Here is a 72,089-nt window from a genome sequence, read left to right as displayed (position 1 = left end):
TTGATAAATCACAAGCCTCTAGAGTTTTGATTTTACTGGGTTATGGGGATTTGTGACTAATAACCACAGAGGGCAGATATCTGGGAATGTGAAGAGAATGATGAGATTGGAAGTTGCTACATTGGATTAGCCGTGAAATCAGTGGAACCACAGGGGCCATAGAGTAGCAGATGTTAGTGTTGGATGGTTTATTTTTTAGTATGTCCTACTAATGTTCCCTTTGTTTCTGTTTTCTTGACTTCAGATCTAACTTTCCTTATTTCCTGCTGTCTACTCTTCTTGAGTGGGTTTGCATCCTTTTGTTCCAGAGATTTCAGGTATGCTTTTAAGATGATTGTCTGAGAACTCTCCAATTTCTTTATCAAGGCACTTAGTACTCTAAATTTTCCTCTTAATACTGCTTTTATTGTGTTTCATACATTTGAGTATGTTGTACCTTCATTTTCATTGAAATTGAGAAGTTTAATTTCCTTACCTTGTCATTAATCATTGGTCATACTTGGTCATTGAATAGACGGTTGCTCAGTTCCATGAGTTTGTAGGCTTTCTGTTATTTCTGTTGTTGTGGTGGTCCAGCTTTAACTCATAGTGATCTGATAAGAAGCAAGGGGTTATTTCAATCTTCTTATATCTGTTGAGGCTTGTTATGTGACTGATTATATTGTAAATTTTTAAGAAGGTTTCATGAGGTGCTGAGGTGTTTTGGTCTTTTGTGTTTGGGTGAAATATTCTGTAGATATCCGGTAGATCTATTTGATTCATGACATTGGTTAGTTTCATTATATCTCTGTTTAGATTCATTTTCAATAACCAGTCCATTGGTGGGAGTATGGTGTAGAACTTTCCGACTATTAATGTGTGGGGTTGTGTGTTTCACCACGTGAGTTCTCTTGCATAGATGTTCTTAATTGACATGTCATCTTGGTGGGCTTTTCCTTTTATAAGTATAGTGTCCTTCCCCTTCTGCTTTAATTAATTTTGGTTGAAAGTCTATTTTATTAGATATTAGAATGTAGCTTGTTGCTTGGTTCTGTTTGCTTGGAAAAACTTTTTCCAGCACTTTACTATGAGGCAATATCCATTTTGTTTCTGAGGTGTGTTTCCTGGGTGCAGCACAATGATGGATCCTGTTTATACATCCATTCTGTTTACCTGTCTTTTTAGTGAGGAATTTAGGGCATTGATGTTGAGAGATATTAATGACTAATTATTGTTAATTAGTGAAATTAATTATTATTGTTAATTTTGATTTCATGGAGGTAGTGTGTGTGGGTGTGTGTGTGTGTGTGTGTGTGTGTGTGTGTGTGTGTGTGTGTGTGTGTGTGTGTGAGAGAGAGAGAGAGAGAGAGAGAGAGATAGTATGTTTCTCTTCTTTTGGTTTTGCTGGTGGAAATTTGTGCTTTGATAGGTATGGTTATCTTCCTTATGTTGGTGTTTTCCTCCTACTATTCTTTCTTTCTTTCTTTTTTTTTTTTTATTAACTTGAGTATTTCTTATATACATTTCGAAAGTGTTATTCCTTTCGGTTTCGGGCAAACATCCCCTTCCCTCCCCCCTTCATTATGGGTGTTCCCTCCCCACCCTCCCCCATTGCCGCCCTCCCCGACAGTCTAGTTCACTGGGGTTCAGTCTTAGCAGGACCCAGGGCTTCCCCTTCCACTGGTGCTCTTACTAGGATATTCATTGCTACCTATGAGGTCAGAGTCCAGGGTCAGTCCATGTATAGTCTTTAGGTAGTGGCTTAGTCCTGGAAGCTCTGGTTGCTTAGCATTGTTGAACATATGGGGTCTCAAGCCCCTTCAAGTCCTACTATTCTTTCTAAGGTTGCATTAATGAAAAGATATTGTTTAAATTTGATTGTCACAGGAAAACTTGATTTCCCTATCTATGGTGATGGAAAGTTGTTGGTATAAGTAGTCTTGGCTGACATCTGTGCATTTTTACAGTCTGTAAGACTGTAATTCAGGCCCCTGCACTCCAGACACTGCCTGGACAGGAAGGGACCCAGTCAACAGTTCTCTGCACCCAAATCCCGTGGGAGGGAGAGCTAAACCTTCAGAGGGGCAGACACTCCTGGGAAGCCAGAAGAGACTACACTCTGCCCACATTTCTGACTCCGGAGGAAAACACCAAACGCCATCTGGGACCCCAGTGCACAGGGGCTCAGGGAAAAGGCGGCGCAGGCCCTCCTGGTTGCCACCCTCACTGAGAGCTCAAAAAGCAGCCCCCCAGGAGCAACTTGAGCAGTGGGACCACAGGTAAGACCAACTTTTCTGCTCCAAGCAACCTGCCTTGTGGACTCAGGACACAGGCCCACAGGAACAGCTGAAGACGAGTAGACAAGAAAGACTACACGCCCAAAAGCAGAACACTCTGTTCCCATAACTGGCTGAAGGAAAACGGGAAAACAGGTCTACAGCACTCCTAACACACAGGCTTATAGGACAGTCTAGCCACTGTCAGAAATAGCAGACCAAAGTAACACTAGAGATAAACTGATGGCGAGAGGCAAGCGCAGGAACCCAAGCAACAGAAACCAAGACTACATGGCATCATCGGAGCCCAATTCTCCCACCAAAGCAAACACGGAATATCCAAACACACCAGAAAAGCAAGATCTAGATTTAAAATCACATTTGATCATGGTGCTGGAGGACTTCAAGAAAGACATGAAGAACTCCCTTAGAGAAATGCAGGAAAACATAAATAAACAAGTAGAAACCTATAGAAAGGAATCACAAATATCCCTGAAAGAATTCCAGGAAAACATAATCAAACGGGTGAAGGAGTTAAAAATGGAAATAGAAGCAATAAAGGAAGGACACAGGGAAACAACCCTGGATATAGAAAAACAAAGGGAGAGACAAGGAGCCATAGATACAAACATCACCAACAGAATACAAGAGATAGAAGAGAGAATCTCAGGAGCAGAAGATTCCATAGAAATCATCAACACAACGGTCAAAGATAATGTAAAATGGAAAAATCTACTGGTTCAAAACATACAGGAAATCCAGGACTAAATGAGAAGACCAAACCTAAGGATAATAGGTATAGAAGAGAGTGAAGACTCCCAGCTCAAAGGACCAGTAAATATCTTCAACAAAATCATAGAAGACAACTTCCCTAACATAAAGAAAGAGATGCCCATAAACATACAAGAAGCCTACAGATCTCCAATGAGATTGGACCAGAAAAGAAACACCTCCCGTCACATAATAATCAAAACACCAAATGCACAAAACAAAGAAAGAATATTAGAAGAAGTAAGGGAAAAAGGTCAAGTAACATATAAAGGCATACCTATCAGAATTAAACCAGACTTATCACCAGAGACTATGAAAGCCAGAAGATCCTGGACAGATGTCATACAGACCCTAAGAGAACACAAATGTCAGCCCAGGTTACTGTACCCAGCAAAACTCTCAATTAACATAGATGGAGAAACCAAGATATTCCATGACAAAACCAAATTTACACAATATCTTTCTACAAATCCAGCACTACAAAGGATAATAAATGGTAAAGCCCAACATAAGGAGGCAAGCTACACCCTAGAAAAGGCAAGAAACTAATCATCTTGGTAACAAAACAAAGAGAAGAAAAGCATACAAATATAATCTCACATCCAAATATGAAAATAACAGGAAGCAATAATCACTATTCCTTAATATCTCTCAACATCAATTGTCTCAACTCCCCAATAAAAAGACATAGATTAACAAACTGGATATGCAGTGAAGACCCTGCATTCTCTTGCCTACAGGAAACATACCTCAGAGACAAAGACACACACTACCTCAGAGTGAAAGGCTGGAAAACAACTTTCCAAACAAATGGTCAGAAGAAGCAAGCTGGAGTAGCCATTCTAATATCTAATAAAATCAATTTTCAACTAAAAGTCATCATAAGAGATAAGGAAGGACACTTCATATTCATCAAAGGAAAAATCTACCAAGATGAACTCTCAATCCTAAATGTCTATGCTCCAAATTCAAGGACATATACATACATAAAAGAAACCTTATTAAAGTTCAAAGCACACATTTCACCTCACACAATAATAATAGGAGATTTCAACACCCCATTCTCATCCATGGACAGATCATGGAAACAGAAATTAAAAAGAGACATAGAGAAAGAGAAGTCATGAAACAAATGGACTTAACAGATATTTATAGAACATTCTATCCTAAAACAAAAGGATATACCTTCTTCTCACCACCTCATGGTACTTTTCCAAAATTGACCATATAGTTGGTCATAAAATAGGCCTCAACAGATACAGAAAGATAGAAATAATCCCATGTGTCCTATCAGACCACCACAGGCTAAAGCTGGTCTTCAATAATAATAAGGGAAGAATGCTCACATATACATGGAAGTTGAACAATGCTCTACTCAATGATAACCTGGTCAAGGATGAAATATAGAAAGAAATTAAAGACGTCTTAGAATTTAATGAAAATGTATGTACAACACACTAAAACTTATGACACACAATGAAAGCTGTGCTAAGAGGAAAACTCATAGCTCTGAGTTCCTGTAGAAAGAAACGGGAGAGAGCATATATCAGCAGCTTGACAGCACACCTAAAAGCTCTAGAACAAAAAGAAGCAAATACACCCAGGAGGAGTAGAAGGCAGAAAATAATCAAACTCAGAGCTGAAATCAACCAAGTAGAAACAAAAAGGACCATACAAAGAATCAACAGAACCAAAAGAATACAAATTATATATATATATATATATATATATATATATATATATATGTGTGTGTGTGTGTGTGTGTGTGTGTATATATATATATATATATATATGTACAAAGAACTCAAGAAGTTAGACCACAGGGAGACAAATAACCCTATTAAAAGATGGGGTTCAGAGCTAAACAAAGAATTCACAGCTGAGGAGTGCCGAATGGCTGAGAAATACCTAAAGAAATGTTCAACATCTTTAGTCGTAAGGGAAACACAAATCAAAACAACCCTGAGATTTCACCTCACACCAGTCAGAATAGCTAAGATCAAAAACTCAAGTGACAGCAAATACTGGTGAGGATGTGGAGAAAGAGGAACAATCCTCCATTGTTGGTGGGATTGTAGACTGGTACAAACATTCCGGAAATCAGTCTGGAGGATCCTCAGAAAATTGGATCTGAGGACCCAGCTATACCTCTCTTGGGCATATACCCAAAAGATGCCTCAACCTACAACAAAGACACATGCTCCACTATGTTCATAGCAGCCGTATTTATAATAGCCAGAAGCTGGAAAGAACCCAGATGCCCTTCAACAGAGGAATGGATAGAGAAAATGTGGTACATCTACACAATGGAATATTACTCAGCTATCAAAAACAATGACATTATGAAATCATAGGCAAAAGGATGGAACTGGAAAATATCATCCTGAGTGAGGTAACCCAATCACAGAAAAACACACATGGTGTACACTCATTGATAAGTGGCTCTTAGCCCAAATGCTTGAATTACCCTAGATATACAAAACACACGAAACTCAAGAAGAACGACCAAAATGTGAATGCTTCATTCCTTCTTTAAAAAGGGGAACAGGAATACCCTTGGGAGGGAATAGGAAAGCAAAGTTTAGAACAGAGGCAGAAGGAACACCCATTCAGAGCCTGCCCCACATGTGGCCCATACATATACAGCCACCCAAATAGATAAGATAGATGAAGCAAAGAAGTGCAGGCCGACAGGAACTGGATGTAGATCTCTCCTGAGAGACACATCCAGAAGTCAGCAAATACATAGGCGAATTCCAGCAGCAAACCACGGAATTGAGAACATGACCCCCGTTTAAGGAATCTTAGAAAGGACTGAAATAGCTTGAAGGGGCTCGAGACCCCATATGAACAACAATGCCAACCAAGCAGAGCTTCTAGGACTAAGCCACTACCCAAAGACTATACATGGACTGACCCTGGGCTCCAACCACATAGGTAGCAATGAATAGCCTAGTAAGAGCACCAGTGGAAGGGGAAGCCCTTGGTCCTGCCAAGACTGAACCCCAGTCAACGGGATTGTTAGGGGGAGGGTGGTAATGGGGAGAGGATGGGGAGGGGAACACCCATAAAAAAAGTAAGGGGGAGGGGTTACGGGGATGTTGGCCAGGAAACCGGGAAGGGGAATAGCAATCGATATGTAAATAAAAAATGCTCAAGTTAATAAAGATGGGGGGAAAAAAGAGTGTAATTCAGTACCTTCTGGGGTTTAGAATCTGTATTGAGAAGTCAGGTCTAGTTTTGATAGGTCTGGCTTCACATGTTACGTGCAAGGGCCTCTTTCCATTGCATCTTTTAATATTCTTACTTTGTTTAGTCCACTTTTGATTGTTATATGGCAGAAGAACTTTTCCTGCTTCAATCTATTTTCTATATGATTCTTGCAAGATTATAGTCATCTCTTCCTTTATGTGATGGAAATTTTCCTCTATGATTTTTGTTGAAGATATTTCCAGAGCCTTTTTGATCTGAGAATGTTCTCTTTCTTCTTTGCCTATATTCATAGATTTGGTCTTTTCATAGTGTCCCAGGTTTTCTGTTAGATATTTTTAATATTTAGCATTTTAATATATATATTGACTACTTCTACTGTATTGTGTAGATTCTCTTTCTTCCATCTCTTTTATTCTGTTGGTGATGGATTTGTTTGTAGTTCGTGCTCTCTAGGATTGCCTCTTTTTTTGTTTGTTTTCTTTATTTCTTCTATTTCAATTGTCATGTTCTGAACATCTTTATTCATTCACTTCATGTATTTCATTGTATTTTCCTGTATTTCTTTAAGGAATTGTTTGTTTCCTTTTTAAAGACCTCTATTTTCTTCTTAAGATTAGATTGAAAGCCATTTCTCGTGCTTCCAGTGCGTTAGGATATCCAGGGATTCCTAGAGGAGGTTAACTGTGTTCTAGGATGTGCCATATTAACCTAGATTTTGGTGATTGTGTCCTTATGTTGGCCTTTAGCCCTCTGGTTGTCCCTGGGGTTGGCAGGCTTGGAAGTTCCTGATGGTAGCAGGCCTCTGGGAATAAAGATAGAGTTTGTTAACTTGAGTGGCACCAGGTTGCTGTGCATACAAGCAAAGGTGGTAGTTCTTGATGTCAGCTGGCCTCTGGGATTGCAGGTAAAGCTGGATGTCCCAGATGGCAGTATGGATTACATCGGTACAGGCAAAACCTAACAATCATTAATTACTTCTGGCCTCTGCTAGAGCCAATTGGTAACAGGCCTTCAGGTACGCAGGCAGAGCTGATGTTCCTTAATGACTGCAGGTCTCTATGGATTCAGGTAGGAGAATGGTCTGAAGATGGAGAACAGATTGGAAGGGCTAGATGTCATTGCTGCTGGGCTTGCTGAAAAAACCTGCAGGCAGGGTGTTGAAGTGTAGGGAATCTCAGCTGGTAGTCCCAGGTAGGATCTGGTCTCCAGGGATGCAAATAGAGCTGTAGCTAGGATAATGGAGTGCAGAAGGGACCATAGTTAGGCCTTGAGTTAGATAAATCCTAATTATCAATAAAACTGCAAAATTGATTTCCAATGTAGCTGTACAAATTTTTACTCCAGAGAGTGTAGAAGTATTCCTTCTGGCCATGTGCTGGCAAGTATGAGTGGTTATTTGTGGTTTTGGTATTATCAATTCTGCCAGGAATATGGTAGAATCTCAAACTTGGTTGGATTTTAATTTCTATGATGATTAAAGGACCTTGAACCTTTCTTTAAGTGTTTCTCTGCAAGCATGAGAAAGACTTGTGTAATAAATCATTCATATCTTTGAAGAAAATTTGAAAAAGATATCAGAATATGGAAAGATCCCCCATGGTCATGGATCTATAGCATTAACAAAGTAAAAATGGCCATTCGACCAAAAGCAATCTAAAGATTCAATATAATTTCCATCAAAACACAACACAATTCTTTATAGACCATAAAATAACAATACTCAACTTGATAAGAAAAAAAAGTGAACCAAAACAAACATAAAAACCCAGAATAGAGAAAATGATCTTATATAGGAAAACAACTGGAGGTATTCCTGAATTCAAACTGTTCTAAAGAACTTTAGCAATAAAAACACATAGTGCTTGCATGAAAATGGATTCATTGGCCATGGAATCAAATGGAAGGTTCAGATATAAATTGATACACCTATGGACACACGACTTTTGATAAGGTAGAAAAATACAATATATACTTCTTTGCTATCTTGCAGAACACTCAAGTCCAAGTGGATCAAAAACCTCAACAAAGAACAAGATACACTGACTGAACCTGATGGAAGAGAGTAGGAAATAGTCCGATGCATGGGCATAGGAGACAACTTCCTGAACAAACACCAATAATTCAGGTAGTATGATCAAAAATTAATACAAGGGATCTCATAATACAACATTAGTAGGACAAAACATCACCATGGAGTGGAAAAAGGATTTTTACCAACTCTATATTTTATCACCAAATCTTTAAAATTCAACAAATATAAATAACTAAAAAAACTAGTATCAAAAAACCAAATAATCTATTTTAAAATGGGGTAGGAGCTAAACAAAATTATCAGCAAAGAAATCTCAAATGACCAGGAAACATAAGTACAAAGTTTTGAAATTCCATTTCTTTTTGTATAATGCATAAGAGTGAAATTCTGTTTAATTTTATACCCAATTTTTGATTAGATTGTTTGGTTTCTAGGAGTTTAGCTGCTTCAGTTCTTTATGTATTTTGGATACTCGCCCTCTATCTGATGTGGGGTTGGTGAGGTTTTTCCCAATACGTAGGAAGCTGATTTGTTCTATTGATTGTCCTTGCATTACAGAAGCTTTTGAGGTTCAGGAAGTCCCCTTTATCAATTCTTAATCTTAGAACATGAGCCATTGTGATTCTGTTTAGGAAATTTCCACCTACGCCAGTGAGTGGCTTTTTTCCACATTCTTAGATTCAGTGTATCTGCTTTTATGTTGAGGTCCTTGTTCTTCTTTAACTTGAGCTTTGTGCATGTAACAATTATGGATCTATTTTCATTTTTCTACATACTGACTGCCAGTTAGACCAGCACCATTTATTGTCCATTGCACATTTTTGGCTTCTTTGTCAAAGATCAAATGTATGTAAGTGTGTGGTTTTATTTCTAGGTCTTCCATTCTATTCCATTGCTCAATCTGCCTGTCTCTGTACCCATACAGTGCAATGTTTTTATTTACATTTCAAATGTTATCTCCTTTTCCAGTTCCCCCCTCTTCCATTACTCGCCCCCTGCTTCTATGAAGACTATCTCCCTCCAACCTATCCACTCCCACCCCAACACCCTAGCATTCCCCTATACTTGGGAAAGGAGCCTTCACAGGACCAAGGGCTTCTCCTATTGATGCCCACAATGCTATCCTCTGCTACATATGCAGATGGAGCCATGGGTCCCTCCATGTGTAATCTTTGGTCAGTGTTTTCATCCCTGGGAGCTCTGGGGGTGTTTTCTTGGTTTACATTCTAGTTCTTCCTATGGGGTTGCAAACCCCTTTAGCTCCGGGTTCCCTGTGCCTAGCCTAATGGTCAGTAGCAAGCATTCTCATCTGTATCAGTAAGCCTCTAGCAGAGCCTATAGGAGACACCCATATCAGGTTCTTGTCAACAAGCACTTCTTCTTATCACTATTTCTCTATATTATAGCTTGAGGTGATGAATGGTGATTCCCCCAGAAGTTATTTTCTTGTTAAGAATTGTTTGATAAATCTGTTTTTTTCCATATGAAATTGAAAAGTGCTCTTTCCATGTCTTTGAAAAATTGTGGTAGAATTTTGATGGGGATTGCTTCTAGACTGCTTTTGGTAAGATGGCCATTTTTACTATGTTAATCCTACTAATCCATAAGCATGGGACATCTTTCCATTTTCGGAGGCCTTCTTCAATTTCTTTCTTGATAGACTTGAAGTTCTTGTCATACAGATTTTTATGTGTTTGGTTAGAGTTTCCATGAAATATTTTATTTTATTATTTGTGACTATTGTGGCTGACATGATGGCCATGGCCTCTAAAACCATCTGAATCTGTAAGTCCCAATAAAATTTTTGTAAGTTGTGTTGGTGATGGTGTGTTATCATAGCAATAAAATATAACAAAGACAGAAGTATCTATAACAGCGTATATATGTGAATAAGCAAAACGTACTATATTAGCTTCATATTTAAAATATATATGAATATTGGAATAACTATAATATTAAGCAAAATTCACTTGATGGGTGTTAGAATTATTTTAGAGGCTTATGCCACTGAGGTACTGCAACGTCTTTTCTGTGAGCCTCACATTCTTCCTGTTGCTATTACATAGCACAATTTCATAAATAATGTGCTAATACATTATGTAAACACATTTAGTTACTTATTATTTATCACAATTTTGAAAGCTAATTAATCTTCTGATAGTCATCATTGCACATATTCTATGTGAAATCAACACATAGAGAGAGTCAAAATATCTCAGTATTTATTCAGTTTGGTTCTAATTATTTTGAGATTTTATTCCTTATATCTCCCACAGTCTCTACTTTGAGGAAGTCTGCTATGAATATTTCAGAATTTACAAGGTATTCTTCTTCATTCTTTCATTTACGGACATTAATTAAGTACCTTCAACATAACGGAAGTCTTTTACAATGTGGAAGACACATCCCTGAAGGATTTTTCTAATGCCTTGGAGTGCTCAGACGAGCACTGAATTTAGTAACTAGTGAAAACAGAAAGCTTTGCTCTTCTGCCTTTTATCATTAGGACAGGTGGGGGGCTGAATTTTAGGATGACCTGGACTTTGGCAGTTTTTTCAAAAGAATTTATGCAACCACATATTTCCTTTTGATTGTGTTAGCATGGATAATTATCACTTACTTTCAGTATTTCTGGGATCATAGTGTGTCACATTTTAAAACTTATCTACTAGAATTTTGATCTTGTCACAATATATTCATTACAGATACTAGACATTTTTAATATATCCATTTTTTTCTTAGAAAGGTAGACCTGAGAGCACAAAGCCAAAACGTTTTCCTTTGTTTCTATTTTCAAATAAAGTTTTTCTTGACTATCATAATTAAATAGTAGGATTACCCACCTATTCTAAAGTCTAGATTCCCTGCATCAGAAATAGTAAAACTACTTACTTAGATATATTTAGAAATGATTACTTGGGTTATTTGTTTTGCAGTAAGTGTGTTTACCCTGAAATTCCCATGTTTAGTCTGTTTGCTCTCATGCTGCAGTTGATTTCTGATGCTGTAGAGAATGAATGTGTTATTATCTTTATCGTCTCAGTATGTGACCACTTCATCTCCAATTGATGACATTAGGAAGGTTGTAGATGTTTAAGTGGTGCACATTCCCTGGACAATATTGATCACTCTAGGATAGCATTGAACATAGAGCTCAACCTCACTTACTGGTCTCTCTCTGCCTGCTGATAATAGATGTTCTTTGACCAGTTGCCTCATGTTCCAGATACTATGGTTTCCACGCCATATTAGGTTATATCCTTTTGAATAATAAGCCTAACTAACCATTCTTCTTCTAAGTTATTTATCAAGTGCTTCTTAACAGTAATGAGAAAAATAACTAATACAGACACTGTATTCTTATATATTAATATGCATTGCTTATGTATTGAATCAGTTAATAATATTGTTATTTTAATATTTCTCTCTTTTATCCTTGGTCAGGCTAGCTAATGGTTGGTCATTCATTTATGTTTTAGAATATATTTTTTTAATATTCTATCAAGACATTTGTTGTTTCCTTTTAATTTAGTGTTTTATTAGCATCTTTTTTTTCTAGTTTTCTTTTCCATTACTTTGCCACTTTGTTCTTATAAAAGACTAGTCAAAGCAGTAATTTGTCCTCAGGATGCTTCTTTAGTCTCCTCTAAGAAGTATGCTACATTTTCATTTTATTGTAAAATAATGTTCAACTTTGATCACTTCTCAGACTTTTTGCTATAATTTAAGTTTGAAGCTTAGTTTTGTCATTAAGATGGTTATGCTTTATTAATTATATATGAATTATTCAATTTCCAAATAATAGTTTAATTCAAATAACCTGTAGATATTTTAGCCTGAATTTTACTATGTCATGCTTTATATGAATGAAAACCCTTTACATTCATCAAGGTTTGTTTTTATAGATCTAAATATTGTATGATGGCCAACATACATGTACAGTTGAGCAAAAAATGAGTGTTCTACTGGTCCTGGGTAGACAGTTAAGTAAATATCTGTCATCTAAGTTGTGTGACACAGTTGCTAAGCACAATTGTAATCTTACCCATTTTCTACCTACTCTTAATGTTACTATCAAAATACTTTGAAATTTGTTGATATATTAATTGTATCTTTGTGGTTCTCCTTATAGATCTGTAAGATATAATTAAATGAAATTTAAACTACTGTTACTAAATACAAAATAGTTTACATGTTTAAGTTCCTCCTGGTGAATTATGTCATCCTTATGAAAGTGAGATGTTTTGTTTCCTTTAAGAAGTCATTCTAGCATAAATTTACTATAATATTAATATTGCCACTTTAGCTCCTAAGGGTAATGTCATAATACTATATTTTCCTATCATTTTACTATTAGGCTCTTGATATTTTTCTAACATGTTTCTTCAGAAAATAGTAATACTATCTGGTATCTGAAAATTGTAATCTGTCTTTTTTATTTGAGCTATTTAGACCAATTTCATTAAAATTTTTTACTCAAACCATTAGGTTTGAATATAATACATATCTATCAATTTAGTATTTTCCAATCTCCTCAGCATTTCCTTTTCACAGGTTTTCTCCTTTTAACACTGTTTTGATTCAAATTCATACTCTGTGTTATCTTGCTAGTTTTCTTACTTACTAGTTTTTCTATAATAAACCAATAGTCTTTGACAAGAAACTGATTTTTAATTAATTTATTATTTCTCTAGGTCTTCTATGACAGTCTGGATAATTAAAATAGCAGAAATCTACTTTTTCAGAATTATGTTGTGAAGTCCAAGGATAAAGTGAACGACAGGTTTGACTTCATACAAAACATTTTTCTGTAACTCGCAAGTAGCATTTTGTATTGTCTTTTCCTGTTATCTCTAGGTAGTTACTGGAAAATCTTCACATCCTTGTAAGGTAATGCACCGCTTATTAAAACACCATCTTTACAATCTATTTTTAACAAATTCATCTCTTTTAGATATCCTATATCATCACTAGTTGCAATAAACTTACCCAGGTACATTTTAAAATAAGAGTTGAGACTAAACTGGAGTTTTAGTAGACTCAACTAAGCCCATAAGATCCCATAAGATATTCTAGAGTATGCTAGTTTATAATTTTATCTTCTACTCTACCTTTTAAGGTTTTATAATCTATACATTTAAATTTCTGGCAGGGACATTATGCATGTACTGCTTGTAATCATGTGTGTGAATATGGTCACACTTTGACTTCTATATTTACCATTATCTTAAAATATCTTCTTAATATCTTTATTTCCATTAGCCACATTTTAGAGATATTTACATAATAATATCACTTATGGTCATTTATGTGATACAGTTCTATTTGCTATATTTGTTAAGGACATTTATCTTGTTTTCTGTATGCTTGCTTTGGTATTTATAATTCTTTTAGAGACCTATAGTGTTATCTACTGTATTTTTCCTCTAATGGGACGCCTTTGCTGAATATCTGTAGATGAGCTATTACTGGATTTGCAATTCATTTGATTTAAATATTTTTTCTTAAATAATTCTAGGTTTACTGAACATAGGATTTACTGATTCCATTACAATGGTTGATTAGCAAGCCGTGGGATCCTTTGCTTTTCACCTCCCCTGCACTAAAATTATGGTTAATTGCTACCGTTCCAGGCTTTTATGGATCGGTATTGGGGATCAAAACACAGTAATCCAAAGTTGTGTCATAGGCACTCTTGACTTATTCATCTTCCTGGCCTTTAGGTTTACACTTTCTTAAATATATAGTTTTTGAGTTTCATAGATCTCTGATTATATCCAAAACATCTTCCATGGCTTACAAGAGGGTATGTACGTGTCTTTTTGTGTTTCTCTGAGCTAGTTCCTTGACCCTCTTCACATTCTTGTAAGGTAATGCAAAGCTTATTAGAACCTCATCCTTATCCAAATTTAGATTGCATTTTATGCATTGACTTCCTGTTTACAAGTCTTTCCTTTGCCACATTCAACTTCTCAATGAAACCCATGGTATGGTTGACACCAGACATTGTCAGTTTTATCTCTAGAACATCGATCTGAGTCTTGTTTTAAAAATTGCATTCTGAGTTTGGGAATAACATGTTTAATCTTTGGCTAAGGTTTCTGAAAACCTTAATTATTGTATAGTATAGTAACTGTTGAATATTTACCTAATAATTCAATGTTTACCATCATTTCTGCTCAAAGCCTAAGGTTTCTTTCTTATCACTACTGCAGTTGTCACCAATTTCAAGGAAACAACTCCTCGTTGAGTTCTAGACATCTTTTTGTTTATTCTTTTCTATAGTTCTTGTTTTCATGATGAAAGTTAAAGAGAATTGAAGGGGTATTGTTTTAATTCATTTGCTTCTCAAAGATTTATTTATTATATCTCTGTGTATGAATATCTATGCACACTTTTTTGTGCTTATGTTCACACATCAAGACAAAAATCTGCTGTGTGCACACTTTTCTGTAATTCTTTGTACATTTTTTTTTGAGATAGGGTTGCTCCTGAGCCTAGACTTGAGCTGAATTCAGAAAGCTCAAGAGATCTTCCTATCTCTTTATCTCTGAAACCTTGGGTCACAGTTTCTTGTGGAAAAGCCTAACTTGGAGTGCTGACATCCTAATGCAGCCACCTCTCCAGTTAGTGCTTTTACATTTCTTAGGCACATGTCAAAATAACGTTTATTTCAGTTCTTTTATTTTTGAAATACACACACACACACACACACACACACACACACACTTCCTGTTTTGACTTAAAGGAAAGGGGCTCAGAAAAAGCCTGGTCTTATCACTCTAACTAAGCATAGTATATTCAGTAAAAAAAATCATTCTAAAACAGAAATTCCGATTATGGGAATGGAAAGTTGTACAGTTTTTCTAGATAGTTTAGGAAGAGCTGTCCAGACCCCTTATGCTGCTGCTGTGTGAGTTAGGGAGCATTCACATTTTCATTTTTATCCAAAGGAATGAAAAAGTTTGGGCCAGATGAAAAGGATGCACCTTTTATCTTTTATTTTCCATGGACGTGTGTTTTGTTTGCCTATATGTAAGTGCATCACTTACTTTCAGTGACCAGAGAAAAGAAGAGGGAATCAGAACTCTAGGAACTGGAATTACATATGATTTCTCTTCCCAGGTGCATGGTGGGAAACAAATCTGGTCTTTCTGAAAGATTAACAGCTGTTTTTCACCATTGACAAATCTTTTCAGCCCCAATAATAGCAAGCTAATGACTGCTACAACATAGGAATAATCTGTTTATCAGTATATAAATAAGTTGCCTCATATCCAAACAATAGGATAATATTCAGGGCTATAAAAGAAATGAAACAAAACATGAAACCACAAGAAAGAATTTCACATAAATTATTAACTTAAATCAGAATTTTCAAAGGCTACAGACATGATTAAAACTGCACAACATTCTGAAAAAGGCAGAATTATGAGAAGAGTGAAAAAGATCAGTGGTTGCCAGAGGGTAGAAGGAGGGGGTTGTGAGTGGATAGACGTTCCATTGAGGATTCTGGGGTATGGAAACCTTACTGAATGCTACTTCAAAGATGGATACACACCATATATAGTCTCAGATCTACAAAAATGCTATGCCAAGAGTAAAGACTAATATAACTTATGTCATTTTCTTATAAAGGTTGGTGAAGAGGAAATTATGAAGCCCAGGTCTTTGAACTCCTGCTGTTTGAGTAGAATTTAAACATCTCAGATATTCCTTGGAGAGCCCTGTCTCATTAACTTCAGTATGGATTCTGTCAGCATGAAGACAGCATGGTAAGACATTAAAATTAATTTCCTGGCAAGTTTAGATGAAATTAGATTCCACAGGATGGGGGAATATTTTTCATGGGACCTATGGGGCCATTTATTGGAGTTCTATAAAATTTTAAGTAGATGCAACAAAGGTATAATATAAACTATCACCATCAAATACTGTGCATGTGCCCCTATAATGAATGACAAATACCAGTGCACATTACTAATTCCATGGAGTAAAAGTTATTGTCATTTCTTAAAAATTATCAGTTTTCCTCTATGTGCTACCATTTAATTTTTACCTTTATACTTTTATTCTGATCATAGGCATAAAAGTGTTAATCAATTTTTCTCTTCTTCAACATTTGTGTGTACCTGCACACACACACACACACACACACACACACACACACACACACACACACACACACACACACACACACGTGTGTCTTTGCATGGGTGTGTGTACTCATTCGGTGGCCTGATGTTGATGTTTAGAAAAATCTTCCATTATTCTTCCATCTCATTCACTGAAACAATGTCTCTTTATTAAAAACTAGAAGTTTGAAGATATGTTTACTCTTAGTGTCTCTGATTTCTTATGCTGCAAGTAAAGTGGGATGCCAGATCCATTAGATATTTTTATGGATTCTTGTAATCTTAACACTGATCCACGTGAATGGTAAATAATTTGCATAATGAGCCATTACCCAGGACATCAATATTTAAACTTGGATTTAGACATTGATTTTTTGATGACTCCCAATCAGGGATAGTTTCGCCAATAATAATTATTTTAATAATTTCCTTAGATTATCCTCCCAAGATTATATCATCAAATATAATACTATACATTTGGTAAGGATAACAAAAACTAGTAAGTACAAAAATTAAGCTATTTTTAATTAGTTGAATAATTAGGATGCAATGTACTTTAGACCTCTATTAATATTGTTTTGAATAAAATTTGTTCACTCTAAATTTTAAATGAATATAATCCCCCTGGTATAATACTCCTGAAAATGTTGATGTAGAGGGCACAAAGTCTTTGTGTTCAGAGATAAGCTCTTGGGAAACCAGAAAGTTGGGAATGGATGTGATTAATAGCCTAACTACTTCTGCACTATGCACATGAGAACATGAAACCCTCCTACAGGTCCTTACGATAATACAAGCAGTCAATCTATAGAACACAGTTTTTTCATTGTACTCAAATATGTGTAAAATAAACATCCTGGTATCAAAGTCTAGGAGTGGGAAGCAAAGTCAGCTTCTAAGTCAGGATGAACCCATCTTCTGTCCTGATGTTCGCAGAGACCCTCACATGTAACATTGGTCTTTCAGAAGCTACTGTAGTAGTAGCTGCAATTCACCAGCAGCACAGGAAAAAGCCACTATTGTACATAAAGACTTTGTCAGTGAGGAATTCAAAAAGGCCATAGAAGCTCAAATTTTGCACATACAATAATATCTAGGCTCTAGGCTTGAGGGATTGAAGTAGCAGAGAAAATTGATCCTTTAAAAACAAACAAACAAATAAACAAAAAACCACCTTGCATGGAAGTGTGGCCATAGCAGGCTCTGAAAGAGAATTTTAAAGCCTTTCTCTATCAGGCAAATATAAAGAAATCTAATTTTGTGTGTTGTTGTCAGAAGGACTGTACATTCTGATTATGCTCAGAAGACACATATTCATACTTTTTCTATTTTCCCTTGATTAAAGCAGTCATAGCTTTTTTGTGCTAAAAAGATCTTGTATCCTACCAATTACATTCTTTCATACATGTTGTAACAATTTCAAATTACTCCTACCTCCTTACCAATTAAAATTTAAAAATAACACAACTTCACAGAGAATACTTGAAGATAGAGTGAAACTTTAAAGCACAACCTTTAGAAAATTTCCAATTTTTTATTACAGAAATAATCACAATTTTCTCATTATACATATTTGTGATTTTACTACCTATATAACTTTATTGCTCTTTTTGCAAAATAACCAGTAAAGTTGGTTTCTTAGACTTTCTTTCTTGGCAGAAGAAAATTACTGAAGAACTTGAAGTCATGTTATAAAAATCACAAAATTGTGCATATAATTTTATATTTTTCTCTTTCCTGTAACATTACAGTTTAAGTATAAGATGTTTTTCTGTAAACATCATTTAAATATCTATTCAGCATGATCCAAGTCTTCTTGCCAAATTCTTGAATGTGGATGCAAATATCCCGTTATATTGCCTAGATGATTTAAAGAGGAAAAAGTTAGCATCTGTTTATACAGGAGATATCTTCATAATAAGGAATCATGAGAGAATAAAACAACTTCATGGACATTTAGCTAGGTAAAATTATTCTGAAGCAGCATCTGCACATGAAAATACATCTTCTGCATTCCATGAAAATTACAGGGCATATTTAATTTCATAAATGAATAGTAGATGTTATGGGTGTATTTTAGCAAGGGCAATATAATATCTCAGAACCTACTAAACTGCAGGATTTCTGCTGCATCAGCCAATCTATGTTTATATCTACAACTTTTTCCAAAGCCAATAAAGCAGAGAAGCTTATTCATCTCGCTAAGGGATTGTAAGCTCAATTTATTTAAAATATGATCTGGAGATTGGCTTTTTCCGTTTTGATATCAGTTGTGTACCATTTTCATTCAGTGGCATCAAATGTTAAGTGTCAGTAAAACTGCCTTGTAGAAGAAGAAAATATGATGTTTCTTCGGTAATTTTTACTCAATTCCTAGATGAAAGAGGATCCTGGGAAATGAATTAGTTACATAGAATTTGAAAATGGTTTTACAATTCTGGCATTATGCCTAGAAATTTCCAGTTACTTAAAACTATTCTATTTTAGAATGTTAACTAGGATAATTTAGCATATCAATTAGAGAGATCACTGAATTATGTGTAAATGGTGAATTCTATGGATGTAAAACACCAAACATGGTTACTGATTTGGACCAAAAAATTATGGTTCCATCTCAAAATGTATCACATTTCTGTAACCTTATTTAAGGATGTTACTGAGGTTTATTTTTGATTGGTTGGTTTTGTTTTAGTTAGGGTTACTATTGCTGTGATGAAACACCATTACCCAAGGTAAGAGGGGCTAAAAGGATTTATTTGGCTTACAGTTCCACATCACAGTTCATCACTAAAGTCAAGAGAGGAACTCAAACAGTGCAGGAACCTGGTAGCAGCAACTGATGCTTAGACCATGAAAGAGTGCTACTCATTCTTATAAAACTATAAGAATGATGATGGCACTGCCCAAAATGAGGTGGTGCTTATCCCATCAATCACTAATTAAAAAAATATTCTACAGGTTTACCTGCAGCCTGGTATTATGGAGCCATTTTCTTAATTGAAGTCGCTTCCTCTCAAATGCCTTTAGCTTATGTCAAGTTGACATAAAACTATCCTGACAGATAATAATTCATCTAATTCTTTGTATATAGTCATTATTCTGTTTATATTGCTTTCCCCTCTACGATATAGTTTGAAAATATTTTATTATTTCCCCCCCTTAAATAGTTGTTTATTTGCAGTGGGCTGGAAGGGATGGCAGATTTAACATTCACAGAAAACACCACACATACAATGGCAGCCTCAAGGCCCGTCTTCAAGAGCAAGTGGGTAGGCAAGGGTCTGGAATGTTGATGGAACAGCTTAGTAGGCATGGTTAGAGATGAAGAGAGGTTCACTGACTATGGCTCATTACGTGGGGGTACACTTTCCTTGATAAGTGAGGCTGTTGGCCAGGGCTTGCTTGATGCACACCTCCTGGTCTGCCTTCAGGCTCTCCTTCTTCCCACCCAGAGCAGAAGCTTACAGGCCTCAGTCATAGGCCTGAAAGCCAAGGCCCATGGCTTCATCAGGGGACATTAGTTGATAGAGTTGAGGTTGATGGATGCCTCTTCCACACTCTGCTATCCAGAGAGGAAAATGAGCCCAGGGAAACCAGAGGGCATTGTGCAATGAAGTGCTGTTATAGATGATATGGCCCATCTCTTCACTAGAAAATTTCTGGGTGAAAGCACGGCGAGTGTAACCATGCTGGGCTTCAGCAATGTGCCTTCCAGAAACATGGTGGTCACTCAGAGCCTTGTAGAGAGCTGCTAGTATCTTCTCAGTTACATACTGGCCAGGCTTCAAATCATGGTCCCCATCAGGGATAATTTCAGGCTTCACAATAGGTACAATGCCATTCTACTGGGAGATGCTGACATAATGCCCAGAACATTGGCATTTTTCATTGTAACAAGAGGTAAAGGAGTATGTTCCCCAATCTTTAGCACACATTGCCACTTGGCACATTTTTAGAAAAAGTCAAATATGCATATACCCTACTACAGCTCTTCTCCCATCTCAACTTAGTAATTTCACTCTATATTTTTTTACAGCCTGCATAGTCAAATTTGTGTTGCACATTTACACATGGGCATTAGTCCATCTACTAGGAGAGTAGAGTCAACAAGGGAGGTATTACTCCCTTAAAATTAGTGAACTTTTCTTCCTTGCAGCCAGAGATGAAAAGCTGTAGGACAGTCTAGATAGTTTAGCTGCTTGGTTTTGCATAGGTCTGTCTAGGAACTATAGCTGCTGTGAGCTCATCATTTCTGAGTTATTGGATGCCTTAACCAACCACTCAAAAGGAGGTTTCTCATTTATGATAGTGTTTGGTTATTCTATTGTTGTATGGAGGTCATTCACTTATTTTTAAAAAAATATTTATCACTTATAATTGCTAGTAATTTTAATTTTTATTTCTTTTAGTTTTTAAAATTACAATATAATATTTATTCCCTTCCTTTTTCCCTCAAAATCCTTCCATGCCCCAGTCTTTGCTTTTTAGAATCCATTACCTCTTTTAACATTAACTAGATATAGATACAGAGAGAGAGAGAGAGAGAGAGAGAGAGAGAGAGAGAGAGAGAGATTGATTTTAGACAACCTTGGTATAATTTGATATCCTTTACCAAGGAAGAATCTAGCATCTATCTAGAGAAGTGGAGACACAATGAAACTAATAGAGGTTATGAGGTTATGAACCAGATGGATTTAGCAGGTATCTATAAAACACTTCAGAAAAGAATATACTTTCTTTTCAGCACTGCATGGTACCTTGTCTAAAATCAACCATATAATTGGTGACAAAACAACCCTTTACTGATACAAGAAGATTGAAATAATCCCATGTACCCTATCAAACCACCATGGCCTAAAGCTGGTCTTCAATAACAGCAAAAGCAAAGGAAAGTCCACATACATATGGAAACTGATCAACTCTCTACTCAATGATAATTTGGTCAAGAATGAAATAAAGAAAGAAATTAAAGACTTCATAGAATTTAATAAAATGGTGAGACATCATATGCAAACCTATGGGATACAATGAAAGCAGTGCAAAGAGGAAAATTCATAGCACTAAGTGCACTGGTAAAGTAACTGGAGAGATCTTACAGTATCAACTTAACAGCACATCTGAGAGCTCTAGAACAAAAAGAAGCACACTCACCAAAGAGAAGTAGACAGCAGGAAATAGTTAAACTCAGGACTGAAATCAACCAAGTAGAAACAAAAAGAACAATATGAAGAATCAGTGAAACCAATGTTGGTTCTTTAAGAGAATCAGCAAGATAGATAAACCCCTAGTCAAACTAACTAAAGAACCCAGAGGCGGTATCCAAATTAACAAAATCAGAAATGAAAAGGGGGACATAAAACAGAAGAAATTCAAAAGAATCATTAGATCCTACTACGAAAGCCTATACTCAATAAAACTGAAAAATCTAGATGAAATGGATAGTTTTCTAGACAGATACCATATACCAAAGCTAAATCAAGAGCAGATGAACTTCCTAAACAGGCCCATATCCCATAAGGAATTAGAAGTCATTAAAAACCTCCCAACCAAAAAAAGTCCAGGGCCAGAAGGGTTTAGTGCAGTATTCTATGAGACCTTCAAAGAAAACTTGATACCAATATTATTCAAAGTATTCCATAAAATAGAAACAGAAGGAAAACTACCTAATTCATACTATGAAGCCACAATTACTCTGATACCTAAAGCACACATGGACCCTACCAAAAGAGAGAATTTCAGACCAATCTTGCTTATGAATATCGATGCAAAAATACTCAGTAAGATTCTTGCAAACTAAATCTAAGAACACATCAAAACCATCATTAACTATGATCAAGTAGGCTTTCTCCCAGGGTTGCAAAGTTGGTTTAATATACGAAATCAATTAACATAGCTACCATCTAAAAAACTCAAAGAAGAAAATCATGATTATCTCCTTAGATGCAGAAAAAAATCTGACAAAATACAACATCCTTTTATGTTAAAAGGATTGGAGAGATCAGGAATTCAAGGCCCATATTAAAACATAATAAAAAGTAATTTACTGCAAATCAACAGCCAGTATCAAATTAAATGGAGAGATACTTGAATCTATCCCACTAAAATCTGGAACAAGACAAGGATGCCCACTCTCTCCCTACTTATTCAATATAGTATTCAAAGTGCTAGCTAGAACAATAAGAAAAACAAAATGAGATCAAGGGGATACAAATTAGCAATGAAAAATTAAAGGTATCACTATTTCCAGATGATTTACTATCAAATCATTACATTACATTATCAATACATTAGTGACCCCCAAAATTCTACTAGAGAACTTCTCCAACTGACAAACAACTTCAGCAAAGTGGTCAGGTATAAAATTAACTAAAGTAAATCAGTAGCCTTCCTTTATACAAATAATAAACAGGCTAAGAAAGAAATTAGGAAACAATTCTCTTCACAAAAGCCACAGATAATATAAAATAAATTGGGATAAATCTAATCAAGTAAAAGACCTTTTTGATCAGAACTTCAAGTGTTGAAAGAAAGAAATCTGAGATTTCATAAAATGGAGAGATCTCCCATGCTCATGAATTGGCAGAATTAACATAGTAACAATGGCCATTCTACCAAAGACAATCTTCAGATTCAATGCAATTACTATCAAAATCCCAACAGAATTCTTCAAAGACATAGAGAGAACAATTCTCAAATTCATTTGGATAGGCCAAAAAACAAAAAACAAAAAACAAAAACAAACAAACAGACAAAAAACCAGAATAGCAAAAACAATTCTTAAGGACAAAAGAATGGCTGGGGAATCACCATCCCTGACCTCAAGCTCTACTACAGAGGAATAGTGCTAAAACTGCATGGTATTGGTACAGAGACAGACAGGTTGATCAAAGGAATAGAATTGACGACCCAGAAATAAAACTACACACTTACACACACTTGATCTTTGACAAAGAAGCCAAAAATATACAATGGGAAAAAAAGCATCTTCAATAAATGGCGCTGGTCTAACTGGATCTCTGTATGTGGAAAAATGAAATTAGGTTTCAAAAGCTCAAGTCCAAGTAGATCAAGAGCCGCAACATAACACCAGATACACTGAATCTTAAAAAAAAAAAGAGCAAGTGGGAAAGAGCCTTGAACTCATGGACACAGGCAGAAATTTTCTAAACAGAACTAGGATGGCTCATGCGCTAAGATCAAGAATTGATAAATGGGACCTCATGAAACTGGAAAGCTTCTGTAAAGAAAAGGACACAGTCAATAAGACAAATCAGCATCCTATAGATTGGGGAAAAAAATCTTAACTAACCCCACATCTGGTAGAGGGCTAATATCCAAAATATATAAAAAAAATCAAGAAGTTTACCACCAAAACACCAAACAACCCAATCAAAAAATGGAGTATAGAACTTAACCGAGAATTCACAATAGAGAAATCTCGAATGGCTGAGAAGCACCTAAAGAAATGTTCAAAGTCCTTAGTGATCTGAGAAATGCAAATCAAAATGACCCTGAGATTCTACCTTACACCAGTCAGAATGTCTAAGATCAAAACCTCAGGTGACAACATATGTTGGTGAGGATGTGAAGAAAGAGGATCCTCATTGCTGGTTGGATTACAAACCAGTATAACAACTCTGGAAATCAGAGCTGTTTGGAGGTTCCTTAGAAAATTGGAAATAGACCTAGCTAAAGATCCAGAAATACCACTCTTGCGAATATATTCCATAGATGCCCCACCATGTCATAGGGGTACATGTTGTACTATTTCATAGCAAACTTATTTGTGATTGCCAGAGGATGGAAACAACCCAGATGCCCCATGACAGTAGAATGAATACAGAAAACGTGGTTCATTTACAAAATGGTATACTACTCAGCTATTAAGAACCAACGACATCGTGAGTGATGCAGGAAAACGGATGGAATTAGATCATATCATTCTATGTGCTGTAACTGAGACTCAAAAGGACATACATGGTTTGTTCTCATTAATAAGTGAATATTAGCACACGCACCTAAAAAAGGTACAGAATACACAAGATACAGTCTACAGAACTCAAAAAAGTCAGCAAGCTGAAGGGTCCAAGTGAGGATGTCTCAGTCCCACTTGGGAGGGTAAAGAAAGCAACCACTAAAGGAGGGAGGGAGGGATAGGGGAGGAAAGGGAATGGGGTTTGGGTGAGAGGGGAACATGATCTGGTTTTGGTTGGTGAAAAAGGACTGAAGCCCTGAGGGCCAGCAGAAAGAATGAAAACAGATGACTTTGGGAAGAAGATGATTGGAAAGACTCTCTATAATGTATCAGATACCTGTGCTGTGAGAGACTCTCAGGACTCAAAGTGGGGGAAACCTAGATGAAAGTCCCTACAGTGGGGAGAGAGGACTTAATGAAATCACTTCCAGCAGAAAAACAGGGCATCAAGTGAGGGATTGGTTTGCTATCCCACAGCCAAAACTCTGCCCCATAATTCTTCATGTCTGAAAGAAATGCTGGGATGACACTGGAGAAGATCCTGAGGAAAAGAAGGACCAGTGACAGACCCAAAGTGGGTTCCAGCTCAAGGGGAGGCACCAAGACCTGATACCATTACTGAAGCTATGGGGCTTCTGTTCCCAACCAAGGAATAGAAGCATCTGACCCCTCTGGTTGAATTAGGAAATAGCTGTAGGAGGTTAAGTTGCGGGGGGGACCCAGTAGGAGGATCTTCAGTCTCAATTAACCTGGACCCCTGAGATGTCCTAGACACTGGACCACCAACCAGGCAACATATACCAGCTGAGATGAGGCCTCCAACACATATACAGCAGAGGACTCCCGGGTCTGAGTTCAGTCTGAGAAGATGCACCTAACCCTTAAGAGACTGGACGCCCCAGGAATTTTAGAATCTGACAGGGGGTGGGAGTGGTAATATCCGTATGGTGATGGGGGTGGTGAGTGCAGCGGAGAGGAGGTATGGGTTGTGAAACCGTGGAGGGGAGCAGGAGGATAATAAACTCTGGAGTGTTAAAATAAATAAATAATTTTTTTTTAAAAAGAAAACCACAACTGAACACAATGTAATCAACCAGGTGTCATGGGATCTCAGCTCTTGAGGTTACATACAAATAAAACTTTCTGCATCTACAGCTCAATTAATGCTGATGGAAAGGAAGCAAAAAGGTTTAAGGGCCAGAATCCCAGAAAATTTTCTGGGAAACAGTCCTTTCTAGAAATGGCCACATAGACAAAACTTGAACTATGAAATGGCAGCATCAATGGATATATTAATATAAAGGGAAGGAATTTCATGGGGCTATCCCACAGCCGAAACTCTGCCCCATAATTCTTCATGTCTGAAAGAAATCATCCAAAAACTAGGCAACTAATGACTTCTTGGAGAAAATGAATTAGCTCTGATCTTCTTATTAGTTGTTTAATGCAAAATCATCATCTCTTAAATTATATACACACTAACAACAAAAATAGGCTCACCAGATCTTATTTGAATATTATACATCTACGTATGTATGTATACATAGATTGTTAGGTAAGTAAAAATGGTAAAGAAAAAGAGGTTAGTTATTTGAGAGTGGAGCCTGGGAACGGCTGGGGTAATGAATAGAAGGAAAGTGGAGGGAGAAAATGCTGTAACTCCATTAGAATTAAAAGTATATATTTAAAATTCAAAAACTGAAAAATTGCCACAGATGAATAAAAACTAAAAAGATACCACAATTAAATGTAGAATGCAGTACAGACACATAGAGGGGAAAGAAAAAAAGTATTTTGATGAAAAAGGAGATGAAGTACTAGTAGACTTTTATTTAATAATTTTATTTTTCTTGAATATCTTATGTATTTACATTAAAAATGTTATCCTCCTTCTCCCCTTTCCCATATCCCCTTCACCTTCCCCTGCTACTATGAGGAGGCTCCTGTTCCCCTCACCAACTCCAACCTCAATGCCTTGGCATTACCCTACACTGGGGAAATGAGCCTTTACAGGACCAAGAGCTTTTCATCCCATTGATGCTGGACAATGGCATCCTCTGCCACATATGTGGCTGGAGTCATGGTTTCTGCCATGTGTACTCATTGGCTGGGAGTTTAGTCCCTGGGAGCTGTGATGGGGTTTGGTTGGTTGGAATTGTTGTTCTTCCTATGGTGTTGCAAACCCCTTCAACTCCTGCAGTCTTTTCTTTAACTCCCCATTGGGGTCCCTTTGTTCAGTTCAATGATTAGCTGCAACCATCTTTATCTGTATCAGTAGGGCTCTGCCAGAGCCTCTCAGGAGACACCCATATCTGTCTCTTGTCAGCAAGCACTTATTAGCATCAACATTAGTGACTGGGTTTGGTGACTGCATATGGGATGTATCCCCAGATGGAGTAGTCTCTAGATGACCTTTTCTTCAGTCCCTGCTTCACTCTTTGTCCCTGTATTTCCTCCCTTGATTATTTTGTTCTCCCTTCTAGGAAGGAATGAAGCATCCACATTTTGGTCTTCCTTCTTCTTGGGCTTCATATGATCTGTGATCTTTTTTCTTAGATACTCCAAGCTTTCCTGAACAGAACACCAATGGCTTATGCTCTAAGATCAAGAATTGACAAATACAACCTCATAAAATGGCAAAGCTTCTGTAAGGCAAATGCACTGTCAATAGGACCAAATAATAGCCAACAGATTGGGAAAAGTTCTTTATCAATCCTACATCCAATAGAGGACTAATATCCAATATATACAAAGAACTCAAGAAGTTAGACTCCAGAGATTCAAATAACCCTGTTAAAAAAATCAGGTATAGAGCTAAACAAAGAATTTTCAAACAAGAAATCTCAGATGGCCAAGAAACACCTAAGGAAATGTTGAACATCCTTAGTCATCAGGGAAATGCAAATCAAAATAAACCTGAGATTCCACCTCACACCAGTCAGAATGGCTAATATCAAAAACTCAGGTGACAGTAGATGCTGGCAAGGATGTGGAGAAATAGGAACACTCCTCCATTGCTGATGGGATTGCACCCACTCTGGAAATCAGTCTGTTGATTCCTCAGAAAATTAGACATAGTACAACCTGCGGATCCAGTGATACCACTCCCGGGCATACACCCAAAAGATGCTCTAACATTTAACAAGATGACAAGCTTTCCTATGTTCACAGCAGTCTTATTTATAATAATGAGAAGCTGGAAAAAAACCCGAGATGTCCTTCAACATAGGAATGGATACAAAAATGTGGTACATTTACACAATGGAGTACTACTCAGCTATTAAAAGCAATGACTACATGAAATTCCTAGGCAAATGGATAAAACTAGAAATTATCATCCTAAGTGAGGTAAACCAGTCACAAAAGAACACAAATGGTATGCACTCACTGATAAATAGATATTAGCCCAAAAGATTATGGAACTTTTAATTAACTGTAATAGTTTACCAATGTTAGTGTCCTAATTTTGACAAAATAAGAACAGGAATAGAAGGTAATAAAAACAAAGAATCTCTGTAGAAGTCATGTTAATATTTACAAAGCTTTCCCATGAATGTGAAAATAGTGCAAAATAAAATATTTACACACACACACACACACACACAAATGAACATAAAAACAAAAACAATAACAAATGTTTAATAAAATTAAATGCCACCATTCTTTTTTTTTCTTTTTTCTTTTTTTCGGAGCTGGGGACCGAACCCAGGGCCTTGCGTTTGCTAGGCAAGCACTCTACCACTGAGCTAAATCCCCAACCCCAAATGCCACCATTCTTATGCCATCTTTCTTTTTGTCATTTTGTGACTTTAATATTTTTGAATTAAATATGTTTTACTTATCTGATACTATTTAACTTTGGCAGGATCATCTGTGTCTAACTCATCATGGCTATAGCACTGACATAAAGTCTGTTGAATAGATGCTTAATATCTGCTTTAATCTCAACCTTATAGTACCTATATCAACTGTCAGTTGAGTAGGTTGAAATACGCTCACTAATTTGGTATAGTTTGTTAAGTAAACACATTGGTCATAAATGTGGAAAGTTAGTTGATGACCATGAAATGCATCCTTGTAGTATTAACTATCAGATTAAATGTTGGATTGGTACTACGGTAGCAGCAGTAGGTTACAGTTATTAAGGAATATAGCATGTTAGCTTCTAATGTAAAGTCTTATTCACAGACTATATTATTTAGTCATTATTGAAATCCTTGGGGTATATATCCATACCTTCCTTTTACATATATAAAAATTGAATATAGAAGGAATATTTAATAGAAATGGCCCATAAGCCAACAAAAGTGATGGAGTTTTGATGCTGGTTTATAATATATTATCCAGGTATTTTCATTCACGATGCTTTATAACTAATAAGGAAACTTAAAAAAAATCAATAAAAAGATAAAGTATACAAGTATAAAACTATGTAGAATCCATGTTAGGTATTTATACCCTTTCTGTAAGAAAATGGCTCACAAAAGCAACTTAAAGAAGAAAGCATTTATTTTTCTCCACGATTGGATGGTTACCATATTTTATGAAAGTCAGGGCGGTGGGGAGAGCTCTCCATTATTGTAAGAATACAGCTACTCGTCATAGTGCATATGTAATCAGCAACTGGAGGAAAAGGCCCCTTCCTTTCTCCCCTTTGATTCTTTCTCAGACCCCAGGCACTGAAACTCAGTCCTGCTTTTCTGGAAATGTCCTCACAGATATATGCAAAGCCATCTCTCTTATGTCAAGAAATACAGTCAAGTTTACAATGAAAATTAGCTATTATACATCTACCAGTTGTCAACTTGACAACAAAGCATATCACTCAAATTCATTTTTAGATTTATTTATTTATTTATTTTATGTTATGTTTATGAACATTTTGTTTGCTGCACACTCACAAACACACACACACACACACACACACAAACATATAGGTTTCATGAGTGAATGTGCATGTGCATGCACATCTACTTCTCTGTGTGTATGTGTGCATGTGCCAGTACGTGTGTGTAATTATGTGCATATCCCATGCTAGTGGAAGTAGGAAGTGGTCACATTCCCTCCAACTCTCAGTACAGAGGGTTGTGAATTACCATGTGAGTTCTAGGAACCAAAATTATTCTGCAAGAAGAGCGGGTGCTTTGAACTACTGATTTTTCTTTCAGTCCCTAAACATATTCCTTTTAATTATATATATATATTTTTACCATTGGTACTCAGAGACGTATAGCCATTTTAAAATGAAAAATAAAATCAATTCATTTGTAAGATTCTTCTCAAATCTCAAGAGTTGAAATTTCTCAAATACTGAGGTCTAAGGTATCTTTTAATACTCAAGGCAATCTTGAGTATTAAAAGATAACTTGAGAAAGAGAGAGAGAGGGAGGGAGGGTGGGAGGAAGAGAGGGAATAAGGGAGAGAGAGAGACAGAGAGAGAGAGAGACAGAGAGAGACAGAGAGACAGAGAGAGAGAGAGAGAGAAGGAATACTTCCACTTTATAATGAAACATAAATATTTTCATTTCAAAAGGTAAATTGGATCATAAAAAGATCTATCAGAAACATATAAGACAGAGACCCAACAGGGAAAGCACAATGTACAACAGGCAATTTGTCCATCATATAGGGCTCGTAGTGGCATCATCTGATGATACTACCCTTAGTTAGTTCTACTTGTCTGGAGATCTTCTTTCTGCATCATATTGTAACTTCTCTTTTTGGCCAGTTATACTCTATGTTTGCAGATTTTCTTGGTAAACATCATGTTTTAGAATCCTACAAGCTCTGTTGTGACTTAAGCTTAGCTTCTCAGCTTTGCACAATGATATTTGAGGGCCTTTTTTAAGGTGAGCTGCTCCTATCTCACATTTCTTATTTTAGCAGTTTTCTGGAACCTTGTTTCAAGCCCCTGTTACCCTCCTACCTTGTCACTTGAAAGGGAGTGCCAAAAACTGCTTTCAGCTCAAGATAGCCTCATTTACTCCTACTCTACTCTGCTCTAGGCATATTGGCAGCTAACACGGGAAACCAGTTGTATCTTTTCCTGCAGGGTTTCCCTGCTGTAGCATTACCATTTCAGATGCTCCTCTTTTAGGTGAATTTGCACTATCACAGGTTGGATTCTCTGTTATTAAGTGTTCTACAGCTGTGGCAAAAACACTTTGAGAATGAAGGGGTATATCTCATATTACAGCTTGTGTTTCATCTTCCAGTGGTGTTGTGTAAAGAAACCTAGAAGGAGGAACAGATCAGAAGCCATGAAGAAATATGGTGGTCTGGCTTGTCTCAAGGGCTTGCTCACCTTGCCTGGGGATGACTCACTGACAATTAACTGGGTCGTTCTACAGTAAACACTAAAGATGTCCTACAGACATGTCTATAGGCAAATCATATGGAGGTATATAATCAGTTGTGAGTTCTTCCCTAATGTCTCTATCTTGGACCAAATCTATATAAAATTGCCAAATAATCTGTGATGGGTAGACAGATTTTGCTCCAGCAGAACATTTTTCTATTGTTTCATTGCTGAGAACCACTTGTCTCTTTAATGGTACCAATCTATTTAATGATTTGTCAACATTCATTTCTCTACACCTTCAAATCTGTGCATAGTGTTTTCCTCACCACATTACACAAAATAATAATTTTTTCTCCTATCATTGACAACCTGAAAACAGTGAGCACTAATCATGATACTGCCTGTATGTTATACAGTCTTGCATCTTCCTCTGCCAAAAATTTTACTGTATTATTTAATATATTATTCAAAATTTCACAACACAGAATAAGTTTGACTCTTTTCCAAAATGTATTGTGAATGGCCTCTAGCCCAGATCTCAATGGACTATCTCTTATTCTTTGAAAACTCAGACTTTCTATTATGCTTTGAAACCTTCACTATTCATATTTCTATTTGCTTTCTAGTTTTCAAAGTTCTCACCAGAATGGCCTATTTCTCTTTGCTTACTTTGGATACAATTCTAACTCGTTCTGTTTTGCTAACCACTTTTAAAGGCCCACCAAGTACCTGTCATATAATAGCGATAAATCCTGCTTTCAGTTCCAATTTTTCCATGTAAGGTTTTTTTTTTTCTTTATTAACTTGGTATTTCTTATTTACATTTCGATTGTTATTCCCTTTCCCGGTTTTCAGGCCAACATCCTCCTAACCCTTTCCCCTCCCCTTCTATATGGGTGTTCCCCTCCCCATCCTCCCCCCATTGCCGCCCTCCACCCAACAATCACATTCACTGGGGGTTCAGTCTTGGCAGGATCAAGGGCTTCCCCTTCCACTGGTGCTCTTACTAGGATATTCATTGCTACCTATGAGGTTGGAGCCCAGGGTCAGTCCATGTATAGTCTTTGGGTAGTGGCTTAGTCCCTGGAAGCTCTGGTTGGTTGGCATTGTTGTTCATATGGGGTCTTGAGCCCCTTCAAGCTCTTCCAGTTCTTTCTCTGATTCCTTCAACGGGGGTCCTGTTCTCAGTTCAGTGGTTTGCTGCTGGCATTCGCCTATGTATTTGCTGTATTCTGGCTGTGTCTCTCAGGAGAGATCTACATCCGGTTCCTGTTGGCCTGCCCTTCTTTGCTTCATCCATCTCGTCTAATTGGGTGGCTGTATATGTATGGGCCACATGTGGGGTAGGCTCTGAATGGGTGTTCCTTCTGCCTCTGTTCTAAACTTTGCTTTCCTATTCCCTGCCAAGGGTATTCTTGTTCCCCTTTTAAAGAAGGAGTGAAGCATTCGCATTTTTCTCATCCATCTTGAGTTTCATGTGTTCTGTGCATCTTTACTTGTTGTGTTAAAATTAAATTAACTGAAGGGAAAGGTGTGTTATTTTGACGAGTGGCTTGAGTGTATATAGTCCATCATTGTGGGAAAGTCTTAACAGCCAAAAGAGCTAACACGCTTAGCTGTAGCAAAAATGCAAAGCAGCTACATACATTCCATCTAGTCAGGAAGAAAAGAATGCTACTGCTCATCTCATCTCCTTTTGACATATTTCTCCAGTATAAAACCCAAGTCTTGGTACACAACCATGTACTGTCAGTTTGAGTGTTTTTCTTCTCAGAAAAAAAATATTTCTTGAAGTACCTGCTTGTTATCACAAGTGATTCTAAATCTAGTTGTCACTGAACATTTACCATCGTGGATGGCTAACAGTAAAATGAGTTTTAGTTGATTCCTGCTGTTTATTTGAGTGTTTGTGTGTACCAACTAAAACTGATGGGCAGCAGATATATGACCCTTTACAATTTAATACAGGGAAAAGGAACAGAGCACCTAAGCAGGAAAGTACATAGCTACTCTTTACACTAACAGGACATGCTTTAAAGTGATGGACACATTGTTGGGTGGGTAGTTATACCTTGCTTAAATGAAGAAGGACATTTTGTGAAATGTTCTGTAACTCTCAAATACTTGAATTAAAATTTGAAGTGGCTTTTTAGGTTTCATTTTAGAAGACACTAACAGGCAGGAATTTACATCAAGCAGAATTTCTTAAGGACAAACAGTACTAATCTGCTTTTCAAAATATTTTACCTTTTTCTTATATACTTTGTACTCAATAAATAGCCAGAAAATAAGTTAGACAATGCCTGTTTTATAACTATCAGCTAAATACTTTGTGAGGTTTTATTTGCTATTTTCAGCTGTAATTAGTAATATCTGGTTTCTTTAATTTGTGACATGACTTTTCTGAGAATGGTCAGATATTTGTAGAGATGCACGCTCATGTGTTTCATTTAAAAATACCCCTCCCTCCCTCCTTTACTCCCTCCCTCCCCTCTCTCTTTCCTCATTGGAACCCAATGAATCCAATGACTGTTGGTCCTATGTGAATGGGTGTGTGCGTTTGTATACTGCAACCCCAAGGAACTATCAGTGGTAACACAGTGAAGGGAAAATGACTCTCTGTAAGTAGCTACAAATTGCCAGTCACTACGAAACTATAAATAGGATCTCAGGGGCCCTTATTAAATGCATGTTTGAAATTTTAGTTGTCTTGCTAAAAAAATGTTGAAAATCCTGTGTCATTAACCTCAGGTCCTCTGACTTCATTTGTGCAAAATCAATGTTCTGTTTGGAGGTCAGCATTTCACAGAATTCCTCTACATTCTCCTTCTAGTTTAGTCTTTCTATTTCCTCTTGCACACGGTTCCCTGAACCATGTGGATAGGGTTTTGACATAGATATTCCATCTATGGCTGAACATTCAAGGTCATTTATCAACATTTTGGACATTAATATATATGATATATATGCATTAATCACCACCCACTGAAATAAGCTTTGCACATTAGGTTTAGGACACACAATTTGTGGATTTAGCTATAAATTAGGAGGCTCTTTAACAGGCTGACTATTCCACAAAACAATAATGTTTTCTGTCCTGTGACTTCCCTGGCCATTGTTTTTTTATAGTACTATGCATGAATCTCCTTCTACCCAATCAAGGGGGCAGTTTCACCTTTCTTCCTCTTCCTTTCCAAATTTGATTTTTCTTTTACTCCTTTTACTTCTCCTCTTCTTCCTCCTCCTCTTTCTTCTCCTCTTCCTCTTTCTTCTTCTCCTCTTCTTCCCCTTCCTCTTCTTCATTCTTCTTTGTCCACTTTAAGTTCAGTTTGTTTTCCATAACTGGACTCCAGAATTAGCTTACCCTGCCAAAGATGCTGTGCCAAACAGAGTTCATATGACAGAAAGTTCACTGTCTTCCAGAAAGTTTCAAATTTCAAAGTTTCTCAGGCATTGATGAGTTTTGTGCCCTCCTTCCTTTCTTTTTTTCTTTTTTCTTTTCTTTTTTTTTTTTTTTTTTTTTTTTTTTTTTTTTTTTTTTCGACTGGGGACCAAACCCAGGGCCTTGACTTCCTAGGCAAGCGCTCTACCACTGAGCTAAATCCCCAACCCCTGTGCCCTCCTTCCTTACTTTATGACTTATTTTGTTTGACTTAATCTTGAGCTTGTACAAGTCAGGTTCATGTGTCTACAATCACTGAGTGTATATGTACGACTGCTAATGTGTTTGGAACCTTTTCCATAAAGTGACCCACTACTTCTACCTTTCACAGTCTTTTTGCTCCATTTTCCATGAAGATCCCAAAGCATAGAGAGAAGAATGTGTTACCATTTAGGACTGAGCACTACATAGTTTCTTTTGTTTGTAGGTACTGTACTTTTTTATTTTTTGAGATTATAACATAATTATATCAGTTCCTCCTTCCATTTATTCCCTCCCTCCAAATACTACATATAGTCCTACTTTTTCTCTTTAAAATCTCTGATTTTGTTTTTATTAACTGTTATATACATTTATTCATAAAAGTAATTTGCCTAGTCATATAATATTATTTATGTGAACATATCCTGGGCTGATAATTTAGTATTAGATAACTAGAATTATTTTGGCTACCCAGGGTAATTTATAGTCCCATATAAATTTTCAGAAATTTCTTTAATTTTCTATGAAGAATGGATATGGATTTTTATTTAGAGTATATTGAATCTGAAAATAATTTTGATAAAATGGTAGAATCACAATATTAATTCTACCAATACATAAGCATGCTATGTCTTTCTATTTTCTCATGTCTTTCTCTATTTTTATCTTTATATCTTTATAAAGATATAAAGAATTCATTGTAGAGGTTCTTAATGTCCTTGGTTAGCTGTATCCTAGGATAGTTTATCTCCTCTGAAGTTATTTTGAAAAAGACAGTTGTCAATTACCTCTCTATATTTTCTGTCGGTGTATAGATAAGCTATTTATTTTTGCAAGTTGATCCTGCATATTGCAGCACTGTGGAGTATGTTTATACTTCTTAAAGTTTTCTGGTAGAATTTTGTGATCTGTCATGTACATCATGATATTATCTGCAAAGAAGGACAGTTTTTCCCCTTTTCTCTGTATCCTTTAATATTCATGATTTTCATTATTGCCTCATGTTTATTTAGAGCACAGAATTGAAAAAGAGTGGAGACACTGCATACTTTGTCTCATTCCTTACTTTGCCAATGATGTATGTATATATATGTATATATACATACACATATATAAGTATATATATACATACACACACACACACACACACACACATATATATATATATATATAATACTGGCTGTGGGTTTCTCACATGTAGTTATTATTGTACTAATGTGTGTTCCCTGTGGTTCTACATTCTCTGGAAACTTTATCAGGAAGGTATGATAGATTTTTGTCAAACACATTTTTTTAAACCTATAATGTTGATGTCCTATCTACACTTAAGTACATTAATATGGTATATTATATTCAGTAATGTGTGATATTGAACCTCTCCACATTTGAGGAATAAAGCCAAATTGGTCTCTTTAGATATCCTTGTTGATATATGTTTATATCATATTTGGAAGTATTTTATTGGGTATTCTTTAGTGTGTGTTCATCATGGTTACTGTCCTGCAGTTTTAATTTTTGTTGTTGTTTTTATCTGAGTTTTAATGATTTCTGGTAAAGATTTTATTATTTTAGGATATCACTTGTGTTTATCTTTTAACTAAAGGTATTTGGGAGCTTTATATTTGCCTTGAAGTAATCCTTTCAAAGTTCCTAGAGGGTTCCAAAGGTCTCTCTCTCTCTCTCTCTCTCTCTCTCTCTCTCTCACACACACACACACACACACACACACACACACACACATACACACACACAAAGAGGCAGAGACAGACAAAGATAGACAGAGTTTATGATTATTTAAATCCAGGAAGTTTTTATTTTATTTTGATTTTGGTTTTGCTGGAGGTTGTGATGTTTTTTATTTGTTTGTTTGTTTTGCTTTGTTTTGTTTTGGTTTTGTCTCTGAGTCATTCATCATTTAGTAATGAGTTGGTAAGCTCCATGATTAGGCAAGGAATGACAAAGCAGACTAGGACACTGAATGTGGGGCTCAGGCTAAATCTGGAGGTTTGAGGAGTGGGAGTGAAAAGGGACAGCCAAGAAGACTAACTAGACCAGAATCTGTAGAGGATGTGGGGCATTTGGCAGTGTAAAGAATTTGGATATAGAACTGGATGTACCTGTCAATATTGTCATGCCATCATTTCTTTTTTCTTCACATTGACCAGTTAAAAGTATCTGTGTTATGTGCCATCTACTGCAAGGAAAATGAAGTCTGATAAACATTAAGATTTTTTTTTCTACAGGCTTATCAATCAGTCATTAGGAATTATCTTAATCTATGTCATTTTGCAGAATGTAATTGGGTTCATTTCTCAGGATCTATAATATATCTGCTCTTTTATTAAACTATAATATTTGCTAAGAACATTTTGGCTAATCAGAAAGAAATGTTAGTGAATATTGCTACACATTATATGAGGTATAAAATGGCCTTATATACAGGCCAATCAAAACATAATTTATAAAACCAAGCAAATAATACCAGAAAAAATATTTCTTTTGGTGAGAAATTTAAAAACCATAAATATAAAATTCAAAATTTTCACAAAGAAAGGTTATGCATTTGGAACCAAATTTTCTCTTAGAGGAAATATGAAGATATGGCCTTCTGTTATATATCTGCAAAATGCCCAAATGGTATTTTCTGATTTTGAAAACTATTTAATTTCTTAAATATGAGAAGTGTTTGAAAAGAAAATGTCTCTAATACAAATCATTACATCATTGATGTAAAAAGGACACTGTGGTTACCTATGAAGAATGTATTCTAAAGTACCTTAACCGATATTAATGGCAAATCAGTCTACAAAGATGGTCTGTCCTAGAGATTCTGCTCTTGATATCACAGTTTTATTGTCCCCATAAAAGCCATAAGTGAGTTCTCCATAATCTTCTTTAGCTAATTCATGCACATGTAAATTACCATAAAGGGTATTCAGTTATTATTTGAACTGTAGAAATAAAGGAGATCTAGGGAAAATGTGTTCACCATGTCAGGAACTGCTATAAAGATTGTCAAAAATCAAATTTCCTTAGTGGTGCCGATTTACTTCTGGACTTTCAGTCTGATTTCATTGATCAACCTGTCTGTATTTATGGCAAAACCATGAACTTTTTATTAGTATTGTTCTGTAAATTAGCTTGAAGTTGGACATGAGGATACCTCAAGACATTCTTTTGTTGTTCAGAATTGTTTGAACTAACATGGTTTTGGTTGTGGTGGTGGTACTTTGCTTTTGTTTGTTTGTTTGTTTGTTTTCCAAATGAAGTTATGCATTGTCCTTTCAAGGTCTATAATGAATTGTGTTGGAATTTTGATGAGAAATCATTGGATCTGTGGATTGCTTTTGGAAGGATAGTTGGTTTCGATTATGTTAATCCCACCAATCAATGAATATAGGATATCTTATCATCTTCAAATGTCTTCTTCAATTTCTAAAAAAAAAAAAATTGAAATAATAATCATGCAGGTCTTTCACTTGTTTGGTTAGAGTTACACAAATATATTTTATATTATTAGTGGCTAATGTGAAGGGTGTTTTTTCTTTAATTTCTTTCTTGACCTATATTTATTTGTCTAAATGCAGGCTGCTAATTATTTTTTCTGTGAATTTTTTAACCAGCTACATTCTTTTTTAATAATTTTATTTTTCTTGGATATTTTATGTATTTACATTTCAAATGTTGTCTCGTTTTCTCCCCTTCCCATACTCCCTCCCCTCCCCCTACTTTTGTGAGGATGCTCCCATTCCCACCCTGAACTCAAGGCCATGGCATTACCTTACACTGGGGAAACAAGCCTTCACAGGATCAAGGACTTTTCCTTTTATTGTTGCAAGACAATGCCATTGTCTGCCACATATGTGGCTGAAGTCATGGGTCCCTATAAGTGTACTCATTGTTTGGTTGTTTAGTCCCTGGGAGCTCTAGTGTGGTTTGGTTGGTTGATAATGCTGTTCTTCCTATTCCCTTCAGTTCCTTCAGTCTTTTCTCTAACTACTCCATTGGGGTCCATTTGTTCAGTCTAATGATTAGCTGCACCCATCCTCATCTGTATCAGTAGGGTTCTGGCAAAGAGTCTCAGACACCCATATCTGGCTCCTGTCAGCAAGCACTTCTTGGCATCAGCAATAGTGACTGGGTTTGGTGGCAGCACATGGCATGGATCCCCAGATGAGGCAGTATCTGGATGACCTTTTCTCCTTCAGTCTCTACTCCACTCCTTGTCCCTGTATTTCTTCCTGTGAGTATTTTGTTTTCCATTCTAAGAAGGAATGAAGCATCCACATTTTGGTCTACCTTCTTCTTGGGTTTCATATGATCTGTGAATTTTTTCTTAGGTATTCCAAGTTTTGGGGCTAAATCCATTTATTAGTGAGTGCATACCATGTAGGTTCTTTTGTGACTGGCTTACCTCACTCAGGATGATATTTTCTAGTTCCGTCCATTTGCCTAAGAATTTCATGTAGTCATTGTTTTTAATAATTGAATACAACTCCATTGTGTAAATATACCACATTTTCTATATCCATTCTTCTGTTTAGGGACATCTGGATTCTTTCTACCTTCTAGCTATTATAAATAAGACTGCTATGAATATAGTGGAGCATATGTACTTGTTATATTTTGGAGCATCTTCCGGGTGTTTGCCAAGGAGTGGTATAGCTGGGTCCTCAAGTCGAACTACGTCCAGTTTTTTGAGGAACTGCCAGACTGATTTTTAGAGTGCTTCTACCAACTGGCCATCCCTCCAACAATGGAGGAGTGTTACTATTCTCCACTGCATCTATTGTCACCTGCGTTTTTGGACTTAGCCATTCTGACTGGTGTGAGGTGGAATCTCAGATTTGTTTTGATTAGCATTTCCCTTATGACTAAGGATGTTGAACATTCCTTTAGGTGCTTCTTAGCCATTTGGTATTCCTCAGTTGAGAATTCTTTGTTTTGCTCTGTACTCAATATTTTAATTGAATATTTGAATCTCTGGAGTCTAACTTTTTGAGTTCTTTGTATATTTTGGATATTATCTCTTTATCAGATGTAGGATTGGTAAAGATCTTTTCATAATCTGTTAGTTGCTGTTTTGTCCTTTGAGAATGTCCTTTGCCTTACAGAAGCTTTACAATTTTATGAGGTCCAATTTATTGATTCTTGATCTTAGAGCATAAGACATTGGTGCTCTGTTCATGAAATTTTTCCCGTTCCTATGTCTTTGAGACTCTTCCCCACTTTATTTTCTACTAGTTTCAGTATCTAGTTTTATGTGAATGTCTTTGATCCACTTGGAATTGAGATTTGTACAAGGAGATAAGAATGGGTCAATTTTCTGTCTTCTGCATGCTGATCTCCTGTTTAACCAGCACCATTTTTTTGCAAATGCTGTTTTTTTTTTCATTGCATAATTTTAGCTCCCTTGTAAAAAATCAAGTGACCACAGGTGTGTGGTTCATTTCTGGGTCTTCAATTCTATTCCGTTGATCAACCTTCCTGTCTCTGTATCAATACCATGCAGTTTTTATCACTATTGTCTGCAATACAGTTTGAGGTCAGGGTTGGTGATTTCCCCAGAAGTTCTATTTTCTTGATGAGAATAGTTTTTGCTATCCTAAGCTTTTTGCTTTTCCAAATTTTTCTTCAAATTGCTCTTTATAATTCTATGAAGAATTGAGTTGGAATTTTGATGATGATTGCATTGTATCTGTAGATTACTTTCACCAAGATGGTCATTTTTACTATATTAATCCTGACAATCCATGAGCATGGGATGTCTTTCCATCTTATGAAATCTTCTTTAATTTCTTTCTTCAGAGATGTGAAGTTTTTGTCATACAGATCTTTCACTTGCTTGCTTAGAGTCACACCAATTATTGCATTCTTTGTGGCTATTGTGAAGGGGGTCATTTCCCTAACTTTTTCTCGACCTGTTTGTCCTTTGAGTAGAGGAAGACTACTGATTTGTTTGAGTTTATTTTATATCCAGCCACTTTGCTGAAGTTGTTTATTGGGCTTAAGTGTTCTCTGGTGGAAATTTGGGGGTCACATAAAGATACTATCATATCATCTGCAAATAGTGATATTTCTATTTCCTCCTTTCCAATTCATATCCCTATACCTCTTTTTGTTATCTAATTGCTCTGGCTAGGACTTCAAGTATTATACAGAATAGGGAGGGAGGCAGTGGGCAGCCTTATCTTGTCCCTAATTTTAGTGATATTGCTGCAAGTCCTGCTACTTTCTTGAAGCTGTTTATCAGCTGTTGAAGTTCTGCAATGGAATTTCTGGGGTCACTTATGCATATTATTATATCATCTGTAGTGATCCTTTTAGTTCTTCCTTTCAAACCTGTGTTCCCGTGATCTCTTTTGTCTTACTGCTCTAACTAAAATTTCAAGTACTAAATTCGATTGATTCATAAGGAGTGGACATCTTTGCTTTCTATCAGACTTTAGTGGAATTATTTTAAGTTTCTCCTCATTTAATTTGATATTTGTTATAGACTTGTATATTGCCTTTATTGTGTTTAGGTATGTACCTTGTATCCCTGTTATCCCTAAGAGTTTATTCTAAATGGTGATGGATTTTGTCAAATTTTTTTTCAAAGTGTAATAAGATGATCTTATAAGATGATCAACCAAAGAACTTAGAGTGCCTGACCTTAGGCCTCTTTATACATATGTAGCAGTTGTACAACTTGGTCTCCATGTGGATCCTGAAGAATTTGAATGGAGGATATCCCAAAAGCTGTTGCCCGTCTGTGGGATATGTTCTTCTAACTGGGCTATATTGTCTGGCCTTAGTGGAAAAGTGCCTAGCCTACCAGAGATTTGAAGTACCAATGTGTGTGGATTCCTAGTGAGCCCCTACCTGCCCAGATGAGAAGGGAGCCTGGGGGAAGGAATGTGGGAGGGCTGACTGGAAGGGGCCAATGAGAGGGATGTATACTGAATAAGTAAAAATTAAATTAAAATAAAACATAAACAAAAAAGATGATCACGTGTTTTGGTTGGTTGGTTTAGTTTGTTTTTATGGTGGATTATATTGATTTATTCTGGTATGTTGAGCCATCTCTTTATCTCTGGGATTAAGCCTGCTTCTATAAGATTATGTTTTTGATGTATTCTTGGATTCAACTTGCAAGAATTTTATTGTGTATTTTTGCATCAATGTTCATAAGGAAGATTTGTCTAAAATTTTCTTTCTTGGTTAAGTTTATGTTGTTTAATTATCAGGGTAACTGTGTCCTCATAAAAATGAATTGTGCCATGTTTTAAGAGTATTGGAATTATCTCTTTTTTGTAGATCTGATAGAATTCTGCAATAAAGCCTTCTGGCCATGGGCTTTATTCCGTTGGGAGACCTTTAATGACTGATTCCATTTCTTTAGGTTTGTAGTTGTATTTATATTTTTTATTTTATCTTGATTTAGATTTGCTAACTAGTACCTATTTAATAAAAATTTTGATTCAAAATTATAAAGAAACCGAGAAACTAGACAGCAACAAACCAAATAACACAAATAAAACTGAAGTAGAAAGCTAAACAGAGAATTCTCATCTCTAATTGCTAAAAAGCTCTTAAAGAAATGTTCAACATTACTAGTCATTAGGAAAATGCAAATCAAAACTACTCTGGTATTCCATCTTATACACATCAGAATGGTTAAGATCAAAAACTTAAGTGACAGCGCATGCTTTGAGGACATGGAGCAAGGAAAACACTCCTCAATTGCTAGTGGGAGTCCAAACTAGTTTAACACTTTAGAAATTAATTTGGTACTTTCTCAGAAAATATGCAAGAACTCTATCTCTAGTACCACTTATAACCCATGTAGGCATATACTCAGATGAAGATCTACCCTACCACAAAGACTCTTGCTCAATTGTGCTCATAGCAGCTTTATTCATCATAGCAAGAGACTGGGGATAACCTAGATGTCCCTTAACCAAAGAATGGATAAAGATAATGTGGTATAGAAAACAAAGAATTACTCAGTCATTAAAAATAATGACATAATGAAATCGTTATGCCAATGGGTTTAACTAGAAAAGATCATCCTTAGTTGGGTCACACAGACTCAGAAAGGCAAGCATGGAATGTACTCACTTATAAGTATATATTAGTCATTAAGTATAGTATAACCAGGATATAAACAACAACCACCCAAAACTAAATAACATGGAATGTCCAAGTATACATGATTAAATTCACAGAGGAGAGGAAATAGACATTGTACATGGAGGATGGAGACTCTGCGGGGAAGGAGATGTGAGTGGGAACAGGAGGTATTATGTTGGGAAAGGTCAGAATACTGAGAGATACAACTGGATTGGGTGGGGGAATATCTCTGGGATGAGCTAAAACATAGGACAATGTCACTATGCAAAACCTCCAATGGAGAGATTGATTGGGACAGAAGCCCAGCTCCAAAACCTTTAAGCCAAATTGATCCTTCCTACAGGATATTCAGGGATGGGAGATGGACCAGAATTTGAGAGGAGGACTAATCAATGACTGACACAGTTTGAGGCCCATACCATGAGAAAGAACTCACTCCCAACACTAATAATGATATTCTGCTATACTGTAGACAGGAGCCTAGCATAAATGTCATCACAGGAGCTTACCAAGAAACTGTTGGAAACTTATGGAGAGCACCATAGTCAAACATTAAGAGGAGCTTGAGGAATCTTGTGGAAGAAGAGAAAAAGGATTGAATGATCCACAGGAGACAAGTACAACACAAGAAAACCTACATAGTCAAATAACCATTACCTATAGGGTTTTATGAAGACTGAACAACCAACTAGAGAGCATGCATGGGACAGACCTAGGCCCTCTGTGCATAAGTAGCCATTGAGAAGCTGGGTCTTCATGTAGAACTTCTAAACAGAGACTGTTTCTGGGCTCCCTTGTCTGGACGCAGTGAAAAGGGATGCACCTACTCTTACTATTGCTTTATATTCTGGGTCTGGTTGATTTCTTCCACTTTTTATGGGAAGAATGGGAGGGGGATGCAGTTAGGGTGGAAGGGAGAGAATAGGAGGAGAAGAAGGGAAATTGTGATTGGGTTGTAAAATGTATAAATAATTTTGTCAATAAAAATTATTCTCATTGATTTTTATTTTTTATTTTCTATAATGAATTCTTTATAAAGTTATAAAATTTATATGATTCAGTCCTCAATCCTAAGAATATTATGTTTATTTGCAGATTTGCCTAGCTTCTTTTCAGAGATATTATTTCAGAATGTACAATGTAGTAACCTTTGCATGAATATCTCTTTAAACCTTCCAGGATATATAATAACCTCAAGACAAGCAGACAGACAGATAGAAAGACAGATAGATACACAGAAACTTAGATGCATAGATATATACAGAGATACATACATAGAGATTGACTAACCTCTCATCTTATTTTTGTATGACTTTATTTTATAAAAGCTCTACTATAGGAAGCCCAAGTCTATTTTCAAAATTAATGGTATTTTAAAGATAAGCATGGAATTTTGTGAAGTGATAACATTTACTCTTTTTGCATTTTGCACTTGTGTAGTAGATGGAAAGATTTTTTAGTGCATGTATATATTTTTGAGTGTGTGTGTGTGTGTATGTGTGTTTGTGTATGTATGTGAAGATGTCTGAGTGTGTGTGTTTTGCTGGAAACACAGATAGCAATGTATGGTTTGTGCATGTTTGTATGCAAGTGTGTATGTATGTGTCTTTTGATGGAAGCACAGAGAGTACTATTGTATTTTGTGAGTATGTATGTATGTGAACGTGAATGTGTGTGTATGCATGTGTTTGGATTAAAGAACAATACTTTTGTATTATTTGTATGTGTGTGTGTGTGGTTTTGCTTAAAACATGATAGTACTGTTGAATTGTGTGTATTTGTATGTAAGTATGTATGTGTCTGTGTATATGAACATGTGTGTTTTTTTGGAATCACAGAGAGTACTTTTGTATTGTGTGTGTGTGTGTGTGTGTGTGTGTGTAGAGTGTGTGTATATGTTTTGCTGAAAGCTGAGAAAATACTGTGATATTGTGTGAGCTTGTGTGTGCATTTACATTCATAAAAGCTTTGCCTATATGCCAGTGCCACAGATAGGATCTGCGAAGTAGTCAAAAAACAGTCCATGTGAATCATCCTTAAAATGTCATTCACACAAATCTTGTTACCAGAGTGTCAGCTAGCTGTCACCTTTTTATTTCTATGTAACTCTGAATTAACTGGAATACATATTTTGAGACTGTTCATAGACGTCGTTTTTTTCTATGAATATGTCATTTCTTTCCCAAAGCAATCATTTTCTTCAAATTTAAGTGAAAGCAATGCATATTTTAATTAAAATTGTATAATTCTCTCACTTTCATATTTGTAAACTTTATAATAAACTTTTGCAGTTATGACTTTAACAAACCAGTTTTATATTTTGACTGTACAAATGACATACATCAGAGGGACAGTCTAGTACAAAATGTAAAACTATTGAAAAGCAAATATATCAGAGCAACTAGTAAAGATCCTACTTCCTTTTCATTGATAAATGTCTACAACTTATCTTGAATGCTACAAAATCTAATGATATAATTAATTAATAAATATTCAGTATTAACAGAGACAAATGGAAGCAGTTTGCTCCCTATTCACACATTGAGAGAGCAACACCAACTACTTGGGTAGCCTTTTGTGTGGGCCTTGGCCAAATCTAGTCCCCTTGGATTGGATCACAAATGCTTCATCAGTTTCTGGCGCTGTCTTCTTGGTGAAAGTGTCAGATCCCACTTGAATCTCAATCCCATGAGATTATCACTCTTCAGATATCAGTGGCAAATAGTTTCTCACCTAAATTTCTGACTATCAGTCTACAAATAGAGGCTTGTAATTCTTTTTCTTAGGTTATATTAACATAGTTTAAGACTCACAGAAATCAGAGAAACTCTTACGCTTAATATTATGTTATAAATGGTGTTAGATTGTATACAGAAGAACAGACAGGTAGAGATATAAGAATTCTAAATTTGATTTAAAAAATTATACATATATATATATGTATGTATGTATAATGTGCTCATCTCTGTTACGGTCTGTACAAGTACAAATGAGTGTACCAGGGATTCCAGAAACAGGAATCTAATCCTTTGGTGCTAAAGTTACAGATAGTTGTGCAATACCCAGAATAAGGTGCTGGAAAATTGACTGAGGGCCTGTGGAAGAGAAGTATGAATTCTTAGCATCTGAGCCACCTTGCCAGCCCTGGTGAGTACTTTTTCCATGCTGTCTTCTACAAACACTACCTTACAAATACTTCCTAAAAAGTGCATTGTTCGATTATATTGATGATGCCTGTAATTGTTGGTGGTAAACTGTGATTCGTATAACATTGACGATTGCATTTAATTGGCTCTCAATATTTCGGGAGACCACTCCCATTCTGAAGTGAGCTACTTGTCCTCATTTACCAGTTATTTTATTAGCAAACACCACTGGAAGGGATTTTGATTATGTGTAATAGTAAACAATAATTCACAAGAAGCAAAGAAAGAGTATATGATTTTTATTATATCAAAAATACATCTAGATATATGCATATATTTTAAAAGATTTAAAATCCCAGACTATACACTTTAATGGATGGAATACCATTAGGTAATAATAAAACATGTGCATAATAGAGCAGCAATTCATATTTCAAGAAAATATTTTTCTAAGCCTTAATTTTTGAAAATTTTTCATAAAACATCTCATATTTTAATATAGAACTTTCTTCCATCAGATACATGTATTTTTGTAAACATTTACACATATTGTTTCCTAGCAGAAACTTGTTTGCCATCTTAAAATGTCCAGGGTTATATACTTTGCAGCAACTGTGTGAGAAACCTTGAACATTTTATAGACAAGATGCACCAAGCTGCATTTCTGCAGTGCTGCTGATTGAATGACCCATTGGAATTTGCAGAGCCTTACTGTCATTAAAATGAAATACAGATCTGCATGAGAAGTCGAAAGGCCCTGAGGAGAGTAATATTCAGGACAACTCCAGGAGTTATCCAGTAAGCTCCCAAAATAAACCAGCTGGGAGCAGTGAATCTTGCCAGATTTCCAACAATCATACAAAATAAGTTGCCTCCTTCACTATTCTGAAAGAGAAATGTTATTTATTAAAACAAAAAACAGGCATAGTTTCCACAAACAAGTGTATTTTCTATATTACATTTTTATATATTCTTAGAGAATTTCATACATGTTTATGATATATTTTGATCATATCCACCTTTCTCTTTGTTCAAAATCCTGCCTGATCCAATACATCCCCTTACCAAGTTCATGCTGCCTTTTGATTTTTAATCCATTGAATCTAATTAGGACTGATAGTACAAGACCTGAACAAGATCAACCCAGGGAAAATCCTAGCATTGATGAAAGAGCAGTTCATAAAGCCAACAAGCTATTGGTAGAACATGGCTGCTGGGAGACAGAAATAGGGGTTTTTTTTGTTTGTTTGTTTGTTTTGATTTGTTTTGTTTTGTTTTTTGAAGTGTGGTGTCTGTAGGTCATTCATGCTCCAGCAGATAGCTGTGGGGCATTGAGGTGTGAAAGATGCCCTGATTCCTGGTTGAGACAGGTCGAATCCCTGTAAACTCAAACAGGGATGGCCAGCGCTTCCCCAGCCTCCCAGAACAAGGCCTCACTAGCTGCAGCCCCCCGCAAAGCCCTGTAGAGAAGTTTGAGACAGACAAGTCATGTAGGGCAGTGCCCCAAACCCTTCCTGTATAGGTGAGGACATGCCCATAGGTCAAACAGGCTCAAGACAGATCAGATAGAGAAGCCAGACCATGACCCCAAATACATACATGTGGTCTTCCCAAGCTCTCGGGCCAAACCAATAAAAAGTACCTGCTGTCAGACACTGACCAATCCAAAAACTGTAAAGTATCGTGTTCAGAATTGAAGGTGTGCAGGAACTATTCCATCGTCTGAGAGCTTCTGTCATAAGAGCTGTAACACTGCCACTTGGGGAAGAGATCTGCTCTCCCCAAATCTTTGCTGCCAGATTCCTCTGCGCCTCTTGCTGGCTAGTAAGTCTCCTACTGGCTCAGCCAGGCCTGAGCAACCTAAGCGGCAGTGGTTGAAAGGAGCAGAACCAGCACCTGAGGTGGAAACAGTCCCCTCTCCCTGCCTAAGTTCTCTCCTCCTTGCCGGAACCCACGCATATAGCTGGGTGACAGATCACTGTGGAGAGCCCCAGGTGCACAGAGCCTCACAGATACCTAGATACATATTTTTGCACACATGGGCAGCGCTAATTATGATAGGTAAGCTACAATTAAGGAAAATATTAGTTTTCTATGTCCATTTATGAAAAATAAAATGACTATACTTACTATGTGAAAAATGAACACTCAAGTGGATTTAAGTTTCATATTCTGGTTAACACATTGAGATTGTATTACATTTGTTTAGTCTCTGTCTTTCTGTCTCTCTGTCTCTTTGTATCTGTCTAACTGTTTTGTCTGTTTCTCTCTCTCTCTCTCTCTCTCTCTCTCTCTCTCTCTCTCTCTCTCTCTCTGTGTGTGTGTGTGTGTGTGTGTGTGTGTGTGTGTGTGTGTGTGTGTGTAGGACAGAGGACAACTTATAAATGCCAGCTCTCATCTTTTGCTATGTGGTGTCTGGGATTTTTCTCTTGTTGTCAGGCTTAGTTACAAGTGCCTTTGCCTGTTGAGCCATCTTCCCATCCCACACTGAGACTTCTGATAGTATGAAACGATAGGGCTTGAGATGGCATTCTTGAGCTAGGACTCTTAACGCTGAGTATATGGAAAAAGGAGGATAGGTGGATCTAGGGGAGAGGGGAAAGAAGGATCAGACGACATGGAGTGAAGAGTAACTGGTTTGAATGTATTGACAACAATAAATAAATAGAAATATACTAATAAAATAAAAAAATAAAATAAAAATAGAATAAATTCCTCTTTCACTTTTCTAGACATAATATATCCTGATTATAGTTGCTCTTCCATTAATCCCTTCTAGCTCCTCCTCTCTCATCTTGATGTGAAATCTTTCTGTCCTTTATCAGAAAAGGAAGACTTCTATGAGATAATTATGAAATAAAATAAAAACCTAACATAAAAAATCTAAACTGGAAGTGAGAATATATTTTAAAGTTAGTTCAATATAATTTCAAAACAATGGTGAGACAGAACTCAAATTGGGTACTTCTTGTTACCCAATGAAGCTTCTACTACACGGATTTGGTTACATAATTGAGTTGTTTACCAAAGGGGTCTCACAGGAACACCCAACGACCCAAGCTGTCGCCAATAACATAGGTTTCTCTCTGCAAACTGACAAGAAGACATCATTGCTAAAGACAACTGAACAACTCATTAAACAGATAGGCGTTGAGCTGGTGCCTACATAGAACCTTCACCACTACAGTCTAGTGTCTTTGCTACAGGAAGGTATGCTGCAAGCAACAAGACAGGAAACAGAAACACCAAGCCAGCCACAAACAATGTGAGCTACCAATTATGTCCTATCTGCAAATTATTCCACAGCAGTGATGGCCCAAAGCTTGTGGGAATAACCAATCAATAACCGATTTGATTAATGTACTCCAGAAAATGGAACATATATCTGACACTGCTTAGTAAATCAAGAACCTGAGACATGATAGTCAGGTTAAACCAAATGCAAATGTCTCTCTCTCTCTCTCTCTCTCTCTCTCTCTCTCTCTCTCTCTCTCTCTCTCTCTCTGTCTCTCTCTCTCTCCCTCTCTTAATTTATTTACTAACCTTATTTTAGAATTCTAGATGCCTGCCTTCACACCTCCCAGTCCACTCTCAAACCACTGTTTCCATTTCTGCCATTTCCTATTCAGAGAAAAGGGGCTCCCCACACCATGGATACTCTCCCACCCTGGTACATCAAGTTGAAGCAGTACTAAGTGCATCGTCTCTTGCTAAGAGTAAACAAATGAATTGGTGTCTGATTCTTGTGTCTTCCCTTGGTATATTTTCCTTTTGCTGGTTTCTGGTGCTTAATTACCATGTGTTAATTTCAGTTTTGTTTTGTTATATCTTGTTCAGAAAATATGCCAAAGTTACTTAATAAAAAGAAAGAGACAAAAAAGAAAAAAAGAAAACCAAAAACCTAATCAACCAACAAACAAAAGCAAAGATGCATGCAACTCTGAATTCAAGCCCTGCTAAAAATTTAAAAATAAATTTAGAAATGACTGAAAATGGAAAGAATTTAGGAATGAAAAAGATAATTTAAATCAAGTCACTAATAGCTGTTTACAGTGTATGAATTTTGCTAAGCAAACAAGAGGACATATTTATTATACTGTGATAAACCTACAAACTATATTTGGTTCAAGTATTCACAATAATAATGCTACGTGGTCACAAAAATATCACAGAAAGATCTATTGATCCCCTGGTTTCTAGTGAAACTATAACAAAATCACTCTCACACAAACACACTCACACACATCTGCAGAGTGTGTGTGTGTTGGGGGGCGGGCAGCATGAGAAGTCTTAGAAGATGTCCCGGACAGAATTAAACTCTGGTAATTTAAAATGACAGTGATTTAGTACATGCATTTGTGCTATAAATGAGATTGCTGGTGATATTTCTGAAAAATTGCCAGAAGACACATCCAAACACAATATGGCCTTGAACAATTTTTAACTATACTGGACACAAGTCAATTCCAGCATTCTATAGAGTCACAGAACTTATAGAATATCTCCATACAGTAAGAAAAGTTATTGGAATAACATACAATCTAGAGTCCTATTGACCTAACAATAGGCAGCTGTAAGTCAAAGAATCTAGTAGTTGCTCAGTCCCACTAGGATCAGTGTTCCAACTGGTCAATGTATAAGCTAGAATCTTGAAGAAGTAGGTTCCAACAGATTTGCTGGCAAGTAAGTGCAACCAGGCAAAGAATGGACCCTTCCTTTTTCCATTGTCCTTATGTAGGTCTCCAGCAGTAGGTATAACCCAGATTAAAAAGGTAGGCACTAGCTCTCTTTAGATGTAATCCATAATTCTCTTATCCTCCTGAATATGAAGTGGAACTTATCACTCTGTGGACCACATAGCTGTTTATAAGCTGAGTGTGCACACAACTCTGCTCTTTTGAGACCAGAGTTATTTTATGATGACAGAAAGTATTTTAGGCTGTCTATTAATTACCTTCTCCTGTGACAAAATAGAAAAAAAAAACATAAAATGACCAGATTGCCATCAGGATGGATGTGGTTGCCTCTTGGTTCTACAAGTTTGGCAAGTATGACCTGAACTTCAAGTCTCTAGATAACATCAGCAGATACATCACACCCGAGCATCTGGCTGACCTGTACAAGTCTTTCATGCAGGAGTATCCAGTGGTTTCGACTGAAGACTCCTTTGACTAGGATGACTGAAAAGCTTGGCAGAAGCTCACAGCTAGTGCAGGCAACTGAGTGGTGGAGGATGATCTCACCATAACCAACCCTAAGCAGATTGTCAAGGTTGTAGACAAGTTCTCCAACTCCCTCCTGCTCAAAGTGAACCAGATAGGTTCTATGACTGAATCTATGCAGGTATATAATTTGGCCCAGTCCAGTTGCTGGGGCATCATGATTTCCCATCAGTCTGGGAACACTGAGAATACTTTCATTGGTGATCTGGTGGTAGGGCTCTGCACTGGGAAGATCAAGAATGGTACCCCTTGTGGATCTGAGCACCTAGCAAAGTACAACCAGATCCTTAGAATTGAGGGAGAGCAGAGCACCAAAGCCAAGTTTGCTGGCAGGTCCTTCAGAAAGTCCTTGGCCAAGTAAGGCACGGACTGGAGATCCTTGGATCCACCAGCTGCTTGGTCCTTCCTTGTCCCCAATGTCATTAAGGTAGTTCAAGTCCAGCCCAGTGCTTGCAATTCCCATGTCACTTCCTCCTTAGAAGACCAAAGAAATGCCTGAGCACCTGGAGTTCAGCTGGAGAACCAAACTTCGTAATCATGTGATTGATTTAAATCATTGTTTCTTTCACCTGACTTCCCAGGTATTGTCTGGAGCCCTCAGAACTCCAGTGTATTCTCTAGGATGACCACAGGCAAGACTTCCCCTCCTCCCCAGTGGTTATATGCAAAGTAAAAGCTGCAGAAAGGAACAAAAAATTGTGTATATACATCTACAAGTAGATGTAAGAGTAAGTATTTAAAAAAGAGACCTTAAATTTGAAAAAGCAAGAAGGAATATATGGACAATTTTGGAGAGAGAAATGAAACAAAGGAAAGATGTAACTGTATTATAGTCTCAAAAAGTAAAATAAATAAAAATTATTTATTCTTCTCTTATGTATGACTTCCTGTGGGCAGTTTCCCCTCCGTCTTTTCCCCCACGTCCATCTCCCAACATTCCCTCCAACCTACTTCATTCCTCTGTTTTTCTTTAGAAAAAGACAGGCCTCCTATAGATATCAACCAAATATGGGATTTCAGTTGTTATTACACTAGACACCTCCCATGGTACTAATGCTGGACAGGCCACCCTCTATGAAAAAAAATGGTGGCAAAAGAATCAGAGACAGCTCCAAAGTAATTTATTACTCTCCTTAATATAATACATCCCTATCACAGGTTCCCTTTCCTCTGCTATTCCCAGTTTTCCCAAATTCCTCTTTCCTTGATCGACCCTTTCTCTCCCAGAAAAGAGTAGGCCTCATAAGAACATTAGCTGAACATTGAACAACAGAACACAATAAGGCCGGGCACAAAACTTCATATTAATGCTTTGCAAGGAAAACCAGTAGGAGGAAAGGAGCTCAAAGGAGTCAAAAGGACATAAAAGGTCAGAGATGCCCTCACTTTCACTATCATGAGTTCCAGAAAAACACCAAGCCAAAGCTATACTACATATACAGAGGACCTAGAGAAGACACATGCAGGTGCCACGATTGTGCTTTATTTTTTTATGAGCCCCATGAGACTGCATAGCTGATTGCTCCAGCTGTGGTCTACTGACGTCCTAGACCTCTCCTTTTCCCACAATTCTTCCTGTGCACAGCCTAAAGTGGTTCTGAATTAATATCTCTGTTAGTTGATTAACTGTATTTGCTTTTTAGAAAATGAAAATGAAATACTTAGTATGCCCAGAAGGTATAGAAAGTAATTCTGTATGATGAATCAGACAAAGTAATGCTGGCAGACATAGAAACATAAATTGTGTGTGTGTGTGTGTGTGTGTGTGTGTGTGTGTGTGTGTGTGTGTGTGTGTACATCTTGTTCAACAACTACTCTATGTAATAAAATGTGAACTATGTAACTTCGTGGCTTATATAAAAGCATATAGAGAAAATATATAGGTTAAATAGTTTAAAATCTGTCCATGATAAGTGAATTAAGACAAAGTTTAACATTTGCATGTGAAGGACAATTCTAAAGAAACATAGCATTGAAGTGACTATGGAGAAGAAAATAATGAGAACATAGAGCAAAAAATCAGATTTATACTTATTTTCTTGTAGTTATCATCTTATTTATAACAAATACATCCTGAGGTTGTATAGTTTGTAGTGTGATGCCTTCTGGACCAAGACAATGACCCAGACATTTGAAATTCCAGGGTAAGATTTTCTCAATAGACATTAATTTAATTATTTTTTAGACACAAGCTCAAATGTACAATTATGGAGAAGGACAACGATGCGAGAGTCAGGGTTTACTTTGCAGGATCCTGTTCTCTTTCACTGAGGCAAACACAATGATCATTTAGCTTCTTTATGAACTAAGCCATCTCAAGCCACTCTCTGGCTTCTATGTACTTTATTACCCTGTAGCAGTTTTCTTTATAATAATGTAGTTCTGCTTAAATGATGAGGTCTTACAATCTTCTACTAGATTTTGGAGTCTGTGGGCAAGATTGCTGTCAGCCTTACCAGTGTGTGCTTGCACATGGAACATGAGATTACCAACACCGGATGATCAGTGCTGGCTAACTAGATGTGTAAATCTTCAAATGATGAAATTCATATAAAAACCCAAAGCTGATGCATTTGGTCTCTGAGATATAAGTTAAACCTTAGATGAGGAAAAAAGCCAAATTGATTGGACTGCATGAGAGTTTGCTTTCATTTTATTAAATATCATTAAATTGGTGGGAGATAGCTAGACAAAATTAACAAACAGTTCAGTTTTTGTAATTCCCCACCCTTTTTGAAAGGCAAGACTAAGTTTTACTTTTAAATGATCACAAACATACCTATAACATGTAACAAATGTAGTCCTAGCATATAGTAATTTGGGTTATGATACACTAAGGGCAGCCTAGACAAACATATTTTGTGTTCTAAAATAGAAAGTGTTGACTACTATAAGGCTGGCTGCTGCTTCATGAGAGTTACAAATATCTACTTACTACTTTTTCGTTGACAATGTTGCTGACCTTTAAGAAATTGTGAAGGAACAATTTACCCCCTTTCTTCAATGAATTGTATTTTTTCATAGTAGACTAATAAAAGAAAAGTCAATATTGATACATGTTATCTGCATGAACACATAAAAATAAACAGGTAACATATACTCCATAAAGACATACAAGGTAAGAGATAAAATTCCAGGTACATAATAAGTCTGTACAAGAAAGTTAGATTAGATAATCTCAAAAAGTATAGACACATACAGCAGCATAGAGAACTAATTTAATGTATTCTAGAATAGAACTCTAGCTTTGTGGAAGTCCTACTCTATGGGAGGCATCTCCCTTGATAATCCACAGAGCAGGCACTTCCACATCCTATCCAATTATCTGGAAGTTATCTTGGGTTTCATTACATGTTATAGATGCTTAGATGTTTTAGCAATAAGCCCACCTTCTAAACATGGGCAGAATCCGTGGGCTATCTGAAACTGACCCTTCCATCAAGAACAGCTCCTCCTTCTGCACTTTGCCTTTCATTATTTCTGAAAACACAGCTCACTTTCTCTTCATCCCTCATCACACATTACCACATTTACAAAGTAGTCCATGTTCTTAACATAAAGATATGTGTTTCCTTATAAAACAAACAAACAAACAGAAACCAATTTGTTCTTTTACAACTTTCCTGACTTAGTAAAGCTGACCGCATTGTTGGCTCTTTGCTCTTTACTGCTGCTGGAATTACTGGAAGAAGTGAACAATTATGGATAAACAAATTGAGTATTCAAATTTGACAAATGTTAATTTCACTCTATAACAACCTGTCTTGTACCCTGGTTTGTTAAAATTTAAACTCTTGTCTTGGATCTAAAAATATATTTCCACTCAAATCAAAATAGAACAGCACTGAGTTGATTAATCATAAATTTTCTTCTGCTTCTGAGCAGTATTTCTTATTTATTTTGGTACTTTCTTGGTAAGGAATCTTAGAACATAATAGTTTGTAAAAAGGTTGGTCATATAAATTTCATCAGAATAATACTCTCTCTCTCTCTCTCTCTCTGTGTGTGTGTGTGTGTGTGTGTGTGTGTGTGTGTATGCGTGTGTACTGTAGTGTACAGGATTATATGAATGAACTTGGATGAAGATGGAAGCCAGAGATCAGTCTCAGCTGTTGTTCTTCAAGAGACACTTTTTTTAGAGGACATCTCTGAAATATTTCACTAATCTAGAATTCAACAGCTCTGCTGGTTCACTAATCTAGAATTCAACAGCTCTGCTAGACTGGATGATCAGCAAGCACCAGAGATCTGTCTCTGACTTCCCATCACTCTGATTACCACTATACCTGCCTTCTTCTTCTCTTTTCTCTTCTTTTCTTTTTTTCTTTTCATTTCTTTTTTCTTTTGTTTTCTTTATTTTGTTCATATTTTCTATCTGTCTTCTTTTCTTCCTTACTTTCTTTTACTTTTTGTTTCTTTTATTGCAATTATTTCAGAATTTTTAACACATACCAGGCAACTCATAATCATCTGTACCTCATGTTCTAGGAAATTCAACACTCACTTCTAGTCTCCATGGACACCTTTACACATGTGGCAAACATTAAACAGAGGCACACATTTATACATTTCAATTAAAGTGAAACATTTTATATAAAAAGAAGGTTCAGATTGCACAGAGATTGCTCTGGGACCAGCATCCATCTACTAGCATTTCATCCTCTTGATGATGTGGAGCATGGCATCTTGACCTTATGTCCCTGTATGGTCTGAGAAGTGGAAAATCATGTTTCACAACCAAAACTAGAGACTCTTCAAGAAAATCAAGATGGAATATGGATTAAAAACCAAATGCCATATGTCACATCTCTTTGATTTGCTAAATTGTTCTCCAAAGAAACAAAGCTCTAACAAAAATAAGAAAATAAAATTCTGTTGTAAAAATGAGTTTTTAAATAACAATGAAGACAGTTATGATACAATTGTTAATGTTTTTTCATTTGATTTATGATTCATAGTTTGTTATGTGACCTAACTAATTATATCGCTTAAGTCATCATTTCTTATGTTAAAGACTTGTGTTCTAGGGGGATTTTTAATATTCTCCTCATGTGTTTTAACTCACATATAGTCAAAAATCATTAAATATATGAGTGACTACATAAATTTTAATGTGAATCCAGGCATGGTGGAAATCCCAGAAGTGAGATGTCTAAATCATGAAGATTATGTCTTCAAGGTCAGGCAAAGATACATAGAAAATTTGAAGCCAGACTGTTATGTAATATGTCTGTAACTCAAAACAGTCATTTTCCTTATTATGTATAAGAAACAAAATTCAAAGAAATTAAAAAATTCTCTCTGCTGTGATCCAAGACCACTGATTTTTTAGAACAGTAGTCATTACATTTATAGCAACATGTACAAAAACAGATTGACCATACCAGCATCACTGTACACAATTTGCACAAGCCATATTTGAGACTATTTTATACCTGTTGAATTTTGAGAGTTGAGTAGTCTTAAACTATTAAAAGATTGCTTCAATATCATATGATTCTCAAAATTATCATGGACATGTCCATCTATTGTTGCAGAGACATATATAATACAAAACAAGGATGACCCATATTTGTATCTATTAACTATTACTACAAATCTATTATACAACATTTCTGGAGATTAAAATAGGTCTCAGTGGAAGAAAGTAAAGGTATCAGAATGGGTGGATTTCTTTTTGAAAGCTCTACAGTAGAGTCTAAATTCTTACTTGTTGTTGTAATTAAATAAAAATAAATGAAACAGTAAAATGTTTTTCTCTTGGTGTTTTACCCTGCTAGGGTTCCACACTTCAGTGCCCCAGATATCTGCTGGATATCTTGCCGGAAACTCAGCCCAGCCACACACTTTCTTACACTGAAACTCTTACATAAAAGAACACACAACACAATAATCTTAGATCCAATTGGTAAGATATAATTGCCCACTTAAACATACAAAGCCCGGTACCATCTATCCCTTGCACCTTTTATTTGCCAGGTCTCCAGCTTCTCCTTCTCCCACAACGACTCCTTGCTTCTCCCCTCTCTCTCTCTTTTCTTTATTCACTCTCCAAACTATATCAACTCTTCCATGCTTCAGTTTCTCCTTCTCTTACAACGACTCCTAGCTTCTCCCCTCTCTCCATCTCCTGTCTCCTCTAACTATTCTCAGTTCCCCATCGTGTTTCTAAACTGTCCCTTATTTTTCTAGCTTCCTTCTCTTCCCCCTCACTCCCTCAACTATATCAACTCTTCCATGCTTTAGTTTCTCCTTCTCTTACAACGACTCCTAGCTTCTCCCCTCTCTCCATCTCCTGTCTCTTCTAACTCTTCTCAGTTCCCCATCCTGTCTCTAAACTGTCCCTTTTTCCTCCTAGCTTCCTTCTCTTCCCCCTCACTCTCTCAACTGTTCCATCCTCTCCCCCTCCTGCTCATGTTCCATTGGCTCAACTGTCACCAACTGTCCTCTCTCAACCTATTTTCTGAATCTAATCCCCCTCTTGCTCCTGACTTTTCCTCTGCCCAAATCTAGCGCTCTTGCCTTTATTCCACAAATTCAGAGAGAACTCCAAGGCAAACCACAACATTTACTTGCTTTTTTCTTAGAAAATCTACTTAGAAAATCAGCACAAACCAGTGGATTATTCCCAAAGAGATATCAGGCTAAATGTGGTTCTTTTCCCTTTTCACTTTAGTTGATACTGGTATGCATTATTCTATACACTTGAAATGTTGATTGCCACATTACTCTAGCAACAGAAAACAGAAAAAAATAGCATGAATTCAATGTGGACATTTAACTAATTCCATAGAGTTCAATATCGCAGGCTGTGTTTGCATATAACCGCACTTAGTATAATAGCAGTGACCGTTCCATAAAGGACTTCAGATTCATTCTGAGTAACACAATTCATTCAATCAGGAGAGGAGCCCAAAAAAGTTATACATAAGAATGCCAATGTCATATGGTCCAGAGTTTTATAGAAAAATTCTCTTATTGCACCACAATCATGGAGGGTACAAGAAGCTTGTTGTAATGACCTAGGCAAAAGATACCAAGTGAGATTTGGCTATAACCACTGGGATAATTCAGAATTATGAAAGATGAATAAGCCAAAGCTGCTTTGGTTATTTATCAGATAGAAAGGATGTGGGTCTTTTCAACAGACTAATGAGTAGACATGTTATTCAGTGGAAGAAACAGGCTGCTGAAAACAGAGGAAATAAACATTAGATTGGGCGCAATAATAACTGACAAGAAAAAGGACTGGGAAAGATGCCTTGTTGCTCCAGAGCTATGGTAGAACTGCTTGAAGAGAAACAGCAATTTCTAACTAGGGTTCTTGTGAACCCTAACAGTGGTCTTGTTGGGCACCAATGGAAGGCGAAGTCTTGGTCTTGCCAAGGTTGGACACCCCCCTCAGTTTAGGAGAATAACAAGGAGGGGAAACTGGGGTGGATGGGGAGGGGAATACCCTTATAGAAGACGGGGAGGGGGATGGGATAGGGGACTTACGTCCAGGAAACTAGGAAAGGCAATAACATTTGAAATGTAAATAAAAAATATTCAATAAAAAAAAAGCAACTGAGAGCTTATCATCAACCAGAGAGGGTGTACGTGAGCCACAGAAAACAACAGGTGCCACAAACTGCTTTCTCTTCTACAGTGCCAAGCTGCCTGTGTCACCTGCATGTGCTGAAGTCATGCAAGGGCTCACCTGGAGATAGGACTTCAGTGGTCACCACCGTGCCACAAAGTCACAGTAAGGGATTCAACAACTTTGAACCTATGAGTACATAATAAGAAAGGATGGTGAAGAATGATATAAAGGAGATATCCTGCACTCCCTCCCAAAGGCAACTTGCAAAAGAACTAGAGAAAAATTAACACTCATAAAAAACTGCCAGGTGCTATGCAGACTCAAACTCAAAAGAAAATAGCATCTAAGGTAGAACAGAAGTGAAATTTTGACTCTTTTGGAACAAAAGTTTTCCAGAGGTTTCCGGAGATAACCACACAAAACTGTAGGTAGAAACTCACACACACACACACACACACACACACACACACACACACACACACACACACACACCACTGGGGGTTGCAGAGAGAGATTTGTATGACTAGACATAATCACAAATATTTTCATCCTAACATAGCATGCAGAAATCGCTTGTGTTAACTTGCTAGTTAAGTGTCAGTACTTTACTCTATCAGAATCACTCCGTTCTTGCTGGACTGATTGTGTGAGTTGAGAATACAAAGGAAAAGCAGTGAGTTACTCTTTTTGGTAACTCAGAAAGGAGGAATAGGCTCATGCTAGCTCAAGTGTATCCTATTGAATATTTTATTTATTTACACTTCAAATGTTATCCCCCTTCCTGGGTTCCCCTCTGGAAATTCCCTATCCCAACTTCCCTCCCACTGATTCTATGAGGGGTCTCCCCCTCCCACCCACCCACACATTGCCACCATCCTGCCCTGGCATTACCTACACAGGAGCATCAAGCCTTCCCAGGACCAAGGGACTTTCCTGACATTGCTGTCTGACAATGCTACATATGCTGCTGGAGCCATGTGACTCTTTGCTTGGTGGTTTAGTCCCTGGGAGCTCTGGAGGATCTGGTTGGTTGATACTGTTGTTCTTCCTATGGGGTTGCAAACCCCGTCAGCTCCTTCAGTCGTTTCTCTAAATCCCCTACTGGGACCCCATGTTCAGTCCAGTGGTTGGCTGTAAGCATTTGCCTCTGTATTAGTCAGACTGGCAGAGCCTCTCAGGAGACAGGTATATCAGTCTCCTGTCAGCAAGAACTTCTTGCATATGCAATAGTGTATGGATTTGGTGTCTGTATATGGGATGAATTCCCAGGTGAGGCAGTCTCTAGATGGCCTTTCCTTCATTCTCTGCTCCACACTTTGTCTCTGTATTTCCTCCCTTGAGTATTTTGTTTCCTCTTCTAAGAAGACTGAAGCGTCCACACTTTGATTTTCCTTCTTCTTGAGATTCATGTGGTCTGTGAATTGTATCTAGGGTATTCTGAGTTTTTGGGCTAATATCCACTAACCAATGAGTGTATGTCATGTATGTCATGTATGGAAACTACCTAGATGTCCCACAACAGAAGAATGAACATTGAAAATGTGGTTCATTTACACTGGAATACCACTCAGCTATTAAGAACGAGGACATCCTAATTTGGCAGGCAAATGGATGGAACTAAAAAAATGTCATCCTGAATGAGGTAACTCAGACCCAAAAGTACATGCATGGTATATTCTCACTAATAAGTGGAGATTAACCCCCCCACACACACACACGCACACTACAGAATACCCAAGGTACAGTCCGCAGAACTCAAAAAGGTCAACAAGCTGAAAGGCCCAAGTGAGGATACCTCAGTTCAACTTAGGAGGGAGAAGCAAGCAACCACAAGAGGGGAGGGAGGGAGGGACAGGGTATGGAAAGGGAATAGAGGTGGAGGGAAAGTGGAACATAATCTGGTATTGGGTTGGAGAAAAGGACTGAAGCTGAAGCAAGCAGAAAGAATGGAAACAGGCGACCTCAGAAGGAAGGAGGTTGGGAAGACCCTCTAGAATGTACCAGAGACCTGGGGAGTGAGAGCCTCTCAGGACTCAAAGTGAAGGATCCTAGGTGAAAGACCCTTCAGTGAGGAGAGGGAACTTATTGAATCCATCTCCAGCAGAAAGATAGGGCATCAAGTGAGGGATAGGTTTGCTATCCTACAGCCAAATCTCTGATCCATAATTCTTCCATTCTGAAGAAAATTCGGGGATTGAAAAGAAGAGCCTGAGGAAAAGAAGTTCCAACGACAGGCCCAAAGTGCTTTCCAGTTCAAGGGGAGGCCCCAAGACCTGATACCATTACTGAAGCTGTGGGATATTAGCAAAGACGGACTTACCAAGACTTCTCTAAAAGATCCAACAAGCAGCTGATAGAATCAGATGCAGATATGTGCACCCAACCAATGAACAGAAGCTGATTACCCCTCTGGTTGAATTAGGAAAAAACTGGAGAGAACTAAGGAGGAGACCAACCCTGTAGGAGGACCAGGAATCTCAATTAACCTGGACCCCTGAGATCCCTTAGACACTGGACCACCAACCAGGCATACACCAGCTGAGATGAGGTTGCCAACACATATACAGCAGAGGATTCCCTAGTCTGGGTTCAGTCAGAGAAGATGCACCTCAAGAGACAGAAGGCCCCAGAAAGTTTAGAGGTCTGGTGGGGTTGGTCTGTGGGCACATACTTGTAGAGACAGAGAGAAGTGCTCTTGGGCGGGTATGGGATGTGGAACCCTGGGAGAGTGGAACAGGAGGGGAACAAAATCTGTAGAGTAAATAAATAAATAAATAAATAAATAAATAAATAAATAAATAAAATCTTAAAAGGACTGAAAGCAAGACTCCTGAATTGTTGAAAATTTAGAGAACTTACCACCAAATTAAAGACTCTGCTATTCAACTAAGTACTGTCTAATTTATAGGTATACTTGGATTAGAAATAACGTATAAATTTGCATTTATCTGAAAATATTTTCCTCTGAAGAAACATGAAGAAGATGCTGGTGTCTGTTCTATGACTCTGTGTGTCTTCTAACGTATTGCAAAAGGGCTGCTACTGTGTGTGTATGTCTCAGATTCCTCACAAGGAAAAGGAGTAACAGAGGGGCAGCCATATCATTTTCCTGAACGTGCTGATGAGATATTACTACATCACTCATGTCTACAAGAGAAATTTTTCAGTACTCAGATTGTATTTAGACAAAGTGAGATACTTGTGCATTGTATGAGTCAACCTGTAACATCTGTCTCAACATTACTTATTCAGAAGCAAAAACAGTATGTGCTGCACATCAAACTTTTTAACAGAGAAATGAATATAAAGGCAGTCAGTCGGTTACTAGTAAAGCCAATATCACTGGGAGCTTTCAGTGAAGTTCGGCAGCAATTACCTTTATTTGTTCCATATTACAGAGCAAGAACGAACTAGCAGGATATCAGGGTACTTATTTTTTTTTTTGAAAAGCACTGATAACTATTTTAAGGTAAACAGTTTGCAAAACCCCAGGTCTACTTCTGTTTAAATTCACTCTCCTAAGCACTACTTCAAATAGAGAGCAGTAGGAAGTTTTAGAGAAAGTCTGGGAGCCAGGTACAATGAGAACCACAAGGGATTTTTGAGGAACAAAAGCTGGTCCTTCTGTAATGTAAATCACTTGGCTCCATTCAAGTAGTGTCTCCCTCTCTGTGGTCACCACAAAAAAAGATGCAGAGGATCCTGTTAGATCAAGTAACTGACAACATCTGCTACCTACCACAAGTACTGCCATTTGTTATTTGTTTGGCTAAATAAATGTGTGACCACAGGGAAATCACTGGCAAATTTACTGACATTGCCATGGTGTTTCAGTAGCAAACTTGGGAGTCATCTTATGCTACAGATGTCTGCAGCAAGGCTATGCCACAGTTGGTTGTTGGAAATGAATTATCCCACCAACAGATTTGAATTCGAAAGTGATTCTGACTTGCCCATGGTAATTGACTATATCTTAGTGAAAGCATTATGCTGTTACATTTACCAAGGAAGGACCTGTAAATATTCCCCAAGGAGTTGAAATGTCAGCCTTAATTGCAGCACTTGCTTTTCTACTGGGGACTATTGCAAGGCAGCAGCCATAAATGATATTCGAACATACTCAAATCAGTTCCCTTTGAACTCATCTATAATAAGAGTGCTTATATTTTCTGTTTTTTTCTCTATCAAAATGGTTTGCCACTACCATAGTTTCTTTGAATTTTATTAACTCCCTTAATCCTCCTATGAGACAATGCCACATAAAATAAATAAACTCAAATGGCATACTTGATAGAAAATAAAATAAAGTCTTCTATTTGATTCTAATAGAGAGAAACGTCTTTGTCCTATGGTTTAGAAACGTGCTCAAATTATTTATATATGATATCTATGTCTGTGAGATTGAATATATGAGTAATTCTTTATTTATTGGTTGCTGGCATATTTCACTGATGACATAATTTTGTATTGTCTTGATTCATTATGCTTTATTGGCTTGTTTTGTTTTTCTTGAAACTGCCTACTATAAGCAATCACCTTGTAGATTGGTATAAGTATGTGCAGATAAGTAGATATAGAGATACAAAGATTTGACTAATCCTTTCTGCATGTATAACAGTGAATAGAAAATAATCTCAATTGTGAAAACTCTTGTTTGGTAACAATTTACCTTCCGAAAAGTTTAGTGATTTTAATTATTCACAGTTACACACAGCAGATGTATGATGTTTACATACATCACCATGCAAATTTTATGTTGATAACAAAGAATAATCTGTTTACAGAACAACTAAGAGTTAATGATTAATATCTCATTAAAAACAACAGAATAGTTCTAGCAGGTTGTACTATAAATCTCCCCTTTCTACAGAACAGTATTCTCAGTCCATAGGGCTTGGTGTTTCAATTGAAGGATTGAAAATGTCTTCCCAGACAAATAGTTCTCAGATTCTTCTAAGTTTTTAACAGGATACAAACATAGCAGAACTTACAAACCATTGTATAATTTGAAATCATTTGAGCTTTAAGAAAATACTTATTGAACTATTTTATTTTGTTATTTATTTATTCATTTCTTTATTTTCGTGAATATGTCTGTAGGGAAACATGTTCCACATTATGTGTAGAGGACAATTTGTAGTAATCATATTTTCCCCCACTATGTGGGTTCTAGGGGTTGAATATAGATCTTCAGGATTTGGGGCAATCTTTATTAACCACAAAATATCTCATGGACAGGAAACTAAGTAAATATTTGATAAACCCATTACCTAGTTGATACCTAGCAGCATTTTAGGTAAACACATTAAACTCATGTAGTCAAACAATATATTCACTAAGTAATATATTCAGCACCCATTGCTTATCACTTTAAATTGTAGGAAAATGAATGTAGACTTTTGAACTAACAAAAGGGATTATAAAGAATCACACAAATTTATAACTCCAGAAAGCACTAAGCTTTATTAATTTTCTCAAGGAAAAAACAGTCCAGAGGCTAAGGCACAACAGGGAGACATCTACGATGCAAAGGCAGACTCACTCTTCTCATTCTTTATTAACATCACTCATATACCTCACACTATTAATATAAGCTATAATTGTAGAGACTTTAAGGCAGCTATGATTCACTGAATTATAGAGTTTGTGAGATCTTATTATAAATAGATCACTAATCAGTGATACCAGCTAAGATCTTTCACAGACAATTATGTTCCTCCCATCAAACATTATTTCTTATAATTAGTAAGAAATCTGGGTTGCATAGTGCTCATAAGGAGATTAGATAATACTATGTACAACTTTAGTTTTTCTCTAGCATGATGACTCCCAATATTCCTGATTCTGCCGCCATTTTAATACAACTTCTGTGTTATTGTGACCCCACCCACAGATTTCTTTAGTTGATGCTTTATAGCTGTAATTTTTCTACTTATGAATCACAATGTAAATATTTTATATGCAGGAATCTGTTATGTGACCCCTGTGAAAAAGTCATTCAATACCCAAAGGTGTTGTTACCAATAGGTTGAAAACTGGTTATCAAGAGGCACGTTGGTAATTTATATGCATTTTTACGAAACCTGCTTAACTTCTTTTCTTATGGAAACAATATGAACTCTGAGTCTTTTTGCCATGTAAACATTGAAGAGCTGACTTGTCTGAAATATTTTTCTTAAAACTATTTAGTTGAAACTAACACTTACTTGAGATTGGTATGCTATGCAATAATAATGATATGTATAAGATCTGATAAGTCTAAAACTGAGGTGAGGACCACAAGGAGAATAGTATCATAAGGAAAATCCCAGTTAATTTTATAGAAGAAAACACTTGAGAATATGCAATGGGTTAAGAGTAGATTGTTTTCTGTCCTTACTGAACAATCAAATACAAAGTCACACTGTATACAACTTACATGCAATTAGGTGTACTTAATAGATTTCATGTTGCAGTGGTGAATTAAACTCCTTTCTGCATGCAGGTTGTGCATATAGTGAAGAAATTTAATCATTTTAGAGGTTAGTTATTGATTCTGGTTATCAGCCAGTACTCTTATTTGATTCAGTTTAGTGAAAGGAGTGTTCTGCAAGTGGATGAATATCAACGTCCAGTGACGCATCATTAAACTCTAACAATGGAAAACAAAAGAGCTGTGCTATCTGCTTGATTCCAGGTACCAATTCCAGGCCTGCTAATTATTAGTTTAGAGAGTCTAGGAAACGCTTTGCTTTTCTACTTTAGCAACAAATAACCCATCTCCTGTAAAAAGAAAACTTAAAAACCCATGTTTGTTCATTTGTCTGCTCATGTAAAAAATATTCATTAAGCCCATAGTAAATTTAGTTCAGATATTTTAATTGCTACTAGAGAAAGCATGAAGAATGAGATGGTAGAAACCAGTTACATTCACCTGAGGCTTTTGATCAGTCATCTGATAATTAAACATGTAATAGATATGGCATCATCTTACATTTCTTACTTATGTTTATGCAGTACTCATGTCTTTGTCATGTTAAGAATTCTGATATCCAATCTGAGCTTTATCTCTTACTTTCAAAGTCATAAGTCCACAGTTACTGGAAGGAACTCTTCAATCCTATGAGTCACAGCAAAAGGATGGTTTATTATTCAGGGAAACAGTACCAATCAGAGGATCATCCACCTTTGTTCTTCCAGCTGCAGATTTCTAACATGATAAGAGAAAGTTATTTTCCTCCACATGAGACATGGGGCTTTTGGAGTGGCCCCAATCTTACATAGGCTTTGCTACCAAAACTGTTCAGAGATAAATAACTTGTTTTTATTTCTTGGAATATCAGCAAACCTGCTGATCTCCAGTTAATATTATATCTTCATTATAAAACAATACATTTTAATTTATTTATTGTATGTACAGGTCCATTGTGTTTGTGGTTATGTGGGCATACATTTATGCAAACACAGACATACCACATATCTATGTATAAGTCAGAGAACAACTCACAGAAGTAGCCTTTTGCTTTTCATAATATATGTCCTAATGATGGATTTGGACTCACTTCAATTTTGTATTATGTCATCAGTGTTTATCTACTAGTCATTTTCTCTTGCCTTGAGGAAGGTGTATTTTATATTCACAATTCTTTTTCAAATTAATGGATTTTTTTTTTTTTGGTTCTTTTTTTCGGAGCTGGGGACCGAACCCAGGGCCTTGCTCTTCCTAGGCAAGCACTCTACCACTGAGCTAAATCCCCAACCCAAATTAATGGATCTTTATTTCTACCTTTCTCCAATCATTGACTGACACAAATATTTCTTTAAATGATGACCTGTATTTTCAAAGCTATACCTATAAAGTTTCCCCAACATGACTGCCCGAATGTGAGCTGTATGAGGATATCACCAATGGACCTGTCAAAGCAGAATAGAAAGGCACACAAAGCTTCAATCCTACAGGATTGTAGGTGACTGACAAGAGCTAGGAGCAGGGAAGAGCATGCCAATTGGTTGTCCAGTGACAAACATACATATCTTATCATATGGATACAACAGGCTATATTTAAGAATATCCACAATATACACACATATACGCATGTACTATACAAACATGCAGTAACAATTGATGAAGGAGGTGACCATGAATTTGAAGGATAATAGGATATATGGAAAAATTTGGAGGGAGGAATAGAAAGGAAAAATTGTATTTGTGTTATTTTCAACAAAAAAATTGGAGATTAACTCTCAATAACTTTGTATGTTGAAAGGTGAAAAATTTGTGAAAACCTACTTGAAATTTAATTTAATAAAAATAATTTTTATTTCCATATTTTAGGTGAATTTTTCTTTGAGAATAGGACACTAGTTTTTAATTGGAGTCACGATATTGATTACCTGTGAATTACATACATTTCATTTCACCAACCCAAATCCTTCAAATACGAATCGCTTTTCATACCCACTCTAGCATGTTTCATTTTCTGTTTTATTTTGTATTTTCTCCATCAAGTGTAATATAGATGCTCCATTTAGGGACAAGCACTCCATAGTCTCTACATCTCTGCAAAGTAACCTCTCAGGGTCTGTATTGATCAGTAGATGCTGTAGAAGGAATTTTCTCTGATAAGGCTTGAAAGGTGCATCTACGGACATAGGTATAAATCATTAGGAATAGGTTTAATGCTATGTTCACACATCGCCCTAATTAGTAATAAGTTCTCTCTTAGGGTGGATGTACTGTCCAGCAAAAGGTTTTGGCCCAAACAATGGTTCCAGTTACAGATTTTATCCTCTGGAGCTAGATTCAGAGCTAACCAGAAAGTGACTGTAATGTCCCTCCCAGGTGGCATGTCATACCAGAGTTTTCATTACTGCGGCTCTTGATGTTCACAACTCCGTCGGATTGATAGTCCTAAATTCCTTTGGTAGAGCTACATACCTTCCAGCATTATGAAAGCTAACCAGTAGGGATGAATCTTCCACATATAGATTTTTTCCCCTGTTTTAAATACTCAGTAAGCACATTTCATAAAGGAAATGGACTGAGAAACAGGGACCCCCGTTGAGAATCAGAGAAAGAACTGGAAGAGCTTTTATATGTACACAATGCCAACCAACCAGAGCTTCCAGGGACTAAGCCACTGCCCAAAGACTATACATGGACTGACCCTGGACTCTGACCTCATAGGTAGCAATGAATATCCTAGTAAGAGCACCAGTGGAAGGGGAAGTTGAACCCCCCCAGTGAACTAGACTGTTGGGGAGAGGGCAGCAATGGGGGAGGGTTGGGGGAACACCACAAGGAAGGGGAGGGGAGGGGATGTTGCCCGGAACAGGGAAAGGAATAACACTGAAATGTATAAGCCTATATAATAAAAAAAATAAGGGAAATGGAATTCAAACTACTCTGAAGTTTCTTCTTACTCACTGAGACTGTATATATTAAATAAATGAATAAATAAATAAATGATTAAATGAGTACAAATGTTGATGTAGATATTGGGAAAGGGGTACATTTATTCACTGCTCTATGGGTTCAAACTGGTTCAGTCAATAAGGAATTAAGTGGGAGAATGCCTCAATAAACTAAAAACAGAACTGCTTCACAATACAGCTATGCAACTTTTGACGAACACCTAAAGGACTGTATAAAAATATATAACACTACATAGATATTTGCTTGCCCATGATCATACTGTTTCTATGTATAATATCTCTATGTATAATGTAATATATGTAAAATAGCTAGGCTACATGTGAATCAACAAATAGATGTCAGAAAAGTAGTAGGGAGTTGCTCAGGGAAAGAAAATGGAATACAGCAAAATAAATAAGGATGGGGGAATTAATGGTACAGAAGTTTAAATGGTATGAAGGATAGAATTAGAATTCAAAGATAAGGAATATAGATCAGGATGGTTAGGACAAAAAAATTGTACTACTCTAAAGCATATATATGTGTGTGTGTGTGTGTGTGTGTGTGTATGTGTATGTGTGTGTATGTGTGTACGTCATACATATATGGATAAAACATGTATGAACTATAAACATGTATATATCATATACACAAATCATGAGTTATATATGTGAGCCATATACATATGTACATACATATATATTATATATGTGTGTGCATAAGCATGCACGTGTGCTTGTGTCAATTGACTCACCTTATAAAAAAGCAACAATGCTCCTACTAAACACACAAGACCAATAAATACAAAGCCCAGTACCAAGGGTAAATTACCTGTTTATGAATTGTTGGCCAGTGATGTGCCATAGATTCTAAACATTACAGAATAGTTTCAATGTGCTTGTTTATCTTCCAGACTTGATGTTAATACTGTATCACTAGTGTCCTCTTTGACTGCATTTGTATGAATGCAAATGTCCCATGTTTTAGGTGCTAGGAATAAGAATTTCATTCTCATTGCAATGTATTCTTGTGATAGTAGATGCTGTCCTTCATGTCACATACATAATAATTTAAGTGACATCATTAATTTTGAATGAGTACATATAAGGATCATAATTTATGAGGGAATAGGTTTGTGATTTGATTGAAGAAACAATGTGTTGTCAATTGGTTTCTACACAAACATGCCATTTATACTAAGGCTGAAACTGTTGTGCCAGTACTGCATAGTCATTTTAAATGCTTTATGCCTTTTGTCCAGTGCTGTATTCCTTGTGGGGAGAGTAAGAATCAGAACTTTGAAATGAGATATAAATCAGAATAACACAATAATAATTCAGTCAGTTATTTGCGATAAAAGTGATCACTACTCATTCAGAAGCATCCAAATATTGAAACCACCCTAAATAGAGTTTTAAAAGAAATGTTAAAATACTCCTCTTTAATGACAGGTGATGGCTCCATAAACTCATATGTGGCTTAAAAATAAATATTTTCTTCCACTCTAAGGCAAGGTCATTTATCAACGCAAAGGCACTGTCAAAATAAAGTAAGGAATGGCAACTTCAGTGTAACTGTTGATATCCTAGACAGTGAGCCAAGAGGTAGAACTTGGAATGTGGAAAAAATACACATTACCACCAAGACTTCTTCAATTACCAAACTCCTTAAAAGATGCTGTGAAAAATGACAGGTGTCCTGGAAAACCATCAGACAACAGAAAAACTTTAGAGGAAATGAATTAATGACAAGGTTTTCCTGAGCACAAATGGTTTAGAAACCATTCTGAACAATTACACAGCAGGGGAAATTACCAGTATGCAATGCACCTGAAAAATTGTAATTTGCATATCCTTTTGTCTGACTTATTAGTCTTAATGAGTGCTTATTAAGCACTTACCATTGAAAGGCACTATTTGAAATGATAGGGTGTGGTGTATTATTATGCAAATATGTTTGACAAGATGTCCAACCTCAAATGCTCCTTCTTGCTGGTTTTTATCTACAATGTTCTCTAAACAACGTCCTTACTGCTCCATTTTCAATACTGAAACCATTATTCTGTTGACCTACATAATCAATTTGACTTCCAAAATGCCCTCAAAGAAATTTTCATTAATTTAGCACAGTATTCATAGTGATCTATATATTAATCTCAATCTGTCATGTTTGTCTTATTCTACAATAGGTGTTCCATCTATTTTAACTCAGACTTTATGGTGTAACTTTGTTCATTTTCTGTAGAAACCTCATTTTTAAATAGTCAGAAAAATCTGTCATCGTTCCTATAATCTTTGTCTGGTTATTTTTTCAATATTTTTTACTTTCTTTGAGCCCTTGATAAAGATATTTCCTCTCTGTAGACGTAATATCTGTGCACAATTTCACACAAATAAGCTGATATTTCTTTTAAGCTTTATCAACATATTCTAGCAATTCAAAAACATGCCTAGGGAAAACTCTGGGAACAACGTACTTGGCTAAATTCTAAAAAAGTATTTGCAATGTTCTAAATCATAAATGTTTATTATATAAAGCAAATGAAGTAATTACATTTACCTAGAAAATTTCTAGTTACTGTAAGGTTATTTGATATCAAGTAGACAACGATTAAAGATCTAGAGAGAAAATATGGTTTCTTTTGTGTGTGTGTGTGTGTGTGTGTGTGTGTGTGTGTGTGTGTGTTATTTCTTTTGTGGATTCATGTGTATGTGCTCTGCCTCTGTCTGTGTGTTGTGTGTTCACGTGCATATAGGAGTGCACATGTATGGGTGGGTATATGATGAACCCAAAAATATTCGTCCTCTACTGTTCTCCCTCTTGGTTTCTGAGAAATGGTGTCTCATTCATCCTGAAGGTGACCATTTCCACTAACATATATAGTTAGCTAGCTGTGGGGTTCTTCTTATCTTCATTATTTAATACTGGGGATACAGTCATGTGTGTCCAGGCCTAGTTTTATGCAGGTGCTGGGGTTTTGATCTCATGTTCTCTTGATTTCATGAAAACCTTATCTTACCCAAGGAGCTAACTACTCCATACTGGTTTAATTTTGGTGCACTTTTAGTTTGGTTTTGTCACCTTTCTTTTATCCGGTAGCATAATTAGTTGATCTTGAATTGTTTATTAGAAACAAATATTATAAGAAAATCTCTGAAAGAAATCTCTAGAGCTATACAAAGTGTAATTGGGAATCATAGCTAATTCTAAAATAAACAAAAATTTGAATCTATTTAACTCAACAAATTAAATGAGGATAATGTGCACAAATAGGAAAACTACCCCAAGTGTCATATTGAGTTACAAGGACATCTGGTGTTCACATTGAGAACAAATGCAGGGGAATCAGCAACAAATTTACCATATTTCTTCATGTTTTTACAGTGTTCACTTCACAAGACCCAGCATTTATCCCTTGAGAATTAAAAGAAACAAATCCATTTTTCCTAAGAATATGTTTATGAAGGGATAGCTTTGACCCAAGTAGACTTAAATACCAATCTGATCAAGGTATTTACTGTCTTGAGCATGAAAATATTAATATCCACTGACAGTCATACAATGAATATTATATATATTCTATTTATAAATTGATATCATCAGATCACAAAATATCAAAAGATAATCATATACTGCAAAGTTTCTGATGTAACTGTAGAAATAATATTTTATTATTCAGAAAAGTAAAATCACTCATAAAGGATCATATTTATAATACATAATTTTAGTACTCTTGAAACAATTTATTTTCAAAAATTTTGTTCCAAATGTCCCATACACTGGCTATACTTTAAGGCTCTCCAAAATTGAAAAAGTTTATTTTATGTATTAATATTCCATATTTATTTAATTATCAATTATTCATTTTAAGAGCCATCTCAATTCCTGTCTATTTTTATTATATATATATATGTATATATACATATATACATATATACATATATGTACATATATATACATATATATTTGAGAGGGGGCATCAACTAACACAGAAAATGGAAAAATATTAAGGTTACCCATTGATAAACTCATATGGGGTGCAGATCAGATAATTGGAACTGTAACTAAGAGGTGAAGGAAAATTGATTTGTACTATAATGGAAATAGATGGCTCTTGAAGCTGAAAGCTTGATAACCTGAAACACAAAGGCGAGGAAAACATGTAATAATAGATGTCCTTACAACTCATAACTAGCAACATAGTGTTGTTCGAAAACAGTATGTCAATTCAGTGACAGGTTGTGATATCCTTCAACATTGCTCAGGTTTCAAAGTGAAATTTAGCAAGTTCTGAAACTTTCCCCA

At 36.5% G+C, this 72,089-nt stretch overlaps 2 pseudogenes; one reads left to right on the top strand and one right to left on the bottom strand.

Annotated features, from left to right (window-relative positions):
• Positions 1-19,708: 19,708 nt before the first annotated feature.
• LOC116900904 lies at positions 19,709-45,652 on the bottom strand (annotated as a pseudogene).
• A 4,923-nt stretch (positions 45,653-50,575) lies between these two features.
• On the top strand, positions 50,576-51,169 carry LOC116900903 (annotated as a pseudogene).
• Positions 51,170-72,089: the final 20,920 nt, after the last annotated feature.

This window comes from Rattus rattus, chromosome 5, assembly GCF_011064425.1.
Source record: "Rattus rattus isolate New Zealand chromosome 5, Rrattus_CSIRO_v1, whole genome shotgun sequence".
Classification (NCBI taxonomy): domain Eukaryota; kingdom Metazoa; phylum Chordata; class Mammalia; order Rodentia; family Muridae; genus Rattus; species Rattus rattus.
The sequence above is the reverse complement of the archived record's forward strand: the minus strand, read 5'-3'. Positions and strand labels throughout refer to the sequence as shown.